Consider the following 72,089-nt stretch of genomic DNA (forward strand, 5'->3'; position numbering starts at 1 on the left):
ATCGCGGGCTTGGATGTTGGTGCGGAATGCTGCCGTTGTGTATTGTATTCGAGGTTTTCTAAATCCCGAATCGCCATCATCCCTCTTCCCCAAAAAATGATGCCCCAACCCTACCTCAACCCTACTAATTCGCGAGCGCAAGAGATACCAAATCAGCTCCTGCTTCTTTTTAAGTGGCTTTCGGTCTGGTGCGCTTTCCAGGCCGACGCGATAACGAAAAATCCTGGCAACATCGTCAGCCGGCGCGCAGCGTCACGCGCCACGTGACTGGTCGCGTGATTGTGACGGGAGAATGCTGGATCGTGATTGGTGCTGAAAACGTGCCGACGACAGATCGAACGGCGTCGGTCAGGACACCTCTTCTTCGGGGGGGGGGGGGGGGGGGGGGAGTGCGTTGTGGTATAGGTTAAAAGGAAGTTGGACTGCCTGATACAATAGTTACCACCGAAAGCTGAGTTGCCGTCGCTCCAGTGAGTGGTTGCGTTGCTTGTGTGCGTGTGGTGATGTTCATGCCGTTATAAGCAGCAGTGGAAGGAGACGCTTTTCGACAAAAATGGCGAAAGGGTTGCGACGAGATGGAAATGAAAAAAACCAGTTGCGGGTAAGATAAATGGTAATACCGAAGCAAGTGCCGTACTTCCATGCAGCGTATGGTAGGGTAGTGCGTCCGGCCGAGGCAGATACAAGGGAAAGTTAAAAACCGTCTCAACATCCACATAGATCGAACGTTGCGTCAGCACCCATGCCGCGCATTCAATCTGGCAATCGTGCTGATGCATATCGGAGCCACTCCGTGTGGAAGTGGCATCTATACGACTACAACGGTCCGGCGTAAGCTGTCATTTCCTGGTTTATCCGCTAGATGGCCATATTCTGAAACGCGGTTGTTCCGCGACCGGCGCGTCGCGTGCCAAGCATGCATTTATTCTATGCATCACCCGAGGAAATCGGCGATCGCCAGGATGCACATATCCCTGGATGACGTGCGGAGCGGCCCAGTGCGGACCCCGACCATGTGAGCGTGGTAACTGTCGTGTATGATTTTGATGGTCTGAGGCCGGCACACTACATGCCAAGTTGACCCCTCTCCTAGCCTATCTAGTGGTGGGCTGAGTTTCGACATCCCAGATTCGATGTGACGGGTCGCTCCCGCCCGTTTGTTTTACCTGAACAATTTGGGATACGTGCGGCGTCCCGAACCCAATGTAAAGGTCCTCTCCTTGAAGGAGTGTTCCATATATGTATGGGGGGGGGGGGTGAAGTGATATAGCCATTTGAAGACCGAGGACACCCTAGTTTCTGATATACGTCCGCAAAGATGTCCAGACTATTCCAAGGTACACAGACACGTCCATGTCACCCTATCAACGTCATTCAAATCATTCCATTTCACTGTGCATGCGGCGTTCAAGGTCAATAAAACTGAAATCACGGCAACCTATTTGTGCTATTTTGGGCTGATAGGCCCCCAGGGCTCAGGTCAACACGGAGCCGACTGTTCGATATTGGTGGTCCATGACCGAAGTAGAGACCCAGATTGTCCCAGGGTGTATTTGGCCCAGGGACAAGGTCGGAACCCGCGGGTTGCTTCGGTCGAGATCCTGACTGTTTCCTTGTTTGTCTGAGACCCATGGTGCCTAATAGAGGGCCCAATGTTTGGAAGGGGCCTCGAGTGGCCAGGACGACATCCGTTTGAAAGAGACAGGGACGGGACCCCGAAAGCCAGGGGCCTCTTGTGTTGGCTGAGGCCCGCTGACAGCGAAGGCGGAGATGAAAGTTGATGTGAGTCCACGACGCCATATTGGAAGGCCCTTTGTCAGGCAGGACCCCGGTACCGAACGGAGGGCTCCCAAGCGAAATATGCTCCCAACACGCCTTCCAAGCGTCCCAATTGACATCCCAAAGCATTCAAAATTACCTCCTACAGAAGTGTTGTCGTTTTTATCCGCCAGTTAACCACCGCCTAGTGATATACACAGAACCGACGTCAAACGGCCCTGGGAGACTGCAACGCCGGGCGTCGGGAGCTCTCGTTATAAAATTTGCGAGCGCGCATGGCTAAACCGGGGTTATGTAGTTCCTCCCATTCTAGATTCTGAACAAAGTTGAGCGTCCTGAGACCAAAAACAGGTTGACGTAAATTCAAATTTACGACCTTATTTCCATCTACGATCTGTGGTTGCGTTTTCCCCGTGCACTCCAGAGAAGAACTCCGGCACGGCCCGTGCTATCATGCAGCCTGCAAATGCAGGCCTGCAGTAGTACGCAGGCCGTGCTATCGGCCTGTGAATGCGGGGGGCTTATCTGATAGCCTGCTCGGGCACATTCGAACGTTCGGGGCCCTCTTCATTGGGTCTTGGGCACGTCCTATTTAAGTGGGATCCTACGCACTTGTCGGGGCCCCTCTGTTCGCCTTCTCGGCAGCACTGGGCTGTTTGGGGCCCTGCACAATGGGTCTTGGTGTTTGAATTTAGGGCCCTGCGCCCCTATCGGGGTCATTTGATAGCCTGTTCGGGTGCACTCCATCTTTCGGGAGCCCTCCACACTGGGTTCTGGGTACCTTCCATTTCAATGGAGCGCTCTACGCTCTTGTCGGGGGCCCTATTTGTTAACCTCCTGAGCACAGTCAATTCTTCGGGGCCCTTCCACATGGTGCCCTGGGTACTTTCTACCTGAGTGGAGGGCCCCGCGCACTTCTCGGTAACCCATCTGTCCACCTCCTCGGCCACGCTGGATTGTTCGGGGGCCCTGCATATTGGGTCTTGGTGTTTGAATTTAGGGCCCTTCTCCTGTCGGAGCCATCTGATAATCTGCTCGGGTACACTCCATCTTTCGGAGACCCTCCGCACTGGGTGCTTCTTGTTTGAATGGATTGCCTTACGCTTGCCGGCCCCCTTCTGATGAGCTGCCCGAGCACATTATGTCATTCGGGGGTCACTTATGTAAGGTCTTGAGCGCTTTCTCTTTGAGTGGAGGGTCCTACAGTCTTCTTGGGAGCCTGATCTGTTAACCTACTCGGGCACACTCGATCATTCGGGGTCCTCTTCATAGGGTCTTAGCCACTTCTTCCTTAAATGGGGGGCCCTACGCTCTTGACGGGGACCCTATATGCTACCCTACTCTCGCACACTCGACCATTCGGGGCCTCACACCTTGTGTCGTGAGCACTTCGTATTTGAATGAATGGTCCTATGTTCTTGGCGGGCCCCATCTATTAAGCCGCTCGGGCCGTTGGAGGATGTGTAAGGGGGTGGTGGGGAGGCACGGGACCATTCCTCCATGGACCACGCTGAGGGGATCTGAAGGCTCCGGAGGGGCCCCATAGCCGGCCGAACGGCCATAGTTTTCTAACACAAAAAACGCAACAAAATTGGACGGTTTTTGGGCCTATAGACGACCAAGCACAATTGCTATTAAAAGTAAAGAGCTCATAAGCAGACGAAGTTACTTCTTTGCTGAATGAGAAGCTGTTGCTTGGGGAAATTTTGGAGCTTACTACGCTTTCCAGAGGCATTGCGTCGTCGGTTACCCTAGCTCTATATGTTCTTTTGCCGGGTCAATCAGATCGTTAAGGAGCTTTCCACGTTGCCCACGATCTCTTTGCATTTTCTTGTAGGGCTTAACGCTGCTGTTGGGACGTTATCTGCTTCCACGCCTGGGCGCTCTTGACCGATGCAGGTTTTCCCACACAGATTATTCCCATGCACCCGAAAGACTCTCTACGCTTTTTGCTGGGCCCCAAAGGCCAAGGTAAGCTCTGTTGCTCAAGGGCCCTTCATATTAGTCTCGGGTTCTTTCCACTGGCCTGGATGACCTTGTGCTGTTGTTGGGGCTCTTATAAGGCACCGAGACACTCGGTGCTCAGGGGCCCTCTGATATATCAAGGGCTCTTTCCTTTTAATTTCATTTGCGGAGGATTCCTCCCCCCTATCGAAGCTCTTTCTGTTAACCTGCCCGTGCTCTCCTGATCGCACAAGAGTACCAACTCATGGTCTTGGATACTTATGTTTGCTCAGAGGGTGCTGCGCTCTGGCCGGGGCCTTATACGGCAGCCTGAAGGGGCACTTCCGATCGTTTAGGGCCCACCACGTTAGTCTTGGGTTCTTGTTGTCTGCTCTGATGACGTTATGCTTGTTGACGGGAGCCACTTTATTGACATCCTGCGGCACCCATGATCGCTGCGGCTCCGTCACTATTGGCCTTGGCGCCTTCGCCTTACAGCAGCAGCCGGATATGCGCCGATGAACTTTTAAGCGGAATTGTCGAACTTAATTTTACGTACCGCCGACATCTTATTTGTCATTTCCACTGGCTTGTGAGTATGTGACACTTATACTAGTGCATCATGTTCTTAACATGTTTTGAATAATAGCGTATCTGGTACTACTTTGTAACAAAGGAAAAATTCTGCATTAGTTATCAGTCATCAGCTGATTACATCGCCCAGCCGGCTAGCCGTAAATAGCCTCAGGATTAAGTCCGTGCTCGGTCTTAATGGCTGTAAGCAGCCAACTCAGATTAATTTTCCCTGTTGTTCCGGAACGCTCGGCCCTAAATTACGCGATTTAACATGATCTGTAGAAAATGAATGAGCTCTATGTATATGCATGCGTAGCATGCCAAGCTTTATAGGGCTGTGCGGGGTAAGAGGGGTTTCTGAATTTAAGATATTCATATGTATATGCTGCATGCAATTTGTCTTCAAGGATATTGTTTGGGGGCCCCGCAATGTTGCGTGCCCCCCCCCCCTTGACAAAATCCTGGGTTCGCCCCTGCACTACAGAAAGGACTAGCAGCCTCCATTAACGGTTTTGACCTCTCAAGGTCACCCTTCAAGGTCAAGTGCGGGCTCAAAGAACAAGGAACTCAATATCATCCAAAAATTACCAGTCAATTTCAAAGTTGCAAGCATCAGAATATTTATCACAGAAGGAACTAGAATCCGTCAAACTAGTCCCCGTCCGTTGAGCCTGCGTTTGACCTTGAAAGGTGGCCTTGAGAGGTCAGGAATTTTTAGCGTACGCTAGTTTTTTCTGTGTTGAATATTCTGATATCTGGAGATTTGAAATCTGCCGGTAATTTTTGGGTAATATTGAGTTCCCCGCCCTTTGAGCCCGCGTGTTGACCGTGAACGGTGACCTTGAAAGGTCAGACCTTTTTGACGGACGCTAGCTCTTTCTGTGTTGAATATTCTGATGCTTGGAAGTTACACACTGGTCCGTAATTTTTGGATGGTGTTGAGTTCTCTGTCCTTTGAGCCCGTGCTTGATGTTGAAAGATGATTTTGATGGGATATTTTTTAACGGACGCTAGTTCTTTTTGTGGTGAATATTCGGTTATTTGCAAGTTTAAAATCGGCCGGTAATTTTTGCGTGATATGGAGTTCCCTCTCCTGTGAGCCCGCGCTTGCCCTTGAAGGGTCACCTTGAGAGTTCAGGACTTTTGACGGACGCTAACTTTTGCGCTTGAGAAGGATTTGTGCAATCAGTTTTCAAATCGGCCGGTAATGTTTGGGTCATATCGAGTTCCCCGTTCTTTGACCCGGTTTTTCACGTCGAAGGTCATAAGATATTGCAAAGTAAAAGTCATTTTCAATGTTCTCGTGCCATAATTCACCATGAGAACACTTTTCAGAGAAATCGGAATATAAATTTCGTCGGTGACAGAAAGCGCACTTTTTCGCCCCTGCCCGGCGGTCTGCAGCCCGGCGCTCTGCAGTCCATCCCGGCGCTCTCCAGTCTGGCGCTCTGCAGCCTGGCGCTCTCCAGTCCAGCCCGACGCTCCCCAGCTTAGCGCTCTCCAGCCCGGCGCTCTCCAGTCCGGCGCTCTCCAGTCCGGCGCTCTCCAGTCCAGCCCGACGCTCTCCAGTCCGGCGCTCTCCATTCCAGCTCCGGCACTTTTCAGCCCGGCCGTGCCACAGGGACAGTCCAACAATGGGAATGCCTGGGTAGGTTTCAACTGGCACTTGGTTCAGCTTTGTCAGTACCTTGTCGCATTTTTGCCCCGTCCAGAGTGCCACCGATCGACGTGCTTAAACCGTTCCTGCGTCCCACCATCATAACCTTACTAGCGTGGGAGTTATGTGGGTTTGAGGAACAAGAACTACGCTAAAAGATGCGTCTTGGATGTGATGCTTGACTGACAACTAGCTAAGAAAATCATGCCGAAATGGTGTAGTCGTGCCAAACTTTCCATTTGGCTGGACATTGGCGGATGGTAAGACTAGGGTCCTTGCAGCTGTTTGACATTTTGTCAATCATGCATGTGCTATGCCATCCTTTCATGGTCTCATCCATGATTGTCATCGCTCGGTCCGCGAAACGTCATACCTGACGCGATCATCCTTTCATACCTGGACAACCCTCAGCCAGGCGCTAGCGCTCCGCGCTCCGTCACCGGTGTTCCTAAGCCCGGCAGCAGCTGTGTCGCGGAGACAGCTCAGCAGAGGGAATGCATGGGTAAGTCTAAACTAGCGTGTAACGCTTCGGTACTTACACGTTACAAGCGCTTCTTTAAGCTTGATGAATGGCTTACGTGGTTTTAAACCCAACTTCTGTTTTACTGTATGAAACATGTTAGTGCTTCGGGTCAAATTTGATGCATGAACCTTTGAGCGCCTGTGTCAGGTCTTCGTTGCATGGACTGTGAAAGACTACTTGAGCGGAGAAAACGTTTTACAGTTTAAGGCGAACCCGAGCCGGGTTCCAGCGCTCTGCAGTACTGCTCTGGTACTCTCCAACCTGGCGCTCTCCAGCCTGGCGCTCTCCAGCTCGGACACTCTCCAGCCTGGCGCTCTCCAGCTCCGGCACTCTCCAGCCTGGCGCTCGCCAGCCTGGTGCTCTCCAGCCTGGCGCTCTCCAGTCTAGCCCTCTCCAGCTCCGACACTCTCCAGCCTGGCGCTCGCCAGCCTGGCGCCTTCCAGCCGAGCTCTCACCAACACGGCTTTCTCAAGCACGACGCTCTACCGCTCTGGCGCTCTTCAGCCTGGCGCTCTCCAGCCTAACGCTCTCCAGTCTAGCTCTCTCCAGCTCCGGCACTCTCCAGCCTGGCGCTCTCCACCCTGGCGCTCTTCAGCCTGGCGCTCTCTAGCCAGCGGCTTCCCAGCCCGACGCTCTCCAGCCTGGCGCTCTGGACACTCGGTCACTCCAATGCCAAACGTATGCCAGCTCCAGTGCCAGACACACGATCTCTGCTGCGCCAGACACACGGTCCTTGCTGAGCCGGACACGCGGTCTCTCCTTTGCCAGACCCGCGGTCGCTGCTGTACCAGACATTCCACAGGCCTAATGATCAACTCAGAGCAGCTCAGATGATCGAGTCATCGCTGCTGCCCTGAGGTACTGGTACCACACGCTTTATTATGATACAAATCACGATAATAGCACAGTGTTGGTAAATCAACAGCACTTCATGCCTTCCCTTTATTTTACGAGTTGCTGATAGGTGGGCATGGGAGCATTGATGTGTTTTGCTCGAAAACGCCCATAATAAGTAAGCGGACAAATGCCATGGGATGTGACATGTAGCCCAGCCGAATGCTACTGAGTCCTGTTACATGTGCGCCGCTGAAACCAGAAAATTGCTAAGCCAGGCAAGGTGGTCGTGTGACGAAATATTAGTAGCGCACAAAATCGGAAAAAATAGTCAACTTTACTACGCACGCAGATAATTCAGGGCTGGGTTTCTGGTCGTTGGTTCAAGATTGGGAGCAGAAATTTTCTAAAGGTGAATTGTCAAGGCTAGAAATGCGCATTTCTTAAGCTATGGAGAACTATGACTGCAGTTTTTCGCACAGGCCTTCGCTGTATATTGAAAAAGCACAGAAATTCTCAAGTTAACGTAATGCAGGACGCCACATCGAGAAGAGTGTGCAGTATGATAGGAAAGCTGCGAGTTGATTTTCATCCACAGATTGAACCGCATAGGCGCGCTTTCCCCCACACTGGTACCCCAACAGCATGCTGTGAAATAGTGCATGGGTTATGTTACCAGCCAGTTATGGTTACTATACGGACGGTTACCACACATATCCCGCCTTTTCCGTACATTGCGACATCGCAGGTTTGAACCGAGCTGACGTGCTGGTCGGCCTTCAGTTGCCCGCTGCGCCGGTCATTCGTGCACTGATGCCTACGTCTTAACCACGGGGACTTGGCATGGCCGGAAGGTGAAACTCTCAACAGCCAAGTCTTTGAATTTAATGTTTGTGAAGTTCATAACGCTTTGCAGTTCATTTATATGTGCTCAGTATGGCTTAGCGTATTGAAAGGAATACTGCAACGGTTTCAGATATACCTTATTCCAGGTGACAGTTTAAGCTGTTCCAAATTTTGTCGGTATCGGGAAGGCACTTCTTTCTGCTCTGACCGACACCTTTATTGTCTCAAGTGACCCCGACCAATGCAAATCGCGGGTCCGGCTTGCTCGTGCTCTGGAAATGGACCCCAGGGATCAAACCAACACGAAGCCGACTGTTCGATGTTGGTGATCTCTGGGCGAAATGGGGTCCACACTATCACAGTGGTCCGTAATCGATGAAAGAGCCCCTCAGACTATCATTTTGAGGTCACGGTCACACGGGCCGGGTATCGAGGAGGCCTTAATGTGACTCACAACTAGTTCTTCGGGCCTTTGGCCTTTCATCCTTCCGATCGGGCCCTTGATCTTTGGTCCCGATGGGCCCTTCGGCCCCTCTCCGGGCCTCCTCACACAAAGCCCGTGACATACTCGGGACCACTTGCCTACATATAACACCCCGTTAGGCACTGTGGGCCTTTGACCGGCACAGAGGCACCGACCATTGTTTCAGGGACCCGGACCTATGCAAATCTTGGACCTCGGCCTTGCTCCTGTTCGGGAAATGGGCCACCAGGGTTTATACCGACACGGAGTCAACTATTAAATGTTTGTGGTCTTTAGCCGACACAGCCGCTCGCGTTTCCTCAGTGAACCTCATTCGGTACAAAAGAACATCTAACTGATATTTTAGGTTTCGTCACTACCGGCCGCGATCCCTCATGTGGCCTGCAACCAGCGCTTCGGGCCCCTATGGCCTTCAACTGGGCTCTTGATCGTCGGTTTCGGAGGTCCTCTCTCCTGGCTTCTCTTCAAGCATCATCAAACTCTTCCCTTGGTCGACTCGGGGTCCGTTGCCATCATGGAATCTGGTGGTAGCACGACTCCCTGTTAGGCACTATGGGCCTCTGACAGGTACAGGCGGTCCGACCAGCGTAAATCGCTGGCCCGGCTTTGTCGCTGTTTGGGAAGTAGGTCCTCAGGCCCATACCGTCATGGAGCCGACTGCGCGTTATTAACGGTACCTGACCGACATATATGCCCTCATCGACCCAGGTGTCCCCGATCGGCCACAGGGCCCCCTGACTGTTATTTGAGGGCCCGCCCATGCAGGCCCCTGAATAAGACTCTGACCAACCTTCTTGGCTTCAGGCCCTCCAGTCAGGCCCTTGACCGTCAATCCCGGTAGGCCCTACTGGCTCTCCTCCAGCCTCCTCGAACACCACCTCTGGCTGAGTCGAGGCCCCTGTGCTCACGCAGGCTCCTGTTAGGCCCTGTGGGCCCCTGCAGGTACCGGGGCCCCGAATTTTCCCTGAGTGATAGTCTAATCAAGTATATTCCCCGAACTGTGCAATCGTGGACCGTTCATGACCGTTCGTCGACCGCACAGCTCATCATGCCCACAATGCTAAAAATCTTCAGACATTGTGAACTATGGGCAGCGTGAACTCTGGACATTACGAATTGTGGACAAGGTGTACTGCGAACGCTATGCACTGTGAGCATTGTGGAGCATTAACATTATGAACTGCAATGGTACAGACATTACATATGAACACGTGAACAATATGAAATGCAATTTCGGTAATTCACAATGCACACAGCTCAAAACACCAGCAGTTCATTCTGCACACAGTTCAAGTTCATAGTTCACAATACGTACAACTGACAACATCCACGCCTCCACGGCCTCCCCCCCCCCCCCCTGCACACGTGTCACCAAATTTTGGACAATGCGACCTGTGCATACTAAAAAGATGGTTTCAAATTCGTTTGGGGATTTTAATTGGATAGCCATCTTGAAGACAATCGGTGCCACGGGCGGCGTATCCGAATTTGGGAAGGGGGGGGAAGTCTTAACGAAGGACCCCCGAATCGATGGGCCCCTATATTTCAGAACAGGCTCGCAGCCAGAGCCTTTTGCAAGGGAAGAGCACAGGGATGGCAGAGGGTCCCCTGATAATAAACCCCCCTAAAGGAAATTACCGAATATGGTGCAGTTGCAATGAAGACTTGCTTTTTATTTTTTCATTGTTATCTTGTATAACTGCGATAGAAGCCAAAAGCTAACGCGAGATCTGCCTGAATGTTGCAGGTAAGCCACTGACGAAATCATGCGTTAAACAACTGGATGAAATAAATCGTCAGCACTCTTTGTTTTTCAATGGTCCAGTAGAGTCTCTTTAAAACAATAGAACTCAGAAGCTTTGTTAGAATCTCTATCTGGACTGTGCATGGATAGTAAGGACTCGCGATTGTAGATCAAAATGGGCTAACAAATCGTATTAACATGGCCAAGCCATGTCCATCTGAAAATGTTCAACGTTCACTTAGAATTGATTAGTGATCCTTATAAGGTAACGTAGTTTTCATCATGCGCACCCACAAATCTTGCAACAAAAACATCGACGACAGGCGTTGCAGTCTCCGTAGGCCGCGCAATGCCGCCTCTGCGGTTAACACTGAGCCGTGGCCAACGGGTGGACGAAGTGGTGACGCATCTTACAGAAGTTCCTTTCAACGCTTTAGGCCATCAAACCTTACATTTAGAAGGTAGTCCGGGCGTATATTTCACCGGTGCGATTTTTAGATTGATGTTAAAAACGAATTGGCATTTACAGCACCGCGAGGTTTTCCTGACTGGAATCTGGTGCTAGCACTAAACGATAGAGGTGGAATCTTTATTTTTCGTGTTGCTGTAACTCTTTGTCTAACTAAAAGACAATCTCAAAGTAATAAAAAAGGATACGCCCAGAGTAATCTCTGAACTGTGCGAATGGGTTGAGACATCCGGAAGTATTGTTCCACGACGGTTACTCTCGCACGCACGGCGCCCGCCGCCTCGTGTTACTTACAGTGGCCAACGCCGTTCGGTTTAAGAAAAACTGCAGCGCAGGCTATCGCTGTCCTTGCTTCCGAATTGCAGGCGTGCGGGCTCAAGCCCCTTGATAATTTGCTTCACTAGTCGATTATGCAAAATACTCAACTTTGTCAGGCAAGCATGGGATGGCCTCGTTCGTTTTGTAGCCAATTTCAACACACTCTTTTCAACACTTATGAGACCCCCTATTCCTTTCTAAGAATGGGCACCCTTGAGTAGAACACTAGGGGACACATTAGTGTTCCCAGTCAAGAGCTGAAGGGCCATTCCGTCCGACCGCGGGGTGTCCTCCGGCTGCCATTCTGGCGAGACGAGGCGAGGTCTTCTGGCCGATCTTGAGGCCATTAGAAGGATACGTCAGATCAGCTTGGTCCCCTCTCTGACGCGGGAGGCCCTCTGACCCACGCACATCGCACCTGACTCCGTATTGACACAGCAACCCTTGTTACCGCAACAACATTCCTGATATCCGCATATGGCTCAAGGATTGGCACATAAACCCAGTTCGGCTTAATAGGCCCACGCTCGAGTTGGGATGGAGAGCCCAACGTTCGGTGCTGGGGGCCCTGCCCGGCACAGGAACCGTCCACTGCCTCAACGTGAGCAATCATTCTAAGCTAGCACATTTCCTTTCATTTTCAGAGGGCTGCGACCAACGCTTGAGTCCTCTGTCATTCGGGGTCCCGCGCCCGTCCTTGCTGAGCACGTCTCTGAGCTCTCAGAGCTGAGCTCTCTCTCAGCCCTCTGACCGACCCGAGGCCCCTTGTTGACACACCATGTCTTGCTCGGCACTGTGAACCCCTGACGGACAAAAGAGCCCCAACGACAATTTCAGAGTCCCTGACCAATACAAATTATGACCCCCGGTCTTGTTCCTGCTTGGAAAGTGACCCCCAGGGTTCCGACCGACAGGAAGCGAACTGTTCGGTGTTCGTAGCTCTGGCCAAGTACCCGCATTTTCTCAGGGGGCCTTTCAACGGCACGAGACAACCTCGGACTGATGTTTCAGGTCACGATCTTTCGGGCTGCGATTCTTTATGTGACCTACAGCTAATCCTTCGGACCCCTATGCTCTCCAACCGGGCCTTTGATAGTCTGCTCCGTCGGGCCGCCCAGGCCCCTCTTCGAGCTCCATCGAACACTGCCGCTTGGTCGCCTCAGGGCCCCTTGCGAGCACAGAATCCTCTGTTAGGCGCTGCGGGTCCCCTGACAGAGACATGGCCACCGACCAGTGTAAATCACCGGCCTCAGCTTCGGAGCTGATTGGGAGGTGGGCAATCAAGCCCATACCGACGCTGAGTGGACTGTGCCGTACTGATGCTTGCTGAACGACATATATACCCATACTGACTTAGGGTTTCCCTAATCAGTACAAAGCACCCTCTGACTGCCATTTGGGGGTCAGTCCCCGCAAGCTGGGGCCCCTGAATAAGACTCCGACGAGCCCTTCGTGCCCTTAGATCTTCCAATCGAACCCCTGATCGTCGGATCCGGCGGGCCCTCCAGGCTCTGCGGGCCCTCTCAAACACTGTGTCTGGCCGAATTGGGGTCCCTTTCTAGTACACGGCCCCTGTAAGGCGCTGTGGAGCCCCGATCAATGTAAATCGCTGGCTCCAGCTTTGTCCCTACCTGGGAAATGGGCCCACGGGTCCATATTGTCATGGAGCTGACTATGCGTCACTTGTGGTGTCTGGCCGACGTAAAGGCCCTCATCGACTCAGGAGCCCCTGATCAGCGCGCAGGGCCCTCTGCCTGGCATTGGAGTGCCAGGCCCTGCGGGCCGGGCCCCTGAATACGCCCTTCGGCCGGCGTTTCGGGTCCTTAATCATAGGTCTCGATGGGCCTGAAGAGCCCTTCGGCACCTAAGGTGAGAGGGGGGGGGGGGCACATTCCGATTGTTTGGTTTGGTGTCAATCTGGCCTGATGTGCGCCGGGCGCCACTAGCGCCACGGCGCGGCGGCTAGCGCCAAGTGTGAGTCAGTGATATATCCGCGCGCACGCGACACACCTCCGTGTAATATACATTGAAACCGAGCATGGCGCGGTCGGTAGGACATTGATAACACGGATGTACAGCGTGTGATTGCGTGTGATCGTGTTACAGTGTGTGGTGACGGACTCGTGTCATGAAGGATTCGAGGAGCACATGGCGCGCCTAACGGCGCTGCTCGAGCGGCAGTCGGAGGTGGCCGCCCAGGCCCAACAGGAGGCCTCGCAGCGTGACGCGCGACTGACGGCGATGTTGAAGCGTGCGCTGACGCAGGAGCGTCCAGCAGCTGCACCGCCGGTCGACGCCAACGCAGTCGTGCAGGCTGCGGCTGCCGCCGCACCCGCACGTCTCCCAGCCGGCGCCATCCACACACCGCAGCTGACATCGGCGGCATCGCTGAGGGAGTTTTGGAGACTGGCGTCAGAAGGTGCGTGATTATGTTCGTGATTATGTTCGTGATTATGCTTTTCACCCGGCTCGACTCGATGTCCGGTCGAGGAGCAGAGCGCCGTATTAATGTCGTTGCTGGTCGATGACTGGGCCAGGATTGTGCGGTGCGGCCTCCAGATCGCACCGGAGGCCGACATCGTGGGCGTGCTGGCCGCCATGGAGGAATACCTACGCGGTCAGCTCAGTGCTCTCCTGGACCGGCGCGAGTTTTATGCTCGGAAGCAGGAGATGAGAGAAACATTTGAGGGGCGCCGGTAGTATAGTGGTTAACGCGTCTGCGTTAACCAATGCGCGTCTGGCGTACTGTGACTTTTGTAGCTCGTGTGAGGACATGCAGCCCAGGGACAGAATCGTGTCTGGCACACAGGATGAAGAAGCTTTAACGTGCATGCTTCTGCAACGGGAGCTAGACCTGCAGCGAGCCGTGGACATATGTCGTGCTAGTGAAACGGCAAGTATGAAGAGTGGCGCGCTACGAGGTGTATCTGTTACTGTGGGGAGGCTATTTGCTGATCAATAGCAGCAGCAGCAGCAGCAGCGCAAAACGTGTCCGCGTTTTGTGGAAGGAGACAGCACCCAGACAGAGAACGCTGCCCGGCGGCCGGTGCCGCCTGTCATGCCTGTGGCGAAACGGTGCATTTCGCTGTGGTGTGCGCCGACTCACAGCAGGAGCAGACGCGCCCCCGCGACAGAGAAACCCGTCCGCCGCACATGTCACCACCCCAGGTGGCCGGCCGCACGGGCGGGTCCAGGGGCGCTAGAGTTGGGGTGCACTGGCACGGAAAAACCCGAGCCGCCGTACGTGCTTGAGGCGACTCCCCGCGCAGGCCGCGGCCGCCGGGGCTGGTACGAGACGGACCGCAGTCAGATTACAGCCAGCGAGGGACGGCGGGCCTCGACCGGGCCGATGCGGACACGGAAGGGGCCGGGGTGCGGCTGGTCCTGGCCGATGTGTGTGTGGAGAGCATCTCCGCCCGGTCCATCCCGAGAATCGAGATCAGTCTCTCGCACCCAGCCGGAAAGACAGCGGTGACGCGCACACCGGACACAGCAGCCAAGGCCACTGTCATGGAGTCGGGCGTGGCGGCATCTCTGGGCATCACGGCCAGTATGATGACACCTGTCGCGGATGCTGCTAAATTCACGTCAGCAGGCCGCACCCCGCACACATGCGTCGGACAGTTCAATGCGACGGTGGCCCTGGGCGACAGTCAGAGCTCCACCACCTTATATGTGCTGAAGGAGGTGCCCGGGTTCCTGCTCAGCTGGAGTGACCGCGTCTGTCTGCGGATTCTACCAGACGACTTCCCCGCTCAGATCCCCGCGCGGGTGGCTGTGTGTCTGGCCGCCGCTGCTGCAGCTGGCCCGCTCACCAGAGCCGACGCGCCTGGCGGGAGGCAGGCGGCGCCTCGGTCACCTCCCGAACCAGCAACCCGTCTGTGGAAGCCACTTCCTGTTTGGGAACGTGCTCACGATCCGCCGGTGGAGGTCGTTCGTGAGCATGGAGCCGTGCTGCTGTCGCAATTCCAATGTGTGTTCGACGTCGAGCAGGCAGCGCGTGAGATGGCGGGCGGTCCCATGAAGAGCGAGCTGACGGACGATGTTGAGCCATCCGTCATCACCGCGGCTCGGTCCATCCCGTACTGCTGGCGGGACGACGTCAAAAATCAGCTCGACGACCTACAAGCCAAGGGATCATCGAGCCATTGGATTATCCGACAGAATGGACGCATCCGCTGGTACCAGTCGCCAAGAAAGGTGGCGGAGTCCGACTCTGTGTGGAACTAACTCGTCTCAACAAGTTCGTAAAACGACCGACGTATCCGGCCAGACCCGCCAACGATGCCGTAGCCGGTATCCCAGCGATGCTCGGTGGCTCACGACGCTGGCCGCCCAGATGGGTTATCACCAAATCCATATCGCGGAGCACTGTCGCGACCTGACATGCTTCATCGCCCCGTACGGCCGTATGCGGTATATCCGCTGTCCTATGGGCGTGGTTGATGCGATGGACGTCTGCAACCGACGTGGAGATGGGGCACTCGAGGACATTCCAAAGACGGTGAAGATCTCGATGACGTGCTGGCCTATGCCGCATCCTACCGCAATCATTTGGCTCACGTGATTACCGTCCTCTAGTGATGTGCCGACCGTGGTATCACGCTCAACCGAAAGAAGTTTCAGTTTGCGCAACACGCACTGGACTTCTGTGGTTACCGCATCACTGATCACGGCTACACAGTGGATGGCGGCAAACTGGGAGCGGTCTCCAAGTTCCCACGGTCGGAGAATGTGACCGACATCCGGTCCTTCATCGGACTCACAAACCAGTCGAGCGGCTTCTCGTCGGAGCTCGCCACCCTGGCTCAGTCTCTACGAGACCTGCTGAAACAGAAGACAGTGTGGAACTGGACTGTCTTGCACGAAGACGCGTTCAAACGTGTGAAGAAGGCGCTGGTGGCGCCGTCTATACTGGCCTTCTTCGACCCGCTCGTCCAGACGGCGCTGCACACCGACGCCTCCCGGACTCGAAGCCTCGGTTTCGCGCTCATGCAGCGGCACGCAGGCACCTGGAAGATGACACCGTGCGGATCTCGGGTTCTGACCGACACAGAGTTGCGATACTCAGCCATCGAACTCGAGTGCTTGGCTGTCCTGTGGACATGCTTTAAATGCCACACGTACCTGGCAGGCCTTCAGCACTTTGATGTGGTGGCAGGTCATAGACCGCTGACACCAATACTCAACTCGAAACGGCTCACGGAAATCAAAAATCCCCGACTTCAGCATTTCAGAGAGAAGCTAACACAGTACAGCTTCACCACCAGCTGGCAAAAAAGGGTGGTGCACTTAATCCCAGACACCCTAACTCGCGGGCCCGTCAGTGACCCGCCGCCGGCAGACGACGTCGCTGAGGTGTCTGATACCCTACACACCGCGGTGGTAGCGGCTCTGCAGTCGACATGCGAAGATGGCGCGCAGATCGCTCCTCTCCGGGACCGGACGCTGCACGCTGTCAGGGCGGCCGCCGCCCGTGACAGGGAATATGCATCGCTGCGAGACACCGTGATGAATGGCTTTCCAGAACACCGTCAGGAGATAGCCCTCGCGGTGCGGCCCTACTGGGGCATTCGCACCATGTTTGTTGTAGACGACGGTCTGGTCGTTAATGGCGCGCGTCTGGTCATACCCGCCAGCCTGCGGCGACAGATACTCGTCAGTCCACACGACTCTCATCAGGGTATCGACAAAACGAAGCGCCGGGCTCGACAGTGCGTGTTCCGGCCCGGACTCGACAGAGACATAGCCAACACTGCGGAAGTCTATTCGAGGTGCCGACGACTTCTTCCGAGCCATTGCAACGAGCCGCCGCGGCGGGACGAGGGCCATTCGAGTCGTGTGTTCGAGATGGTGTCCTCAGACTATTTTCACGTGGCTGGCCGGACGTATCTCGTGTGTGTGGGCGGACGGTCGGGCTGGCCGTACATCGCCGTACGCCCGCGGACGGCTTCAGTGGACCGCCTGACCAAACAGTTCCGCACGCTGTTTGCAATCACTGGTGTTCCGGCGGTGCTGCGGACTGATGGCGGACCGCAGTTCACGTGCTTGACGCCGCGCCGGTTCCTGGAGCGGTGGGGAGTTCATCATGAGATGTTTTCTCCCAGGTATCCACGCTCGAATGGACATGCCAAAGCCGCCGTGAAAACGGTAAAAAAGATTGTCAGTGCCGCGTCAGTCGGGGGCCGCCTGAACGACGCACAGCTCGATCAAGGTCTGCTCGAGCTGCGCAATACACCACGGAGCGACGGTCGGTCACTTGCACAGGTCCTTTTCGGCCACCCGCTGCGCTCAGGTTCGGTGCCTATGCACCACTGTGCCTACGCCGCGAAGTGGCAGCGGGTAGCCGACCAGTGCGATGAAACGGCCGCCGAGATCGCAGAGGACGTTCGATAAAGACACGACCCTGCGATCCCGTTCACTCGCAGCCCTGCCGCTCGGCGGCAGAGTGAACGTTCAGAACGCCGAGACTCGCTGCTGGGACCGCTCTGGCGTCATCGTCGGCATCGGCAGGCGGAGGTTCTACCTCGTCAAGCTGCCGAGCGGGCGGATCTGGTGGCAAAACAGGCGGTTCCTGCGACCCCGTCGCCCACTGCTGGCGAGCCCCGGACCTCAGATCACGCCGGGCGGCGCGGCCGCCGATGTGCCGCCGAGCACGCCAGGCGGCGCTGCCGCGGGAATGCCACCGAGTCCGCCGTGCGGCGCTGTGCAGCCGGCCGCCGCCCAGGTACTGCCTGCCCCACCTGCGGAGCCGCCGCTCCACCGTGGCGTCCGCGATCGGCGTGCTCCGCAGCGCCTTACCGTCCACTGGGACGGTCAGACTAACTAAAGTAGATTTCGTCGAGTTTATTTCCTTTCGGTGTGTTTAAGAGTGATGGTGTAATCACTTAGGGGGAGGTGTTTGGTTTGGTGTCAATCTGGCCTGATGTGCGCCGGGCGCTACTGGCGTCACGGCGCGGCGGCTAGCGCCGAGAGTGAGAGTCCGTGATATATCCGCGCGCGCACGCGACACACCTCCGTGTAATATACATTGAAACCGAACACCAATGGTGGGACCCATGTGTCGCCAAACGGTCCTTTGGCGTCAAAAAAGGCCCCTACATCGATTCGGGATCAACTGCTCCGGCCTGAGGGCCCTCCGCGTTAGGAAGGAGACCAATGCATGAAGCATCCCTCTGCGGCCCTGCTGATCGACCAGGGGCCCCGGCCACCGTGTGTCCAGAAAAGTAGCTGGCAAGTACCCCGGGTGGCGGGTTGAAACGGAAATCCCCTTCAACCGCTGACCGAGAAAGGCAATGAAGCCCCTAGTGCTTTACTTACGGGGCTCCCTGTCTGCGAAAGGCAGAGGTTTTCTCAAGCGTTCAACCCATTGGGCCCCTCAACGAACGCATTCGTCGGCATTATGATAAAAATGGGGAAAGCTGGAGGCCCTCGGAATAAATGGGACAAATCTGCTGATTTTTAGGGCGCTCTCTCACCGGGATCCCTTTATCCAGCCGTGTGTCGCTCCCAGCCCTTATTATCAAAACCGGCCTCTCCCCTGGCCAATACGATGGAGCTTGTGGGATCTGAAATACGGCCCTTTTAGGGTTCAAGTGTTTAGATAAGTCTTTTGCAGACCTGAGATGCCCACTTTCTCAGTCTAAAACGTGTCATGCCATGATTAACGAGCTGCTTTACTTAAGTCTACGATGGGCTCTTTCCGGACCTGAGAGGGTCCTGTCTCCGCTCACGATGGGGCCCACCCAGCCCCTAGACGGAGCCCTTCTGAGTTCGCGATCAATATGGCCCGATCAGAGAGGGACCCTTCTGAGTTTACCATGGGTCCTTTTCAGACCGGAATAGGACCCGTCTCATGCCTAAAACTATTGTAGGGGTTTCTGATTGAAACTGATCTTTTCTGGATCTGAGATGGGCTTTCTCCGATTACTTTTATAGCACACAGCAAACAAATCTCTCCCAGAAATCCGCCAGATACCCAATTTGGGCCCCCTACAATATGGGGGGGGGGGAATAGTTTGAGCCCTTACTCCATGCATGGGAGACAGTTTGACCTGCGCATTCACCGCCACTGGCCTTCTGAGCCTACGATGGTCCCACTCCAGACCAGAGATGGCCCTTTCCAGGTCCGAAAAGTGAGGTAGGCCTTTTCGAGCCTGAACTTTCCGTTTCTCAGCCTATGCTGGGCCCCTACCTGATTGAGACGAGCTGTTTCTAAATTCATGACGGACCCTTTCTAGATTTGAGAGGGAGGGCCTTTCTGAGCCTACGGTGGGGTCCTTTTACCAATCCGAGGTAGGGTCTTTTTGAGCTTACGAGAGCCATTTCCAGACCAGAATGGGGCCACTACCGCGCCTGGACGTGACATGGGCCCGCCCGTCTTAACCTGCGCTATTTCCAGCCTAAGATGGGCCCTTCGCAGACATAAAACGATTCTCTTCTGAGCTTGAGATGGGCCCTTTCCGGACTAGACATGGATCCTCTACGCTTGCTTTGGCAACACTAAACAAGCATTATCACGTCTCGAGGGTCCCTTCTGGGCCACCTAAAATTGTAGGTGAGGGCCAAAAGATGCCTTTGCCCCCGTCTAAAAAAAATGTGGGCCAGTTTGCACCCCCCCCCCCCCCCCCTGGATAAGCCACCACTGTTCAGTACTGTTCACATCCCTGCCCTTCTTACGACCTAAATCCTTCTAGTTTTTAAGCTGTACGCCCGCAAAGATTTGCTGGCCATTTCAGGGAGGTTATTTTATGGCCACATCAGTATACATGACACCATAATAACGTCATTAGAGTCCTGTGACAGGATTCCTGTCCTTCCCTTAGCTATGTGGCGATTAAGGCAAAATAAAAATACGATTGTCGAGTCGTTCATATTTCGCGGTCGTGACCGGGATTTCCAGATATTGCGGCCGTGAATAACCTCCCAATCAGTGCTGCGCAACGTACGATGACGTAATCAAACAGTGACGTATTGAGGAGCGTATTTACCAAGCAGAGATCTTGCGTTGTTTAGAACGGCCTTTTCCACTTCAAAATATACCAGTAGATATAGGTGAGCTTATTTCATCATATCTGATGCTGGTTTCAATATCTTCAAGTGCGGAACATTTCTCTTACCCCGGTATGGACGACACACCAGCCGTACGACACTTGTCGGAAGGGTGGAGGGGGGGGGGGGGGGGAGCTGATTTCACCGCCTGCTTATCTCAGGAACGGCCGGTCTGATTTCAAATCTTCTTCATGGTTGTCGATAACGCCATGCTGTGTGGTCTCAGACCGCAAAACAAACTTTTCGCCGTCCCTCATAGCGCTGCCGCGGCAGACCTGAGCACCGTCGCCCGCTTCCTCCGCGCGTCGGGGTCCACGGGGCATGGGAAACAGGGGCTGCAGTGCATTTCAGGTCATAAGCCAGTCATTGTTACGGACACAATGACACATTGTGAGAAGCACAAGACCGTGTGCTGCCTTCTCTGTGAGGAGCGCAGAACCAGGTGCTAGCTTCTCTGTGGGGTGCACAGAACCGGGTGCTGCCTTCTCTGTGAGGAGCACCGGCCCGGGTGCTGCCTTCTCTGTGGGGAGCACAGGACCGGGTGCCGCCTTTTCTGTGTCTCTTCGCCTTTCTCTGTCGTGCATCTCTTAGAGCCGGACCAACAGCTGTCATTGCACAAGGCCCAACACGCTTTTTGCTAGTGGCACCTCATAATTACTGACGGCAGTCGGTGTTCTGGCAATGAAGAGAGGCGTCTGTAGTGCGAGGTCTGCCTTGTGTAGGTCTCCTGCCTATGTTCTGGAGAACAATGGTGGTGTATCGTTTCTTTGCAGCACTTATTTCCATTCTGGCATAGTGGGAGAATCATTCATTTCCAACTTATTGGCTGCGGGCACTATTGAAGATTTAAGGGAGCGTTGCACATTTGCATGGGGTTTTGAAATAGCCATCTAGAAGATTATTCGGTGCATGTGTGTGCGTCCGCCATTCAATTAGGATCATCTGCAGGCCAAACGGTGAGAAATAATACATTGAAATTTGCACACGAGCAATGTTTACTGACGGTGCCTGTTTGAGTCGCGTCAAAATTCTGCATTGCGCAAAATGAGCGCGTGCTCAGCGAAAAATGAGCGCAAAAATCCCCACAGGTTTAACACGGGCGACGCCAATGTCGCAATTCCGGACAACGGCCAGACACGCTTCGCTTCCCGGAGCCATATCTCGATAACCAAGGGTTGCAGCGACATGCAACTTGCGCAGAGCGATAAAGCGTTGAGTGGACCATCGGACTGATGTTTGTTTTCGCGCCACGTGGCACGTTGCTCGTGCACACGTGTTGAAAAGATGGAATTGGCTGTTTGTTGATGACATTTTGACACATGTCGCTCGCAAGCGAGCCTAAACTAAATGACTGCATGACGGTCTTTTCGCTGCGACGACGGCAGGTTACCAATCCGATTCCCGGGGTGCACCTTGGGCCTTAAAGGTCAAAATGGCCGTTCGCTCATCCGGCTTTCGACTTCGTTCATGTCACCGACCTCCCCATAAAAGGACGAGCATTCTGGCGTGCCATCAGCCTTTCCCAAGGCCCTAGTCTATCCGGATGCAGGCCGGAGCACAGGTCCTCCGTAGGTGCAAGGCTACTAGAAAAGGCTACGCAGACGCGACGTCACCATGGGACGAAAATTTGGTAGCCCGGAGTACGGTTTTTGATTTATACTACGCAACGGTTGAAAGATGCTAGTAAAATGATAACGGACGGGGTTTTCGTCCAGGAACTGCGGTAGCAATTCTGGTATACATCCTTATCTCAATATCATGTGAATAGATATTGTACATTTTGCATTTCAAACCTTCTAAAGACAAGCCAATACTACAACCTGCTTCCAAAAATAGATCCTACTGAACCACGTTTTCTAGGTTCAGCGCCCGCGTCATATTCGTCGCAGTCAAGTGCAATGGTAACAGTACATTCATGAATGGGCAATAATTGTTTGGTGATCGTCGTACTGCAGTACCTGTATGGCGTGAAATGCGAAAATAATATGATGTGAGGAGCGCAGGTGCCAAAAATTTCGCTGTTCCTTTACTACGATCTTCCGAGTCGTTGGTTAACTTGCAGATCCATTCAGCATCGGATGGGTTAGGTGAAAAAGGTGCGCCGGGAATATACCTAGACTACCTTTGCATATCCCCAAGACTGTTTCCCGACCTGAGATATGGGGCCACCACTCTTCAAACTGGCAGAAATTGCAAAACATGCCAGAAATCGTTCGATTTTACAGGAAAATCTGCTATCTTGAACCGAAATGGGCGCGCTCCGCATTATCGCCTCCCAGGGTTCACTTCTTCCACTTGCCCCATTAGGGGCAAGCGAATTCTGAATCCACGCTGGCAACAGTATGTGCATTCCAATTTCTCAATGTGCGTCCTATGGGTACTGCAAGCCCGTCTAGGCAGCCGTTTCTCATCTCCACCATATGTTGTTTGTCGTATGTTGCACTCTTTTACACAGACTGTTCCTAAGCACTTCCGGCTACAAGTTTCTGCGAATAAATCACATAAATACATTATCCATCTCTCCGTCGGGTGGAGGTTACAATCCCATTTCAGCAATCACTTTGTTGCTCTGTTGCAAACCAACGCCGTTGCTTCACTGGATGTACTAGGTTAAACAAATTCGGCTTATGTAAATATCTACATTGTGACTAGCCCGTAGAGAACAGCGTTTTCACGCCGCCCTAACGCTGGTGCAATGCGATTTAGTCCCATGTCACAGCGTCGCCTACCCAGAATGCAGTAATGCAGGGGTTTGCGTAGGCGCAACCTCGACTCAGGCATGGTGGTCGACGGCGCGCTGTGTGTGACGATCGCTGTGTTGCGGTGCGCGTACAGGCGTGGATGTTGTTTCGCGACATTCACGACTGATGCGGCTAATCGGCGCCGAATATACAAGCGACTATTCAGGATTTGGCGTTGAAAACTACATCACCATGCTGCCCGATTCATTCTCTCCCTTCACGACACTGTTTGTTGATCACATTCTGACATGTGTCGCTCGCAAATAAGCCTAGATTAATAGGTTGCACATCACGGTCCCTCACGCAGCGACGGAACGACGCCGTCCGGTGTCTCGACCGACGCCGAAGGTTGCTCAAGGTTAAACGGCCGTCTGATCACGTGACTGGCTCGTAATTCATTGCCCTCCGACCGGTTACGCCATCTCACACCAATAGCTCGGCGACGGTGGGTCGCAGTAACCACGGGAATGGCGGTGTCCCGTGCGAAATGGTACGGTCACATGAGTCACGTGACTCGGGCTCACAGATGGATTTTGCTCTCTTTCACGTGCTTGCACGTTTTGTGCCATATCTCGGCCTTGTAGTGATACATTGGCCGTTTTGGGTTGCTGATTCAGTTGGTGATCAGGGTGCGTATTTTCGTGATGAAAGTAGCGATTCTGGACATTCAGTTAATGTTGTGCCCTTCGCTGCGGGAACGCGGAGCAATATGATGAATTATAGTGAAAAAGCATATGAAGTAATCAAAAAACTTTCGACTTCAAAAGTTGTATTGAAAATATAAATAATTTCGGGCTTTAGTGTACGCCGCGGCCCGCGCTAGAGTTAAAGTTCCTGAGCGGAGGCTTTGTATCTTATGGAAAAAAATCGCGGCGTCTTCACGCTGATGTCCTGCTTCCATTGCCACTTGTGGCCAGGGGGCCATCATCACGACTTGAAAAATTTCTCGCTAACGTTAGGCGATGACGCCACAAAGTCGCACCGGCTTGCGCGGCGGCGTTGCATGGCAGCGTCGGCTGCGTCGCTTGAAAAGCAATAGTCACGCAGAAATGCTGTGGTCGGTCTTGTCTATTATCGTGCAGCGTGGCATCAGGCTGTATAGTTATGTGGACTCGGTGCGTGCTATTATGTCGCGAATGGGAGAAATTCGAAGTCGTGTGTGAGCGTTGGGCAAGAGTGAGCATCAAAGGCAGTTTTTTTGGCAGCAACATGTCATCTTGTGCATTTGCCTCTTGCAAGAATCTTAAGCGGCACAATAAAAGCATTTCTTTTTTTGCATTTTCAAAAAACGATCCAGCTGTCCTAAAAAACTTGGGTGCACCGATGCTGTTGGGCTGACGCTATAAATGTTGAGAATGGGGGCAATCCGATCTGGTCATTTTCAAGATCATTACGGTGATCCTGGCCATCTGGTTAAGGCCAGTCCTCACACACAATGTTAAACCATGCTTTCGACCAAGTGCAGTTCCCTCTATGCATGCATGCATGGACATCGCCGGCACACCGAAGTGAGTATGCGTGTGCTTCAAAGGAAATTTCCCGTCTGCTTAATGCAAGCAATTTTTTTTTACCCAATGCAGTCACTAATGCACGCCGAATCTATGCCGCTCTGTGCGGTTTGTCGACTACAATACAAGATTCAAACGAGACTTTCCAACCATAATCTTGTTTACAAAGTTGGGTCTGAGTACCAAACAGATGGCACAGCTATCCAAGTTACGCGGGCAAAGGGGGTGAGCACCAGGGGCGCGGCCAGGATTTGCGACGGGGGGGGGGGGGGGGGGGGGGGGGGGTAAGTACGTAAGAGCGAGTCCCAGCCTCATTGGCTGTACGTCTACGCACTGCGAACTGACAAACAGACTCCACAGTCGCTTATAGGTACAGTGCCAAGCGTTTCAATGGGCTACCAATATTGGTCTGCCCTGGTGCATTAAGCAGTTTTTTCAGCTGCGTATCGTACATGTTCACTAGACTAGATTACTGATCACGGATTCCACTGACCATGCCGCATTCAAAGTCAATATGCACATTCATGTTAAATTTTCTAAGAAGTCAACTTCTTTGCGCGGGAGTATTGTCAGGCCACCGGAAATTCAAGCAGATTTCCGATGTGATAAAACAAAGCCCAGCTCTGAATGTGAGACGGCTGGCGTGCCACCCCAAAATAATCATTCTTCATGAGATGATTACGACGGGGCAGCCATCAGCACTAGCAACTATACTCAACACAAACGTTGATACGACAGGAAGACGCACCCGCCGGTCACACGACAGCCGGCCGCCTCCGGCGCATCACGACAGTGGCACAAGGCTGGCTATGCATCGGGCTGTTGCCGACTACAACCTCCTGCCACTACGTGCAGGTTGGCAACCGCTCCACTCGCGTTTTGCTGTCACATTTAGTCAGAGTTTTTACATGCCATGGGGACGTGGACAAGCGTTTTTAATGGATGTGAGATGTATATGCTTTTCGTTGAATGAATGAACCTCCGTGTGCCTTGGAGTGTTTTAAGACAACACGACAGGCATGTGTTTTATCTTTTGATGAAATACAAGGAACATTGGAATGTGCAACATGAACACATAACCCATTATCGAGCTGTTTATATCCGGTGATTTGAGCACGGATTTCACACATAATGACAGTCCACTGACTCTTACCTATGTTGTGCAAGCTATGCAAGGTTCTTACACGTTACATGATACAAGAAGTTAAACCTACTGATTAGTTATTACGGCAAAAAATGCTGAAATCAAATGGTTCAGTAATAGCGCTGTAACCGAGTACGTAAATACAAGTAAAACATCTTAAACCCACGGATAAATACGCAAGAGCCCGATGGCTCAGATGGTTAGAGCGCACGCCCCTCGATCCACCCACCCGTAGTGGGCGGTTCCAGTCGTTATAGACGCTCGCTATTCGCCCTTGAAAGTTGGCCTGTGGCCAACGGCAGCGATTGCGTTAAGGGTCAAATCACGTCAGAGAACAGGTCCGACCCTGTCGAGCATTGCGACACGTTAAGCTCTCGCCACCAAAATCTGCCGTTAGCCTGACATTGCGCGATCGGAGGGTAGGGATCACGGCACACACAACAAGCACTGCTTCGCGTGAGCTTTGATACCAGAAATCATATAAGCAACTAAAACTGACTGTTCCGCTTAAAAATATACCAATAGTTATGAGTGAGCTTGTTTCATCACTTCCTTACCTCATATCTCCAGATGTTGAGCATTTCCTTTACGAGAACATTTCAGAACAGACACGAAGGGTGCAGAGAACTCCATGCCTCATTTCCTGCCAGCAATATCGGGTTGCACGCAATTGTTTTCTACTCCCCAAACCTCGGAAATTTTGACTGACTTGGTCGGCTGTTTTCGACTGACGTAGGCACAGAGGTCGCAGAAATCCGGGTACCAACTAATCTGGTAGCTGCTGCGCCATGCGAAGTAGCTTTCATACGCGGTGCGGTTTCTCCATAAGAGATGTGAGATAGATTGCCAGCAGCTCCACGCTGGCAAAATCCTGCACGTGAATGAAGGAGTTGGGTGGGGCCACGCGACGGTAGGACTCGGGAGGCGCTCCACGCACCACCGGCACTATACCCGCCTGCAGAGCGTGCCAGAACTTTTCTGTAATGTAGTCTTCGCACAGGCTGTTCTCAAATGACAGGTAGAAGAAGTGCGACGCAGCAAGAGTTCGGTAGCAGGCCTCCGCGTTCCTTCCACCGCCTTGGTCGCTGGGGCACTTAAGCGTTCCGCATCTGCCGTAGATGTCCACGGCAAGATGCCGTGTGAGCTTCTGGACGTATTCCTCCCTCTTGGAGTGGGTGCTGCAGTGCGACACCACCCAGGCAGCTGCGCGGACTCTGTCGGTACACGAGCATTAATTGCTGGACGTTTGTGTATGAACTACAGACAAAACAAGAATCAGGAGACATTGCGAACTGAAATGAAATGGTGGCATGCTTCGAACTGCAGAAGCCTGCTACGGAATCAGCTGACTCTTATACTGCTGAGTTAGCATCGACGAGCTTTTTATGTATCATTCTAGTTTCCGGGCTTTTGACTTGGCTTTATCGTTTAGACCAACGACACGCGCTCGGGTGGGGTCAAATTGACACCCCGAAGGTTTTTCAAGAATGGTTTCCGAACGGCGCGGTTTAGCCGCGCCAAATTTTGCATAGCTGTAGACAATGGAATAGCGGATTGATTCGTGTCAAACACTTAGATGTACCTTATAACGTCGCCGATCTATGGTTGGTCAAAATCAGGCCAACGTTTCAGCGAAGTCAATGTCAAGGGAATCGTTCAATCTGATGCAACAACGGAGTGTTAGACGAAGCCGTATGTCTCTGAGACGCCTACTTAGGCAACACAGATATTGAAGGAGCAAATTAAGTTGACCTAAGGTCACGTATGAAGGTCAGACCAAGGTAACAAACAACCTGGTTTTTTTTGCTCTAGGGCTTGCCGTTAGTTTGTGGTATTCATTTATGATTTATTGATGACAGGAACCGCATTATACATCTTCCATAAAATTCTTAGAGGTCAGAATAGGTCACTGACCTAAAATGACCTAGGTTAGCATTTTGTTTTTAGAAACATATGCCTGACGTAATCTTTGTCATCTATGCAAATGTAAAACTCAGAGCGGTCTTGTATAATTTTGGTCACCATGACCTTCAAAACGTCAAACAAGGTCACTGACCTTAAAAGAGCAGGTGACCTTTTGATTAGAAACAGTTATCTACGTTCTGGGACACTTCGAAGACCGACATGGAATTTGCCCTTCTTCGAACTTATTTGACTCGTAGGTCACTATCTAGGTACCCCAAATTTTGACCTAAGTGAGTTCATGTACAGGTCAACACACCCTGTAAATTTACTGTCTTTAGCTTTCTTAGTTCCCGAGATCTCAGGGAGGGGGTGGGGGTCAAATTGATCCCCCACCTGAGCGAAGGTTATCTAGCCGGCCACCCGGGGGCATGTTCTCACAAATCACTCATATATTCGTCGCTCTTTACATTCTTACGTTTTGAGATCCTATCTCATCGTCGGAGAAGACTGGATGGCACAAAAAATAAGTTTCGGATTTTGAAGGATAACAATTAGGGTGGGGTATGGCGACAGAAGTGAAGAACGTGAAGAACAGCTGTAGGTGGCTACATTGAAGTCTTCCACCTATACGGGCGGGCGGCCGCGCATAATTATTCCTGTTTCCAAGCAACCACTAGTTTGTTCTGCCTCCCCCCCTCCCTACCTGAATGGAAGCTTGTAATTTTGCGGAAATAAATCTTATCGTGCTTTTGGTGAAGATCAATCAAGTGATGTCGTGATGAAAAGGATGGTCCGAGCACCTGGTCTGGCTCACCCATTTAGTTCCAACTGATGTGGACCTGGCTACGTTTCTAGGTGTACGGGGGCACCCTGACCAGCAGCACAAAAGGGTTGAAACGTGGCATGGCGATGGATGAGGACGCCATCTATGACATGTCCACCGGCCCTGTGTCCAGATCTAGTAAAATGAACTCAACATTGTCCAGAATATTTGCAGTGACATGCGCTTTAGTGCAACTAAGAGAGTGCACAAAGCCATTAAGGTGAACCTGTAAATTTGGCTAGAAGGGATTTTTAAAGGGACTCATTTTCAAATGGTAAATACTACCGTCTTGCGGGGACGCATACGCGAATGCATATCAGGCTACAATGGAACCATGGGTAATGCTGTACCACGCCAAGTGTTGGGTTAGATACTCTGGTTAACGATTCACACGGGTAATTACAGGTCAGGGTTTCTTCCTATCGGGCCCGTTACCCGCTCATGCGCTCCAAAGGGAACTTATACCATCTCACCGCATCAGTGCACTGTGCACTGTGTGCAACGCATTCACCACCGCATTTGTGGCCATTTAATCCGAGGCGGCATGGCTATCACACCCCGTTTGGCAATTCCGTCCTGGCATCCCCACATCTGGAACAAGATTGTGTGATTCACACTGTGATTAGCCTGCATACTTTAAGTTCTATCCTCTCTCCGTGGCAGGTGCTCGGAGTAATGCAGCAAGGAGTTAAGCATTATGTCATAACTATTTTTGTGGTGTTTGTTGTTACATAATCATTTCGCAAGCTATGGCATTATATTATCATAAAATCTCAGTTCTTATTTCATAAGTAGCATCATTACATTGACAAATTGCAGCTTTCCAATGACAGTCCACGCACGACACCAAACGGCGGATTTGTACACCCCCACAAAGCCAGTGTACGGGCTCAGTACACGACCTAAAGCCATAAAGATCAGTGCACACACAACAACACTGTCGTGACGCGCACCCACAGCAGTGACTATCAGATCAGTGCACGTACGACAGTTTGCGGCCGTGTCACACGTCACACGCCCCTCGCACAGGTTATCAGGTGTCACCTACAGTAGCATTTCTTCATCTTCGTGTGGCCCCCTGCTTATCATCATCGCAGCAGCCAACCCTCTGAGCTTATCAAGAATTACAAAATTATAGTCAGCTCGATACTAATGCTACGATACTGTCCCTGAGCCAGCAGTACTGTCGGTGCACCAAGGCACCATGACTCATACGTCAAGTTCGCTTTCTTTTCGGGCCCTAATTTGCACCACAGGGCCAGGTTTTTGCCAAATCAGGTCACTGGCCGCCAGATACTTTAAGTAAATCATCTTTAGATCTCGGTGTACGTCGGAAGACGGCTCTGTAAAACAATTCAAATTTGTGTTAAGTCGCCTCCTACTTACTTCCACGTGGTAAAACATCAGGAACAATATCAATCTGCATGAATGCAGGCACAACATACTAGTGCTATGATCAAATAAGCACCACTCACACCTATTCTTACCAGGGAGAAATAAACCACTGGCCAAAGACCAGTGGTTATGTTACCAAGATGTCATCAAGGCGTATCTCTGGTTTCTTCATGTCACATTAACTGTTCAACATTAAACTAAGATGTTTTCGAGTGTGCAAAGTTAATATGCTTAGTCAATAGCTATAAAGAGGGGCCGCCAGCCCGCATAGGTGGAAGACTTCAATGTAGCCACCCACAGCTGTTCTTCACGTTCGTCACTTCTGTCGCCATACCCCCACCCCGAAACCCCCCTCCCCTCCTGAGCTGGAGCTAGGGTAGCCATTAGCACCGCATAATGGTGCCCAAGGTTCTTTGTCTGAGTGCGTTTGTTCGGTGCTTGACATTTTCTACGTGATAGTCTCTACAGGACAAATGCAAATGTCTCAAATTCTATATAAAACCTCCAGAAAAGTGAATACATGAAACTTCTTGAAAAAATGGCACAGACAAACAAATGCAATGATTAGATCCTGGATTTTGAGTCGGTGCTTTTCACTTCCACCAACAAATTCCTACAGCATGTTCCCCAGGTCGCAAACTTCGGGCATACTCGACAAAACCTTGACAGAAGTCAATTAAGTGATTGAAATGCTTGATGACTGAATCGGATATTTTTTTGTGAGAGAATCGTGTGCCTTATAACGGTTAGGTCATTTTAGACACCACGCAACACTTTTCTGAGACAAAAAGGGTCATATTTACCTAAACAAGGAACAGCTTATACTTCCAGCAAAACTACTTTTCAATCTGACCAAACCTTGAAGCGATGAAGAATAACATGGCAGCTGAAGTATAGCCAGTTGATCCTTGCCTGTCACCACTTCGAGGTCTTTAATATTGTATCTATGGTGGTGCATACAAAGAATAACCTCAAAAACGTTGCAATTGGTCAAAATGAACACTCGGGTCTCGCAGCCATTTGTGTACAGCTCTTCCTCTGCCCATATGCCATTTCGAAACACATATGTTCGATGTTGACGAGATATTAATAGGACGGCACTGGAGTGTGCGATCAAACGTGGGGTAGCATCTCATTTTTTCGGCAGATATTGTCTCGATGCTACCTTGGGATGGCAAAATACCTTCTGGCTTTGAATGACCCCAAGTCCAGTGAAAACGGTGCTTCGTGCTAGCGACCACAATGTAAGTTATCTCAAACTGAGAGGGGGGGCGGCAGCAGCCCAGCTGGGGCATTTCTTGCCAGTCAACGGCTATAAAGCCATCGATACATTGTCAGAAAGTCGGGTGAAAAGCTCAGGCCGTGCTGGGTTTTGCACTCATGATTAGGGGTATCTTCCTAGTTTACTTGGTTGTAGGGGCATTGGCGCGATTATGATCAGGGACAGTTGGGGCGGAATCTATGCAATTATTCCAAGAATTAATCCCAGCACTTCGCTGCCATCCGCACCAGGTTTGTCGCCAACCTATGTGGTCAAGATGTCCCACATGGTCCCATTTTAAAACTTAGACGCTCCCCCTTCCCCAAACGCAGATCTGCCCCACCACAACGGTTCCCTGAATCCCATCCCCTGTTCTGCTTCCTACAATAAGGGGTATTTCAGTAGGCTGTTGAGAGTCTTATCCAGCAGTTTGCAAGCGAAATTGTCGTGAGGCCCGCGGGTAAATAACTTCGTAAGTATCGAGCAGAGCTTTTGTTTTGCAGCCCCATCTCCCAAGTAAGTTGGAGGAAAAGGCTAGAGCTACCCCGACAACACGTTACAAAGCGGGATTATCCCCTGATTTGACACACTGCTCCCAGGGTAGATAGACTCAAGCCCCCGCGTCACTGCATTCTGGGTAGGCGACGCTGTGACGTCATCATGGGACTAAATCGTGCGGCAACAACGCTACTACGGCGTGAAAACGATCTTCTTTGCGGACTGGTTAAACATGAATATTTCCATGAACCGGATTTTTCGGCCAGAGATGTCCAATGAAGCAATGTCAGCAGGAAAATGGCGTTACTTCGCGCTGGAGCTACAACATTATTGCTGAAATGCGCTTCCAGCCTGCTGCCGGCCGGGACATGGGTAACACATTCATCAATGATTTATTTCGCAGAACTCTAGCCGGAAGTGCTTAGAAACAGTCTGTGTAAAAGAGTACGACATACAACAACATCAACCTAGGGTTGGGATAAGAAACTGCGGGCCAGACGGGATGGCAACACCGTGGGAGGCGGATTGAGAAGTTGGGATGCACATGCTATGGCCTGAGAAGAGGCGTTGCCAAGGTGAATGCAGGGCTGGCCTACCCTAATGTGGGTAGTGAATGGTGAACTCCGGAAGGCGTAAATGTAGCGCACGCTATTTCAGTTTAAGATAGCAGATTTTCCTGTAAAATGGAATGATTTCTGGCAAGTTTTGCAGTTTTTGCCTGTCAAAGAGTGGTGGCCCATATATATCTCATATATATCTCAGCTATGTATCTCATCCGCATATATCTCAGCTCGGAAATAGTCTTGGGGATATCTTACGACAGTCGGGGTATTATTCCCTGCGCACATTTTCACCTAACCCACCCGAAATTGTGGATCTGCAAGTCAAACAACACCTAGGAAGATCATGGCAGTGACAGCAAAATTCCAGCACCTGCCCTCCTCACATGACCTTCTTTTTACATTGCACTCCATATAGATACTGCAGTCTTAAGATAAATATGCAATATTTGCCCAACAATAAACTTAATATAAAAATTGCATATGATAAAGGTTTTCACATATGAATATTCGTTTTACAAAAAAAAAATTACACGTAAACATTCAGGCGCATTGACTACAACGAATATGACGCGGATACCGGAGCCAGAAAACGTGGCTTAGTAGGGTCTATTTTAAGAATCAGGTCCTAGTATTGATTTGTCTGTAGACGGTTTCAAAATGTACAAAATGCGAACTGTAAAACACCTATTTACAGAACATCATAATAAGGATGTAGAACAAGGTAACAAATGGGCTCACCTGCGAAATCTCAGTTTTCATTTCAGTAACTAGTATCTGCCAACCTTCCCGCAGTATCAACCAAGACACATAATGCGGGCCATCAAAATTTAGTCCCATGGTGACGTCACGTCTGCGTAGCGTTCTATTGTAGGCTACGGATACGTGCCTATTATATTTAGTTATATCATACTATATTTACTTGTTATATTCATTCAGCCTTGGATGGACTGAAACACAGCCCCTACCTCCTTTAAGTGGAAGTGTACTACATCCTTGGTACAACGTGAAAGTGACATTGTTTGGGGTGTGCGAAATACCTAACGGCTTGGATGGTGGTGATGTATTTTCTGAAGAATGGATTTCTAAAAAGTAAATACACTGGCACATGTTATTTAAGAAAAACTGAGACATTCTTCACCTTTGTTGTCGTCTCAGCGAGTCACCAATGATATGCCTCACAATCTGGGAGAACGTAAAGAACCCAGATGCTCTCCACCACCGTGTCGCCACCAAAGAAGACTGAATAAGCTATATGTGGGGCCTATGAAGTCTGATGGTAGATATAACAATATCATGACGTAATTTTATCCTCAGTCATACCCTAAGTGAGAAGAGGAAACTTGAATGACACAGTAACAGACACAGAGCGTGGATTACGAACCTTCCCTCGGCAAGCCTCTAGTGCGGACGTCAGCGGTGACGCAGTACCGATGGCAACACTAATGCAAAATGTGATTGCTCGAGAGCAGCACCACGTGGTGTCACAATGAATAAACAAAAACTACGAATAATAATTGCTGGAAACACGGTCGGATAATGGAAATGTCCGACGTCGTCCACTTAATTTTTTCGCATTCCTTAATCGCTGTCCGCCTAGAACGACAGACGCAATGAAAATTTCGCGGACTTTTGACCACCCCGCAAATTTGCAAACACCCGTAAACTTCCAACAGCTTCCGATTTTGTCCACGCAAGCCCGAATTAGGAAAGCTACGTGGCACTTCTCTTTGTAGTCAACACAATCACACATGAATAGGTGACCGCTGTCCAACAGCAGTCCACAGTCCAGCCGTGGCAGAAACGACTAGAATAAGTGCTAAGACGGATTGGCTAAGCCGCGTCACTTCCTGCCAAGAAAAGTGATATCATCTGAATTGGATGAGAAAAGTATACGCAGTCATAAGGCGTAACATGGTATCACACCGCTTTTGCCTTTGCCAGAACACAGGGCATCACTGCACAAAAGATGTCATTAGCGTCAGTCATTCCACGACCATGGATGCACCGCATAATGGCGCAACACTTCATATTGCGGTGCGCAACATCACAACAATGCTTTCATGCGGGAGTATCACAACGTCAACGTACTGCGCTACACAATATGGCAAAATGATTGCGGAATTACATCATAATTGACCGAGGGCCGTCATCACGAGCAAATAGACAGGACAAGCAGTTGGTTGCAGATATTACCTCTTGGAAAACTCTGGCAGCTCTCCCTCTTGTCTCCCAGCCACTGTTATGCCGTATGGGGAGAAGACATCCGCGTGACGGTGGTAAGTCATCGTCATGTTGAAGAAGTAGTCCAGCGAATTTAAATGGTTCACCTTTCGCACTGGGGCTTCCAGCATATAGAAAACAAATTGCTGATCTTGCCGTCTGTGTTCGGGAAGATCTGTCGCGTCCATGTAAAATCCATTGAACAGGACGGCACGTGCCTGACGAAGCCAGGTTCTGTTTTTGGTCGTAAGGCAGTTCTTCACCGGGCAGCCACTGAAAGGCTTCTGGCCTAATCCATTATAGAAGACAGGTCTGTCCTGACGATCTGTCCAATAGAGGAGTATGTTGACCCCAGTGAGGTTAGATGAAGTAGGATGCCGTAACGGATGGCTGACCATGGATGTCTCCATTTCGGTATCACTTCGAACCAGCCTGGTGCCGAGCGCATAGAGCGGCTCATGGCTGAACACTTGTTTCCAGGGGTTTCCGATGAATGTATATGTGGTCAGAAAGAGTGCAATGGTACAGAAAATGAGTTTTTTGCTTGACCATAACTTTTGCCTTGACTTCTGCGATCCTTTGCATGCGCATCTGAAACGTGACGCAGTGTCAGTCCATACAACACATTACAACGTTGGACCTCGTTGCCCAACACGTATTGGCAAGCTTTGTCATTGGCTCTATTCTGGGCTGCTTACGGTGCCAGAAAAATGTCTGGCACACTAGCTTAAACTCTATGACACATGCTGTCGAGCGAAGGGCAAAAGAAGGCGGCTATTTGGCGGTGGACTCCGTCATGCCCGTTTAAAATCAGGGCATATTTTTATTTTCATCCAGTACTTGGGATAAGGCTATCTGGTGACGAGACGGAAAGTGACACAAGTTGTGGTTGTTTCCATGGCGGCGGCTAGTGACGGCCAACGCGTGTTGACGGCAGTGTGAATTGGGCACACGGGCATCACTGGAACATCTGTGTATGGGCACACGGGCATCACTGGAGCACCTGTGTATGGCGTGATCAGTGATGATTTAAGCAAATAATTTCCCAAAAATGTGCAACATGGGAGCGTTCAAAATTTCCACAGTTTATCATGTCCACTATCCTTATGATCTGACATAAACTTTGGACATTATGAACTGTGGACGTTACGAACTCTGGACAACATGAACTATTGACAACATGAATTGTGGACGCTACGCACTTCGCACATGTTAACCATTATAACCTATAACAATATGAACATCACTGTAGGAACAAATTGACACTGCAAAAGTCAGTGTCCATAATTAACAACAATGAGAACGGCGAAGGATATAAAAGCAATAAGTGATAACAAAAATATTGACCCTGACACACGACGTATGCATGGGGCAGTTTGTATTGGATATGGCTCTATTTAGCCACAACCTGACCATACCGGTAGACATCTGAGGCACAAAGGTGTTGATTATCAGTTCATGACAACGAACGCACGAGTAGCAATTCGGTATGATGATGATGATTTGGAGTTTCAGGGCGCATCGACTGCTGTAGGTCTCGCAGCGCCCAAGCAATTCAGTAGTTAAAAGAGTATGAGACTAATGGAATGTGCTTCGGCACAACGGCACGCTAATCAATTTATACAGTCACCTCTCTTTCTTAACACGGCACTGAGGAATTTAGGATTACTGAAATATTGTTATTATTTCTGATGGCATAATGCCATGCATCTAAAGAACTTACAGGAACCGATCATTCAGCTCCACCTATTATAAAAGGTGTAGTCCTGTTACAGGCAAAGATACCTTAGATCCTATGTATCCGGAACCCTGCACCATTATGAAAGGATGAATTTTGCAAATTTTACATCCGGATCGTGTGCGGTTTTTCTGTCCAGAAACCTTAATGCAAAATGTTTACCTTCTACACACATCTGCACATGCTTTACTTTTGTCCTTTTCATTCACACATCTACCAAAAAGGAGGCGACCTGTATCTATGAGATAGTTCATTAAATCAGATCAACGACCTCGGCCAACGACGGAATAGACAACACTACATGCAACTGATTGATTGATTCTGACCTGCCAAAGGTCAGCGACCTTCTAATTCTTTCTACGTCAGACTATCTGCTACTCGATTCTTTACAATATGGAAAGCTTGGCGAGGCTACACCGCACCGTTTCAAAATCATTCTGGAAAAACCTTCCCCGAGAGGGGATGGGGTTAATTTGGCACTACCTAGACGCGTGGTGAGAATTATCTAACAGATTCAGGGTACCTGTTTTTGGTTGATGTGTGGAAGAAGGCTTGAGCAAAGTTCAAACGCTTGGCGAGCCGAAGGTATGGCCAGGTGACAATATTGGCTCCCAGCGAGCCACAGATCTTTTACCATACGCTCGCGGCAATGAGCTAAACGTGCTACGACATATAACGACACATAGAAAACTCATGCTTCTCGTCGAAATTGCATTGACCGCGGAACCTCGCAACGTTTACCTACTGTTTCGAGCGTGTATTGTCCGAAACTTATTTACAAACAAACCGAAAATATGTTTCATCATAGGCCGCTTTGAATTATTTTCTTACGTCGAGGCTGTCACATTTAATCATGGTCGAGAAGAGAATTCACTTCCCTTCAATGATGAGGCTTTTATGAAACAATGCAGCATAGATCAAGGTAAAGTTCATACAGAAAAAGACGGTTGGCAATGCTAGCGAAAACTGGAAAGAGCAAATACAACTTGGCGTCAGAGAAAGGTCTAGGGTAATTTAGTAACTAATGTATGGGCATTACGCTACTCTGAATTTAAAATTGTGTACGCCAGTGGTCAGTGTAGGGTGAGATCAAACCTAACTGCGCTTTAGTGTCGGATCTATTTTGATTTATTAGTTGAAGAATGTAGCAGAAAAGGTCGATGTGATGGGATATTTATTCGTCGACTGCTGAACCGAATCCGGCCTCCTGAAACTTAGTTCAAAAGGGAAGTATCTTAACGAATGTCCTGTGCCTTTTTCGCAGGTGCTTGAGTTTGTAGGTTGCTAAAGGAGGCCATCTCCTATTCATGATTTTATGAGTAATGAGCTCCAACCTTAGCCGTTCCGCCTATGAAATTGCGTGGAAGATTGGAACACTAATAAGTTAACCAGTCAATGCTCTAAGGATACGCAGCAAGAGGAAGGTACCCCAATTTAAAAAAGAGTAAATGTGACTGTTTTGTGGGACAACTCTGCCTTGCGATACACAAGTTGTGACGAGCGGCGTTGCCAGATATCTGTAAATGTCAAGGCAAAACTCTTTGATTTGGTACACCAATTTCAGTATTTTGTCGAAATCATTCTGCTTTGTCAAATTTGCACTTTTTGGGGGACTTTTTCACAGAAAAAAACTTCAAATGTTTAGCGCTGTACTCGCCTTTGCGCATTTTCGTTTCTCAATGGGGTCAAACATATGCTGCGTTTGCCAACCTTTTCGTAGATAGGCTACACAGCACGACAGGTACGGCATGGTAATGATTACACAAACGGTACACAAATGCTACGACACATTCCAAGATATCTCCACGGAAACATGGCTGATCTGGCAGCTTTTCCTTGCCAACATGTTTTACCATCCTACGCCCAAGGAATCTTCTCAGAATGACTGAATAGTCGCTAAATCTAGCTTTCCCTCGGGTGGTAGACTCTTGTATGTATTTGCTTGCCTTACGTGATGGTTAGGCTTATCTAACTTCTGCAATTTGTCCTGAAGTAATGTATTACCCCTATGCCAGCACATTTTGTACATCACAAGAATGTTCATTCCTTTCACTGCCAAACCCAATGCGGTCTTATCAAAATATACGATTGTCATCAAATTGTGCATGACTATACGATAGTCAAATAATGTCGTTGCGTATAATCCTGTGGTAAATTGTATATTTCTGCTTTACTTTCCAGATGTTGCTGGAGGCAGTTTACATGGCCTAGTTCTGTGCTGAAAAAAATGGATTGCACAAAGTATGTCGAACATGTTCGAAAACCATACGACTTTCTGCTTTAACAAATTCGCTGTAGGTGGTCAGCTATAACAGGGTTTAAGTATGTAGGGTTGAAGCAAAGCCCCAAAGCTTGCACTGTTTGTCAACTAATTTTTCTTGCCGAGGTGTCAAGTGTAACAGCAGTAAGACCGGCCTCTGCTTGATCGGTGACGGGAGGTCCATCACCCCGGGGGCCGGGACCGTGCCCGCCGGACCCGGTCACTGACCTCCCCAGGGGCCGGAACCGTACCCGCCTGACCCGACCACCGGCCGGCCCGGGGGCCGGAACCGTACCCGCCTGACCCGACCACCGGCCGCCCCAGGGGCCGGGACCGTGCCCGCCTGAACCGACCACCGGCCGCCCCAGGGGCCGGAACCGTACCCGCCTGACCCGACCACTGGCCGGCCCAGGGGCCGGAACCGTACCCGCCTGAACCGACCACCGGCCGCCCCAGGGGCCGGAACCGTACCCGCCTGACCCGACCACCGGCCGCCCCGGGGCCGGGACCGTGCCCGCCGCCCGCCGTACCCGTCACTGACCTCCCCAGGGGCCTGACCGTACCCGCCGACCCGACCACTGGCCGGCCCGGGGGCCGTAACCGTACCCGCCTGACCCGACCACCGGCCGCCCCGGGGCCGGGACCGGTGCATCGACGGACGACCGCTGACCGGGCCGCCCGCAGTGCTTCAAGCTAGCTTGCAACAACAGATGGGCCCGCTGTGCGCCAATAAAGTTTATCGAGGCCCGAGCAACACATCGTCCTGGTACCACCCGAATGGGCGATGGCAGGTGAGCGCGCGCACTCGGCCGGGCCCATCCGTTGGCCGCCGGGCCCCTATCATTAATCAGCGGGTACCTTTTGGAACGTGTGCGGTGTTTAGTCCGACACATCAGACCCCCACTATACCGCGAATTGGTGATGCCAGAGCGGACCATCCTGCGACCGGTGTAGGGTTCGATTTCAATTTAGAACTGCAGGAATAGCGTTTCCCGTCGTTCAAAAGTGTTTGGAAAGATATGCTAGCAGCTGACGACTAGCACAGTCACACTCACATGTGAAGCATCAACAAATAACGCACCTCGTGCGGCATGAGATAATAGCGGACTCGAGAGTTGTCAGCATCATGAAAACCTTATCAAAACCTATTTTATTTGGAATCGAAGTATGACGTTACCTCAATGAAAAGGTCTCTTACTACGTTCAGAATGAATGATCTTGCATGACGTTTGAACAGCGTTTTTCTGACGCAGTTTTTCAGAGTTGGTGCGCTAGGTCATCAATCGCCTTGCTCGAGAACTGGCTGTGTAGAAATCTGGCCAGCTCCGACTATTCAAACCGACAAAATCGATCACTTAGATACGACTTCCGTCTTGGTAACTGTGAGAGCAGCGTTTAAAAACACCTATTGTTGCTGATGTTATCGGGGTGCTCTGAATTGTACGCCAGCGCGGTTGACATGGTCCCAGTGCTGATATTGCCCGACGATTTGTGTGTCATACATTCGCCCACACTGTGTAGCTGGTTTTGCTGCTGTGATTGAGACTTAACAGCAATCTAACAAACGTTTAGCAGCGGTTTTGAGGTTCAGAGATACTTGCTGGAAACGAGGTTTGTTTCCTTGTGTTTGTTTCCTTTTTTAGGGGAAAAGTGTTTTTTAGGGGCTTTGCGCATACGTTTTAAGAATAAAGCATCAGAATGATATCCTGAACAAAAAACCGACGATTGAAAAAAGCAGGTACCATATACCACATCGGAACAGATGCAGTGTGGTTTTTCGTGCGCTGTTAAGTACAATTTCACGCTTTAACAAAGCATCGACGATCAAACGATACAAGCCGGATTGATGCAATTAAGCCGTATTTAAATTCGTCTCCAGGACCTGTACCATACCCAATGGCGTGACTAAATTGGAAAAAATAGTCGATTGAATTAAACTATCATCCTGCAATAACAAGTATAATTGTTGCTCATTAAGAGAGATGCCTTTTGCGTTTGGTACGAATGAATTTATTGTTTTCTTATTTGTACTTTTTCGTCTATGACCAACATCCGTGACCAAAAATTCATTAAAAATAAACCTTACGGAAGGTGGTGTTCCATATTTCCATGGGGCTATGAACTTAAGCAGTCATCTTGTAGATCTTTTGGAGCAGTTTACAGCCCTGCCCATCTTGAGACCTGAACCCCTCTATTCTCTGACCTCACGCCTGCAAAGATATTCATATCATTTCTTGCAGACCATTTCAAGGTCAACCAGGCATCCTCGACGTCATAACAACGCCATTCAAATTCTGCCATTCCACTGGCTTTTGATTCTTCTTTAACTGATCATTGGGCCGGACTAGGTAACTTCATTGATCAAAAGACATGAACCGGGCCAAAGGACAGGAATAACTTGCCGATACAAATGCGGATGCGGAAAGCGACATGCGGGGAAACTTGCAGAAGCTTAAAGACCAGAAGGGGTGAACACCAGAGAGCGATAAGAAACGCGGATACAAACCATTCGGGTTGGTCAAAGAGCTTTTTGGACACAGGTCATTTCATTGCGTAGAAGAGTGCGAAATTTAGATTATGAGTGAAACGGGAGAAAAAAAGCATGAAGGAGGGCGTGTTGACTTACTGAGCGCGCGGAGACAAACTTTTGAATACAAAACCGAGGGTACGAATAATTCGTTTGTATGGAATTTTGAACAAAAAAAAACTAAAAAAGAGCAGTCGGCTTGGAACAATGTGCAATACGGGTTGCGATGGCGGAATTTGGGTCAGGAAATTTGTATTCGTGTGCGTTATCTTCTTTAAGTGGCGTGGTGTATGCGTTGCTACTGAGTCGATTCCGGAATGCGGAACAGAAACTATGCGCATGTTTAAAAATCATGCACGGTGTTGTTTAGCTGTCAAGTGAGATGACAAAGCTCAGAAGAAGTGCACTGTAATGATACCAAAGTTGTAAGTGCTTTGCATTTGTTTTTTGTCAGCTGTTTGCATTTATCTGCGGCTGAAAGAGAAACTTTCATGATGGGTCCCGTGGAAAATAAGCAAGGTTGTTGGAATTTTGCCCTTTTGCATAAACCTTATTAAAAATATTCCCAGCTATATTATCTTTTTGAAAATATTGCCTTCTTGAAAATATTCCCAGCTCAGGAATATTTTCAAACATAGCAAATGAGAAGCATCCTGAAAATGTTGCACTGAGCATAAGAGCCAGAAGGCAAACACAAGTTAGTCGGCGTCCATGTTATCCAAAAGCCCCTGACCTCATAGCTCACGTGCAGCGCAGGCGGAGGCGACCAGCGTCAGAACTACGGCGAGGACGAGCAGCGGAGTGAACCAAGGCTTCAATACCACCAAGCGGTCATCCGCTGCTTAATCAATGGCGCATGCGCAGCATAGTGATGTGGAGGCTACACGCCGGACACTGTTACAGGAGTGGGGATAAAACTTGTTTAGATAGCAAATCTGGTGTCTGAGGGGCGCTGTCCAATCGCTCGCTGCCATACAATCCAACGGCTCAGAGAGACGTCGTACCGTGATGTTGCTGGCGTGCGCATGAGTCAGCCCCTGCTCGCGCCGCCAGTGCGAGCAGGGACAGGGACAGGGTACCTCGGTACTCCGCTGCCCCGACCGGCGGTGTACTGTCTGGGGCGCCGCCCGCCCTGATCGGCGCCGCCTGCTCGTCTCGCGTGTTAAGACAGTTACCGTCTCACAGCGCTCGTGTCTGGTATGAATAACCGTGGTCTGACTGAAAGGAGCGCGAGCAGATAGAACACGTAGGACTTGAATAGACGTCTGATCGCTGGGGGGAGGGGGGGGGGGCGGTTTCTGGAAAAGAGTTGGGCGACGGATTGGCTCTGAATAGGTCGGCAGTTGAGTTTTTAGCTATTGAGTTTCGAAGGGCGCGTCAACTGCATTGGTTATTTGCGTAGGTCGGTATCTGTTCACTGTGGGATGCACGTTAGAGCCTTGCTGTTGATGCTTCATCTTATTTTTGTGGCTTTGGCCTACATGGTTCTGAAACCTTTTTGAGGTACTGTCACTTTGTATCGTGCTCAGTTACTCAGTTCATGAATGTGCACATGTGTACACGTACACATGAACGTAATATTGCACATGTGGTTCACCTTACATCCGTATGATCTAGCCTCTGGCTTGGTACCCCCGCAACAAGCCCGTAGGCTTCGCGGGACGAACCTATGAACAGCCGAGAACGACTGTTGCATGAAATGAATCAGGAAATTGTCTTGTGGCCAAAGGAATAATCGCTTTTGCATGCTGTAACAATATCACTCGCTCCCTGTTTGCTCCCAATGCAACACCATACCAGACAAAAACGTTTCAGAAACGGATTTTATGCGCAAAAAGCGATAAAAAGATGCACAGATGAAGAAGCTTACACCATTACAGTCAGGAGCACAGCCAGGAATTTTTCAAGGGGAGGGGTGGGTGGATAGGGTTGGGGCTCACTAAGTGCTCACCTTAAGGTAGATGAAGGTGTCGTTTATGGTGCTTAAGTAAAACATACATTGCTTACAGTGGGGAAGAAGGACAGCCTGCCTCCGCCCCCGTTCCCTGGCGGTGTCTGATTGCGGTTGCGTTTCCGATTAACGCATGCACTATACCATACCGCGCTGTGTAGTGAGGCGTCTGATTAAGCAGCACAAAATCTGGTCAAACAGCTCACCGAAAAGCTGGTATTTTATGTCTACCGCCCTATGCATGGGCACATTCCATTAGCTCGTATTACATCTGTTGCCTTTGTATGCACATAGACATGAGCAACTTAGCACTGTACGATAGCTACCGCCGGGACGTGTTGGACACCGCCCACCGTCCGTGGGTTAGCTTCCGCCGGGACCGTGATGGACACCGCCCACCGTCCGTGGGTTAGCTTCCGCCGGGACCTTATTGGTCGCCGCTCACCGTCCGTTGGTTAGCTACCGCCGGGACCGTGTTGGCCGCCGCTAACCGTCCGTGGGTTAGCTACCACCGGGGACCGTGTTGACCGCCGCTAACCGTCCGTGGGTTAGCTACCACCGGGGACCGTGTTGGCCGCCGCTAACCGTCCGTGGGTTAGCTACCACCGGGGACCGTGTTGGCCGCCGCGCACCGTCCGTGGGTTAGCTTCCGCCGGGACCTTATTGGCCGCCGGTCACCGTCCGTGGGTTAGTTACCGCCGGGACCGTGTTGGCCGCCGCTCACTGCCCGTGGAATACCATGTCAGCCACCGCTCACTGTCCGTGGAATGCCATGTTGGCCGCCGCTCATCAGCCGCCATGTGCCTTCCCCAGGACATCAGCTCCGATCTGTACACGCTGACGCTGCTGACGCGCGCGCGCGCCGTGGCCGGCCACCTGGAGGAGGCGCGGTTTGGTCTGACAGAGCTCAAAAGCCGCGCCATCAGGGAGGAGGGTCTGGTGCACTGGCGCAAGGAACGTGAGAGTCATCCCGCCGCACCAGCACAACAGCAACACTCGCTGGAGTGAGCGGTGCTGTGGACATCCGAATGCTAGATGATTAGCTTGTGATAGCTGTTGTGCTTTCACAATTGGCACAATGTGCTTGCAGAATGCGTTAATGAAGACCTGAGTGTGCACAGTTTAACTCTTCCGTACATTTTGACGCAATTTTGTCAGCGAGCACGTATGAAATGTAACCCCATATGACCACATTTTACTGAATCCATAGTACTGAACGCACCTTCCTCAGTTTGTGGATCTATCCCTAACAGCGGTTAACCAGCGTACTTTCAACACCTTATCGTGGCGTATGTCACCAGACTCTGACGAGAATCGGGCGCTCAGCGTGGAGATGGGTGCCTATAACATGCTGACGATGAAGCTGCTGGAGAAAGCCGGTGACGACAGCAGCGAACACTTCAACGACACGCTGGACTGCCGTGCGCTGGATCATCTAGCAGCGCAACGGTCGCGGCGGCTTCGTGGCCACGCAGGCCATGGAAACCACTGGGATGGACGTCATGTGTCTGCCGGACTAACTGGTCAGGACACTGCCACACATTGCCTGCTGTCTGTCGTACACGTGTGGTTTGCTTGTCCCCCTCGGAGGGGCCTGTTGTACGTGTGTGTCCTGTTCACTCCCCACGGAGAGGTCTGTCGTACCTCTGTATCCGGCTCACGCCCTACGGAGGGACCTGCCGCAATTCCGACACGGCATGGTGAGCAGATGCCGCAAGTGTATCAATGCTGACGTGAAGCACGTTGGGTCTCCTGCTAATCACAAGTATTTCAGCGGCCAACATGGGATCTGGCGTCTTTACACTGGGTCAGTTCCTCCCCTCCCCCGAGATTGTGTAGATTAACGCACGCTAGACACCGCAGCAGCGAAACTCTCATGCGCACAGATGCACCAACCTGGAGGAATCCTGCTAAGCGTGCTGCGCCATCCATAGATAACAGAGGTTGTCTTTCGGTATGTCAAATATGTCCGTCCTGACGCTATGCTGCCGAGTGGCCGCGTCAAGTGTAGCTGGAGGTGCCTGGCTCTGTTTCTAACTCAGCTGTGTCAAGTGTAGCTAGACGTGCTTAGCTCCTTCTCTAACATAGTTGTGTCAAGTGTAGCTGGAGGTGCCTGGCTCCGTCACTAACTCAGCTGTGTCAAGTGTGGTTGTAGGTGTCTGACTCCGTTTCTAACTCAGCTGCGTCCAGTGCAGCTGGCGGCGCTTGGCTCTGTCTATAACTTCGCTGCGTCGAGTGTAGCTGGAGGTGCTTACTCCATCTCCAACTCAGCTGTGTCGAGTGTAGCTGGAGGTGCCTGGCTCCGTCACTAACTCAGCTGTGTCAAGTGTGGTTGTAGGTGTCTGACTCCGTTTCTAACTCAGCTGCATCAAGTGCAGCTGGCGGCGCTTGGCTCTGTCTATAGCTTAGCTGCGTCGAGTGTAGCTGGAGGTACTTATTCCATCTCCAACTCAGCTGTGTCGAGTGTAGCTGGAGGTGTCTGACTCCGTTTCTAAGTCAGCTGCATCAAGTGCAGCTGGCGGCGCTTGGCTCTGTCTATAACTTAGCTGCGTCGAGTGTAGCTGGAGGTGCTTACTCCATCTCCAACTCAGCTGCGTCGAGTGTAGCTGGAGGTGCTTACTCCATCTCCAACTCAGCTGCGTCGAGTGTAGCTGGAGGTGCTTACTCCATCTCCAACTCAGCTGTGTCGAGTGTAGCTGGAGGTGCTTACTCCATCTCCAACTCAGCTGTGTCGAGTGTAGCTGGAGGTGCTCGGCTCCGTCTTTAACTCAGCTGCGTCCGCCTCCACGTTCAGATCACGGTACGCCACCCGGACAACACACCAGCTCCCGGTGAACTGGTCCGGCTGTGTCTCGAGGCCATCTGGACGACGACGGAGGACGGCGTCGGCACCAAGTGAATGCCTTCGGTCTTGTTCGTACTCCATTTTATGAGTTTGACCAGCAGAAGTGCACTGATACTTGGGCATTATGAGCACTTGTGCTGAAAATAACCGAACTTCGACGTCCCAAGAAGAACTTGGCATATACCAATGGGCAGAGGCAAAGCCAGGATTGTAGCTAATTTGAAACCTGACCGTCGCTGAAATAATAGTTATCGATGTAAATGCCAGGCATAAAAAAATAAACTGGTTACCTCCCGATCTTTGTAAAATTTGAGTTGACCGGGCAGTGCTGGTCACAGGTATGTTCTGATATACAGATTATAGACAACAGACTTGAACACGCGCGTGGGTGGGGATAATCTAACTTGCCCCCCCCCCCCCCTGGAAGGTTTTTTCCAGAATGACCTCCAAGCCGCGCTGCGTAGCTTTGCTTTACTGCGTCTAGCTGTGGGCAATTCAATAGCCGACAATCTGTGATTATGGAATTAATGTATCTTGTAAGGTCGTTGACCTATGACAGTTTAACTTCAAGCCATTTGTGTCAGTGAAGGTAACAGCTAGTGAATTGTTATTCACTACGGCATTTTATGCGATATCAGACTGTTAACGAAGTCTATACATCCTTGAGATGGTTTCTTGGACAATTGGAAATATTATTTAAGATCTCGACCAATTCCAATGACCTTGTGTCAGGTTTAAAGGTCAGAACGATGTTACAGGTGTCTATGGAGCTTTTGAGCCGAATTTGAGACCTTGCTTTTTTGTCGCAGTGCTTTTGACGCTCATTTTGAATTTCTTTCTCACAGAAACACCAGCAAACCTCTTATTTGGACTTCATAAAGAACAGATGTCACTGGTCTAAAATAATTCCCATCGGCCTACTGTTAATAGCATGCATTTCGGCGTGATACTTGCGGCTTACTTAACCTTCAAGACTCACAACTCTGTACGTATTTGGTTACCGTGACTTCCTGAAGGTCAAATAAAGTCATTGACCTGAAAGTAACACCAGGTGCCTTTGCTTAGGAAATTGATCTAGGTTAAAGGTGGTTTCATGAGAAGGTCTGTGGGCTCCTCTGACGCCGATCTGGTGTTTAAATTGATTTGAACTCTGACCCGAAGGTTATGACCCCAAAACCCGACACGAGTGAGTTCACATATTGGTCTACCTATCCCTACTGTATATTTAGTATCCATAGATCACTTGCTTTTCGAGATGTCAACGGTCATCCTGACACCTTCCCCGACCCAAGCGCGTCGCTGTCATTGGTCGCCCTAAGCGAGTGTAGTCTCCAATGATTGGGAAGTTCCCAGTAACTCGAGAAGTGATGCTCTCTAACTCTGCACGACTGCACCTTTGCAGGTCTTCTGCCGATCCGGTCTGTCTGAACGTCGCGTCTGACAGCAAAGGTGTGGTCGCGTTTATTGTGCCACCTCCAGATCAGAAATTCGAAGACATATCGATTCAGGTATTTGACAAAACCCTTAAAAATGGTGGCGTTTGTAGTTATGTCGCTTACGCGCGTTGATGTCTTTATGCCATGCAACAAATGTTGTGTGCGTGTGCCATGATAACCTAAATTTTCAATGAAAGCATTTGTTGTGCACCTCACCCGCAAACAGGTTGCGCGCCTGTCCCGCTCGTTCGTGGGATCATGCGTTCGCTCCTGATCGACCCGATAGTGAGGCATGGGAAGAGTTGGGTAAAATGGTAAAAAATGTGCGTGGGTGGTCTAACTCTCGCAACGTTTCTCCTCTCCTGTTTGGTTTCACGAAGTAAGCTAGTGAAGGCTGAACATGCCATGAATAGGACAGAAACGGCGAGGAAGAGGTAGTGTGTCTGTGTGCGTGCGTGCGTGCGTGCGTGCGTGCGTGTGTGTGTGTGTGTGTGTGTGTGTGTGTGTGTGTGTGTGTGTGTGTGTGTGTGTGTGTGTGTGTGTGTGTATATATATATATTATATATATATATATATATATATATATATATATATATATATATGTGCGTGTGTGTGTGTGTGTGTGTGTGTGTGTGTGTGTGTGTGTGTGTGTGTGTGTGTGTGTGTGTGTGTGTGTGTGTGTGTGTGTGTGTTGTGTGTGTGTGTGTGTGTGTGTGTGTGTGTGTGTGTGTGTGTGTGTGTGTGTGTGTGTGTGTGTGTGTGTGTGTTTGTGTGTGTGTGTGTGTGCATGTGTGGATGCGGTTTATTTTGCAGTCTGACGAAGATGATTTCGTCTATTTCATCCTCCTTACTGAGTTGTGACTAACAATGCCTTTCAGGTGTCCATATTTAGCATGTTGGAAAGGTCTCAGATTTTTAATCGACCCACATTGTAATAGCCTATTCATGGTCCAACGATTACGTAGCTTAATACACGCCCAGCTGGCCGGTTGAATGCACTTCGCTCGGGTGGGAAGCCAATTTGGCGCCCTGAGATCTCAAATACTAAAGCAAATAGAAACATGAAATTCACTGATCGAGTTGGGTGGTATGCGAGCTCACTTGTGTCAACAGCTGATGTCCATGTCAACATGGGTCATGAAATTGTGTCAAATATGGTCAAAGAGTATCAAGAGGGAGACAAAAGAGGAAAAAGGGAGACAAGAGAGAAAAGGGAGTAAACTGCCGGCTACTCGCGCACCTAGCGGTCAGACTTCCGCGAAATGTCAGCACGGTTACTTTCGCTGCAGGCCACGATACAGCGCTTACCCGAGACCAGGTACCCGCACGGCGGAAGCAGTGTGCCTCCGGCCCAGCGCTATCAGTACCCATCAATATGGATGAAATCGCCCAGTCTCAAGAACAACGTTAAGGGCTGGTCCTCTGAGTCCGGAGCCTTTGTGCAGCTGCTTCGGCTACCTCGCAAGGAGTTCACGTGCAGCGCTGAGGCCCACATTGACGTCTTCTTTCTCGCCCGTCTGGGGTCGCAGTTCGAGCTGTTTTACCAGGTGAGCTAGATTGAGAGTGTCTTGTACAGACAGCATTCGAAAGCTGCAAGTGAAGAAGTCATGTTGTATGCGGACTGAAAATAAAAGAGACATACTTAATTTTTGTTTAGCTTTTTATATGATTCGCGGCATTAAAAAGCGACCCTTTTATTTTTCTTTGAACAAACTATGATCTCTCGCTTAAAGCATAGGGCTGAAGTGTTGAATGCGTGATGAAAAGTCAATGGGGGAATCTGTGGTGTTATATCACGATGATTTGTGTTTGTAGATGTGGTTGACAAATCGGTGAATCTACGCAGCGACAAAAACAAGATCACCCTGTCTGACATCTTTAAGAGCCTTGAAGTCCTCACCTCGCGTGTTGACATCAGTCAGATCAGCGACGACGTGTATTGCAGGGTCAAATGTGAGTGCAGTAAGTGTGGCTCAGGCAATTTGCAACACCGCATTGGAGCGCACACTATTTTTCGGGCAAGACGCTTAGCATTAGAGAGAATGACATACATTTGAAGGTTTTGAAGCACGCATCATATGTGATGAATAGGCTCACTTACAACTATTGGTATGCTTGTAAGTGGAAAAGACTGCTCTAGATGACACAATTTCTCTATTAAGTAAATGTGCCCTGCGTAAATACATCACTGTTTGATTACGTTATTTCACCTTACATTGCATTGACTGACAGCCAATTAACGGCCATTGTGCCCGGAAATCGTTCTCACCAACGCCAGGCATGAACGACTCAATGGTATTTTTGCCTTTGATCGCCATGTGGGTAATACAATAACAGGATCTAAATAGCGTTGTTATGGATGCCTGGGTGACTTTGAAATAGTCTCCCTGAAATAGTTTGCATATCTTCGCTGGCGTGAACGTCAGAAACAATAAAGGTTTAGGTTTCAAGAAGGGTAGAACTGTGAACTGCACCAAATGATCTTGAAGATGGCTAGGTCAGTTCACAACCCCATATAAAAATGAAGCACTCACTCTAAGGTGGAAACTTTCGGAAGCGTATACGGGATGTGTAGTTATTTTATGTTAATAATGTTGGGAGATTATCCAATGACTGAACTAGATTAACCAATGTTATGCTTCTTACACAAGTCACTAGTGTTGTTCGTTCCGATCTTCCACGTTCAGGTTGGGTTCGTCAGGCCTGCTATTGTTTTCCGTTATCATCAAACATCCAAACACTGAACAGCCAATAACTTCGGGGCCAAACGACCTCAGGTCCTCAGTCAGTGTCACCGGGTCATGTGTGACGTCACTTACATGTGTCACACGTGTGGGTGACGTAACTATGGTGTGTGCCAGACGGACTGCCGCTGCTCTCGGACCCCCCTGGCTCCCCACCAGCCACGCCGGCCAGGCGGAGGAGTTCCAGTCGGGTATTACTAGTACACCGCCGTGGCATTACTTTTGGGCTTCGACCCATGCGGATTCGCTCACCGCATTCGGTGTAAGCATTCGACCAACTAACTGCCGATTTGGCTGTCAGGAAACAGACAATGCTCTGAAAACTCTAAGACTGAAAACACTGCTGTCAGGAGCTGCCGACATGCATACTAGAAACTGCTGTTTGGCAGTGTTTTGCTGCTGACGTGCATGTTTTGTACTTGGCGTTACCGTCGGCGTCATAGGTTCTAGCTGCGTTGCTCGGTGGTCGTGTCTGTGCTAACCTGACACGGCTGGGACCGTTCTGTTTCAGAGCAGCTCAGTCATGGTGTTGTCGGACCTTGCCACCGAGGCGCGCAATAGCATTGCCAAAGTCTGCCAATGCTACCCTTGGAGTCAGGGCTTTGCCTCCAGAGTCGTTGCTCCTTAAGGCGATAGGGATGGAGGCGGTGGTCTCGGAAGGTCTATCACATACATACGTGAAACATATTCCACCTACGACACTTCCACCAAAGGTGCGTTTCCATCTAGCCGACCCAATACCCGGCACCAAAAGCCAAGAAACGGACGACTGTCTGATACAGCTAATTTAACGCAGGTCCTTCACCCGCGCTAGTCACGGGTGGTGTTGCAGTGCAGTGATAACCTCATGCATGATTGTTTTCCACACCCATCAACCATACGACGATGATGCACGACTGATTTGTGTCTTTACAGATGGCGTTGTGGTCTTACACAGTTCTCGTAGAGAACAGTTTTAAAGGGAAATAGGTGATGCACCCGCTGCGCTTAGGCGACGTGCTCACACTCCACCGATGCCAGCAGTCCCGAGCCCGGTAACCTCAGAATGGGTTTCTGACGCCCCGGCGCCGCCTCCGTCCGAGGTGCCTGACGTGGCTCGCACCTACTTCCCCGAGACGAGGCCGTTCGATTTCCACACGGTCGGGTCAGTGGACGAACGTGGACGCACCGAGTGGAATGAGCCGTTGATCCTCGTACTCGGATGCTGCTCAAGGGCTTGCTGAAACTATTCTGAACACGATTAACTATGGTTGTATGTCGTTCGAGTGTGGTCACGTATACATGTAACCATTGACCAGAGTGTGCATCGTGCGTTCACCTAAAAATTTGAAACTAATACAGTTTGCCAGATGATGTAAGCGAAAATGTTTGCAATCTCCTGGTTGCGGGAACATTATGTGTTGCGCATTATGCGCTGAAAATAAACCGATCCTCAGCATGCGAACGGAATGGGCTAAATGAAGCTACCATGCAATCATTGGTTCTCAAATCAAACCTGGCATACAACCGGTGGTATACTTTGGGTCTGGTCACAATGAGTGGCACGATTTTTATATTTTCCTTTACCCAACACCTTATACCTTAAGCGTCGGCCCTTTTCAGTATTAAAACTCACCATGGCACATGCAGGAACTAGGATAGAGGTACACCATTAAGCTACGATTCCGTGCCGTTGCTCGGCCGCCTGGCCCGTGACACAGCCGGCCACCTCCGCACCGGGCAGGGACGACGGCTCGGTGACGCTGACACAGAAGGTGCCGGACACCATCGCCGAGTGGGTGGGCGGAGCCGTGTGCAGCTCAGAGACGGCCGGCCTTGGCGTGGCGCCGTCAGCCTCCCTCACCAGCTTCCAGCCGTTCTTCGTCAGCTACACGCTGCCCCACTCGATGAAACGCGGCGAGACTCTCGTGTTCAAGGTCTCGGTGCCCAACTACAACGAAGAGGTGCTGCCGGTGGGTCCTCGCTGCTCTCCTGAGCGCTCTGTTCCGCTCGTGTTATCTTGCTCGCTCGTGTTACCTCTGTCGGTGCTCCGCGTCACCACACGTCACATGCTGGATAAGATTGAATCCAGCGCTAGCTTTACCAGCTGTCCGCTCAGACCCTGCTGGCCTCACGCGATGTCTGCCGGTCCTGTGGACGCTGAGCGTCGACTGGCGCCTCTCCCCGCAGGCCAAGCTGGACCTGGTGGCGTCGGACGAGTTCGAGACCCTTTCGGCGCCGGTGGTGACCTCGTGCGTGTCGACTGGCGTGGCCGAGGGCGTGCCGTACCGGCTGCGGCCCGGCCAGCTCGGCGACGCTAACATCACCGTGGTGGCTGAAGTGTACTCCGACTTCCCCGCCGAGTGTGGGTCAGGAGTGGTGCACTACTTCAGGTGCGTGGCGTTGCGCGTTGCGGGAGTACGGAGCGTGGCGCACGCCGTGTGAGTCAGCTTTAAACCCCGCAGGTGTGCGCAACCGAGCCATAAGCCGGAGTCCCGGTGTGGGTGGGATGTTAAGAGTTGCAAACAAGCCGGTAGTGTTTCCTTTTCAGTCGAGTGCACGTACGTTTGTGTCCTTGAATGACATACAGGTATTTGCTGAAAAATCAAACTCTCAGACTCAAACTCATCAAACTCATTTTTTCGATTCAATGAAATCTGAAGACGCAACTACTCTCAACCGATATCCCATTTTGCCGTGGATGCATGCAGCCAACGCGATTACCATTGGCGCAGAGACGCCGTGACCAGGCCGATTCTGGTGGAGCCGGAGGGCTTCGAGCACGAAGTCATCCACTCCCGCTTCATGTGCATCAGCCGTGAGTACGCTGCTAAAGCGCGTGTTAACGGAACGACTGAGGCCAGTGACGGTGTAGCTGCAGGCTAATGCCGGTCTGGAAGGCGCGGCACGGCACGGCGCAGTGGAGCTCGCCCCGTTTGGGTACCGCTTCTATGACCCGACCCGTGCGCCGGCAGCGGAGGGTGCCGACCGAATAGACCGGAGGTTGACTGGCCGCTGCTTCTGCCGGCCGACCTGATGTCCGACTCCGAGCGAGCCCAGATTGCCGTCGTCGGAGACCTGCTGGGAACCAGCATTGACGTACGTTACTTGCGCACTGTCCTCAATGACAGATGTTAGCTGGATGTGCTCGACATAATACATCCGAGTGAGGATTAAGTAGTTGTCGAATAACCTGTTGTAGAAGGCATGGTCTTCTCTGTTGACACATCCTTATGCTCCCAGATGTGTTCAGTGCGGCTACAGTCCCACGTTTGCTTAAGCCATTTTCGTTTACGTCATTAATGTGATTCCATTCGTTATCATGGATACGTTCACTGTGCCGTTTAAAGCCAAAGCAGACACGTTCAAGCTTTCTGTACTTTTCAGAACCTGGAGTCGCTGGCACGGCAGCCAACCGGCTGCGGCAAACAGAACATGGTGCTCTTCGCTCCCAACAGTCACGCCATGAAGTATTTGACTGCAGTTGGTCAACTGATTGAGCAAATCAAGGATAAACTTGTCAGCTTTATTAAATCAGGTACTTGGTTGATCAGGTTGGGAATTAGATTGCACTGGCACACAAATGTCCGGTGCAAAATAGTAAAAGTTGACATATCGTAGTCAGCGTCGTGCCCTGAAGTCGTTTTATCTCGTGGGATTCACGTACCAAATTGCGAACCCAACTGATCAGGCATGTGTCAGAACCAAGCTGTCGTTTCTTGGTAGTTGCACCATGCAACAGAACAAGTCTTCTGATTTTAACTGCTCATGGTAGTTCGCACCATCAGAGTAATTTGATTATTAGATGCAAACTTATTTCCTTAATATAGAGCCTCTTTTAGGAGACCTTTTTGAACAGGTGAGCTCAAAACTCGTGAGACTTCCAGCGCGCTCGCTACCGTGACCTTCGTGACCCGTCTCTCGCCCCAGGCTACCAGCGCGAGCTGCGCTACCGTCATGAAGACAAATCCTACTCGGCATTCGGCAAGTCGGACGCCTCAGGCTCCATGTGGCTGACCGGCTTCGTCATCAAGTCGTCCGGTGACGCGAAGAAGCTCATTTTCATCGACGAGACCGACCTGGAAGGAAGGTGCGATAGATCAAATCTCATCAATTGGATAGCGGCTGTTTCCCGTCTGCGGGGAAGGTCCGCCGCAAAGAAATGAAGGTAATATCTAGTGTCTGTCTGTATTGATTCCTTAGCACCCGTGGCACGCTGTCATAAATTCGCCTTTAGCCTACTTTTAACCAAGTATCTACAGCTGAGCAGACTGAAAAGCGGATGTGCTTATCGTTGGATCTGGGGGAGGGTGGGCGTACCACATCGGCTGAGCGGCAGAGGGGTTCATGTGTGTTTTCTCGTGTTGCGTACTCACCACTCATACTTGTGCAGCAGTGCTTGCATGCTGTCTGCTTTTGGCCGGTTGTCCTCTGACCCGCCCGCCAACGGCAAAGTCCAGTGCCGTTCGCCCCGCTCCTCACGTGATAGCCGTTGTTCCCTGTGTGGACCCAGCCCGATGTCTGCGGAGACCAGCACGGCTGACGTGTTTCAGGGCGGCATTGTGTCCGGCGGCCAGCAGGCACTGACGGCCTACATCCCCATCGCGCTGCTGCAGTCGGGGGTCGAGATGGGCGAGAACACCGTCCACGGTGTCTTCCGCTGCCTGACACAGGTCAGCGATACGGCGATCAAGTCGACCAAATTATGCTGGTGTGCGGAAGGTGCGGAATTCCGAAAACGTTGTTCTTTTGGGAGCGCTATCGGCGTGCAGTGTCAATCTTGCATTTGAAGACGTGACTTTTTTGTTTAAATCCTGCCTTGACAGCGCGACGACGACCTGCATGCATATAACGACGGCCTGCATGCATATAACGACGGCCTTAATGCGTATAACGATGGGTTGCATGCATATAACGACGACCTGCATGCATATAACGATGGGCTGCATGCATATAACGACGACCTGCATGCATATAACGGTGCCCTTCATGCATATAATGAAGGCCTGCATGCATATAACGACGGCCTGCATGCATATAACGATGGGCTGCAAGCATATAGAGTGATGCCATAATATGACGTACCCTGGAAAATGCTTAAAGTTGAACTGGACGATACTCACTCCCCAATATTCCTCTGACATTTTTTTCATTTTCTTCGGTCTATCCCCGAAAGTGCAACAATCAATGCTGGCGGGTCGCCGGAGGGAAGAGCTGGGGTCGGCGGTGATTTGCAAAGATACGGTGTCTGATTTGAAATAACATTACTTGTGCACGGAAAGTGCAGTCTTGCTATAACGCCGCTATGATCACAGTTCCTTGATCTATGATGTTATCTGTAACTGTAACTGATCTGATCTGTAACTCTGTTATGATGAAAGGACTGTCGGCTGGTGATGTAAATTTAACATCGGCAAACGTGACTTTTTTGTTTAATTTACCCCTTAATATCGTAGTGCCAACCTCAGCCTACCTGCACGTAGGGCGATGATCATAATATAGTACCCCTGGAAAAAAACACGCGTAATGAAATTGGAAGATTGTGACGTGGGGCATTTCATTGGACTGATATCCGACAGCTAGCTGCTAGCAGATCGTACTCATTTGATTTTTGTTTCGTGTTTTTCGGTAGAACCGCCCACAGCGTATCACGCAATGCTGGTGGCCCGCTTGGAGAGATGATTTGCAAAGATACAACATCCAATTTGGCATACTTTACTTCTGCGCGGAATGTACAATCTTTCATTAGCGATGTTTTTGTGAGAGCGTTGTCGTCTGGTGATGGAAATCTTGCATCGGAAGACATGACCCTTTTCGAACAAATCACCCTTTGTCAGCGCGAAGCAAACCACCGTCTGCTTACCCATAAAGTGATGGCCGTAATACGGCGACCGGATAAAATCGGAAGATTGTGACTGGATACATTCGATGAGACTGGTATTGAGCTATCAGCTACCAATTTGCGAAGCATCCTTTCAGGCGGCCCACCAGCACTTAATGGCACACTGCCAAGTGATCGTCCAAAAGCAAGATCCAAACAAGATCCAAAATCGGACGAGTGTGATATCATGGCAGCTTATGTATCAATAGCCGTCCTATTGGACGCCGTACTTTTGCAAATCAATCCCCCAACCCGCCCGCAAGCACTGAATGATATCTAGGTTCTACCCGACAAGAAAGCCCTTAGGTGATTGGTGTCTTGGCGCTCTCGCTCATTGCATCGATCATCATCACGGTGCGTTCCCTACCGTCTTATCAGTCCCCACCATTTGCACGAAAAGGTGGTTCCAGCCGTGAACCGCTGTAGGCTTAGCATAGCGTCGATTCTAAATTGTGCCAATGTGAGCACAACCGTTAGCTCTTGGTCCCGGCCGGCCTTATCTCGCGACACCTGGATACCAAATGGCGAACAATATTTTCTGTTTAAGTTCGTGACAACGACGTCGACGCCTTCAAATTCATTAGAAGCACCAGAAGCATTTCAACATCAGGCGAGCACTCCGTCTCAAATCAGTTATAAACGTAATCCTGCACTGGGTAAGTTGCCAAGAACGAACCGACTTCTGCGCCAGCGCTTCCAGGTGCACCAGACTGGGAGTGCCCTAGGTGAAACGCCACTTGACCTTGTCAGCGACAATGACAACGGAGGCTGTTGGTGCCTGTTTCCTTGAACAAGGTGCCCCTTCCCTAAACGGTCCGATTCAGAATTTTTCCAAAGTGAAAGACACACCGATTGTAACACCGCTGGATTTTAGTGCCCATTTAAATTATGGCTTTGGGCTTTGTTGATGGTCCGCTTTGATTTAGTACCCCCTGGCAGTCAAGATGATGTCGTCCCGCAAGGATGGTTTTTGTGCCTCCTTGCCCATGGGTCCGGTCCAGGATTTTATCAGGGCGGAAAGCTCAACATAGTTATACTCCTGGAACTAATGGCTCTTTCAGAATAAAGGGTTAGGATTCTTTCTGGTACGCTCTGGAATTGGGTGCTTCTTGAAAATGAAGGTTATGTTGCCCCAAAATGAAGGATTTGGTGATTCCTCACCCCATGGACCGACGCAGGATTTCGTCGAGACCACGGTACGAACGTCGTGGTGCCCATGCAGTTTGGTGTCTCATAAAAATATCGGTTACTTGGTTCTGAAATGAAGGTATTGTTGCCCCTTTGCGATGACATTTGGTGCCTCTTCAGGGCGTCCAAACCTCCTTGGGCACAAGGGGGATAGGAATGACCCCATGGCCTCTCCCACTCTGGACACGCTCCTACCTTGTGGTGCCTCAGGAAGTGTGCGTCTCTGGAATGTAAAAACTAAGATACCCGGTAATGAAGTTTTTTTTTGGTGCTCTCTTGTGGAACAGGCAGATCGAGAATATTGCAATGGTAAAAGGCATAGATATCATGATGTCCATGGATTTTGAGCGCTGTTTAAAACCAAAGCTTTCGGAAATTTGAGTTGCCCATTTAGACAGAGGGGCTCATTAAAATAAAGGTTATGGTGCCGCGAAATGAAAGTTCTGGTGCTCCAAACGGACCATTTCGGTGCCTTTTAGCCCAAGGAGCCAATCCAGGATTTCGTCAGGGTAGGAGGCCCAACACTGCTGTGTCCCTGACGTTTGGAAATTTGGAAAATAACTATTTGTAGCTATGTGTGGTACCCGTAAAATTTTGGGGTCTTTCGAAAATGAAGGCTGTGTGAATACGCATGATATTTTGTTGCCCACCAGAAGCCACCCCATCCCAAGAAGCAGTCACCCCAAGAAGCAGGGGGCATAGCCCCATCCAACCCCGACCCCCTACCACTCTGAATCCGCCCTTGGTCAAGGTCGGTTGACAAGACACACCTCAGCGCCTTATCGCCTCGAAGCGTAGCCCAATATTTCTTCCTAATTTGTCATTCAGCTCCTCGCGTAAGCCCCATTTCTGCCACTTTGGTGTGGATTTGAATGTATACCGTGCTGTGTTTATGACTGCAAAACCCAATTCTATGCTCCGAAAAATATTGTTTGTACATGCCATGTTGCTGGCGCCTCGTTCGCACGAAACATGTGTACTGGGCCATGCTGGCTCTAAACTCTCCTCATGCAGGCTCTAAGCGCATGTTTCCTTCAAGTCAACAGGCACCCACCAGTGGTTCAGGTACGCACGCTGTGTTGCTAGATACGGCCGACTGCTAGACGCCTATTGCATACTGCATCGCTCATCCCGTTTCAAGAGCATTCGCAATAAGCACTTGCAATAGAATAATGCGCGCTAATAGTGTCACTAGCGATAATATGTTTTCACGTTAACCAGTGCTGGATGTCACAGTTGCAGCGGAGCAGCTGTAAACTTCTTTTAAGGAACCATCCTGGCCGATTGTAATTATTGGTGGTGACCCATGGTAAGGTTTGGGGCTCAGCCCTGGTAGAATTTAGTCCGGCGGCATTTTTAAGCATCTGACTCCCCTCGCCAGGTCAGATGGGGTGGGTGATAACCTTCTTGTTTACGACTACCTATCCCAACGCTTCGCTGCGCCAGGCGGGGAAGCTGCACAGGCCGCCGCGCCCGGAACGGTCGTGTCTGTTCCTGTGCGTTGGCCAAACGCTATGAACAGCATGACCGCCCGCATGCACCAGGAATCTTTTTGAGGTTAAAGTTTTGTTTGTTTCCCGGTCAGCTCCTGTCGATTCGAAGTATTAAGACCCAACACTCGACTCTTTTCTAAATTGGAGACCGATTCGCAACAAATTCTGAGGAAACGCGGGCACTGGTTCTTTAAAGATTGATTAATTTTGCTACCTGAAATATTTAAGGTGATGTTTAACAATCATGCGAGAAAATAAACACGTCTTATGTGTTCATAATGCAGTTGAGCACCAAACGTTTGAGAAAAAAATCACATTATGCGTTCATATTCGTACCACTGCATCTCGGCATGTTTCCATTACATCTCAGCTTGAAGTGCTTCAATTTGATTTGGTATCTGTTGTTTTGTCTTTGATTGCAAATGAGTTGGGGAATAAAAATCCCAGGGATTAGAAGTTAAGTCATGGTGTCCTTTCATGGAGAGCACATTAAGCAAAGGTAAAAAGCTAAATAACATTTTCAAATTTTTTAAAGCAAAAGTTCCGGACCTATGTAAATCACGCTACCACATTCGTGCGTTGGGTTGTGTTTTACGTCAGAGCCAACGACTGCTATATTGCCAAGACGCACTGACAAAAAATCACCATCAGTCGTACTCGCATAGATTTAACATTGGCTTTGCTTTTGGAAACCTAATTTTCTGTGATGGCTCGCTGAATTTTAGAGTTAATACAACATTTTGACCATGGCTGCAAAACTTGGTACAGGTTGTTTATTACCTATGAACTATCTGTGGGTGCCGAAAGTGCACTGGTACACGCATCTGGTGAACTCCTGTGCTTCTGGGGGAACCAGAGGTACGGGGTTGGAGTCCTTGCGGTGCCCGCCGTTCCTGCCAGGGCAAGAGGCATATGACGCCATATAGCCTCAGCAGCTAAGTGAGTCGTAAACCAACAGTGACAACAACCTGTAACCTATCTTAATGTACATACAAGTGTGATGGTTTGGTTCCAGTTGAAGTCATAACTGTACCATTTTTGATAAACTTCTACACTTTTATCAACGGCCAACGGCCAATCCAACTTTTATCAACGGCCAACTTTGTCAGCCTATGGAATAATACGTTGAGAAAGAAACGGCAATTGGCAAACAGTGCTGAGCAGCGCGTCCAAATATGCGTCAAGTGCGTGTCGACGAGTGGCAAGCAAAGCAAATTCTAAAATTGCTTGCCTTTTTTGGTATAGTTCCTTAAAATGTTGCTTGTTCGTTAACTTGATTTTGAAACAAGATAACCACTCGCGGTTCATCGTACCTAATAGGTGCGAGCAATATCCACGTTACGCGAGAAACACACCAAAAAGTTAAATCGGATCAAATGGTAATGTCGAACTGAAGGTAGGAAGATGATCCTGTCAGAGTTAATTTTCCTGAAAAAGTGACTAAAAAATAATACGTCGGAGTTCCATAGATGATTTAGATGTTAAACACTTCAGATGAAATATTTTGAACGCGTGTTTCTGTAATCAACTGGTTGGTTTTAAAAGCATTTAAAGCCTCTAAGAATACAGAAAAGAAAACGAAAAAGGGAATTTCCCCCCGTAATGTAACAATTTTGTCCAATTTTTGCTGCGTTCATTTTCGCGCATGAATGTCTAAACTTGGCCCGTTTGTGGTACCCTGCTAATTCGACCCAACCTAGCTTGAAACGTCGACGTACCAATTAATTTTCACAACCGACTTCCTGCAGCCAACAAAATTTGTGGCAAATAGTTCACGGCAAGTGGAAATCAACGCGTTTTTAAAGCTGCATGGTACATTTTGATATCAAACGACAAGGTATTATTAAGCTCATAACTCGGCTCCCTTACAAGATGGAATGACGCAAATGGTTTCTATCAAAAGGACAATACAAAACGCTATCTTTTGTAGGGAGCATGACTACAAGTGTTGGATGACTTGCTTTATGATATTCAAACAACATATAAAACACGCTTAAGATACCTCCAAAAACTCTGATTAATGTCAGAATGCGAAATCTATCACAACAAAGAATGTGAGAGTATTTTCGTGCTTTCCGTCTTGTCATACAATGTCATGTCCGTGGCATGGTGAGTTAATTCCAGAAATATGACTTTGATCGCATAATTCGATCTCCAGCAAACATTAGGATAATAGTTGTTGCTTGACCAATAGGGCAACTTCCAACTCATTTTTTGGAGGTAGATTGCGCACGAAACGGCACATCATTCCACACTGAAAGTGCATGGGTGACAGGAATCGTAAAATATTTCGTTTTAGAATAACCGCTAGCGATAACCATATTGTACGTGAATGTTGTGTTTTGTGGGGAATGTCGGTGTCTGATTTTGGGAGCTAACACAACGGTGGTGATTTTATCTCTGTCGGCGGTGAATTTATTCTCGCTCGGAAAGTCGATGCGGTAGATTCATCCTAAATTCCAAATGCCCCTTTATGTTACTTCCGGCTAAGCTAAGATCACGAAATTTGCCAAGGTACCAGATCGATCCATTGTGATTACAAAGTTTAAGGGACGGAAATCAGCAAGATGATTTGATGTTTATCTCCGTTCATGCGTATATAGGTTACTGTCGGAACGTAGTGATGAACCTTAATTTAAGTTAGTGCGGGAAGAATGCTGGTCAACGGATCTTCCCGCGGTAAAACATAAATAATTACCCTGTTTACATGGGCAGCTGTGATTCGAATTGAGCCGGGACCCGTTCTTGATCCGAACTATCCGGTCCATGTATACACTCACGCGCCGTTCCGCTGATTCGAATCGTGCGCCGGCGGGAATCCATTCCCGTGAGAGGATCATCCGTTCAGGAACGGATTTCGTTCGAATTATCGGTGGTCAGCTTCCCAAAAAAACTGCCTGGCGCATGCAGTTCTGTCCAAGGCCATATCGGCTTTGTTTGGTGTTACCGCCCTTTCCACTGGTTTTTAGCTATTGTTCAAGACAATCCAAGTCCAAGACGGAAAAGAAAGAGGGAGAGACGGTGAAGTTGACACCATGCTGCCGAAAGTACTCTTATTATTGAGGGCCTTAAGTGGCTAGCAGCACAGAAATGCTCACGTAATTTAGCCTTGTTAGGCGCTTGATCTATACAGACAGCAGGCGTCAGCGGTGTTTGGTGTTACCTTTCCGTCTCAAGGCTAGTTTAATTTACATCTTTGGCAGGCTCCATGCTTCTAAAAACTCTATGGAGGTAACACGGTCATTTTATATACCTTTGACTTGTTCTCACTTTAATTTTTGGGGAGCTTTCAAAATTCTTGCAGAGAATGCCTCTCAGTTTCCTTCATGAAGTGAATACATAAAGGCCCCAGGATTGTTTTTGCAGACATTTCTCTAGTTAGGATGTTGATTGCTTGTCAGTTTAATTTGCGTGAGGAGGGTAATTTAGAAATTCTTGCATGATACGAAGGATCAACAAATATAGTTCATTGCAGTCAGCTCGGAAAGTGAACTGTTTGTAATGATAGGAAAAAATTGTCCAATGATGGCTTCAAAACATCAAGAAAGCAAATGTGAACACTGGATGAAAATAGTTGTCATCAATACTCTGCTAAATCCAGGTTTGTGTGTTTCATGTGGGAGAAACAGTGCATAAATTAAGTAACACCTAACACAATGGCACATGCTGCATGGAGATGTCTGAGTCTGTGGTGCATATCATCACCTGTTTTTGTAAATAGGTAAATATGTTTTAGTAAATATGTTACCTTGGTACTTTTTGTGATGGGTGTCTTTGCCAGCCATGAGGTAGGTTGTTCTTGTTGTCAACTGTTGTTATAATACATAATTTGCCATGAATTTTGAGCCAAGATTGCTTTCGTCATGACATAGCTCTCAGGCTGGTTCGCATGTTATGATCTTTGGACAGTGCAAACACAGCTGTTTATATCACCTAGTCATCAGTCCATATCAGCCAATGCTGTTGACTGCAAGGATATCAAAGCAGTATTTCAACCCTGGTATGTCAAGGAAGCGAATAGCTGCATTCTGACTTGCCAGTCCATGCCAAGTCTGAATGGCAATGCTGCCCCCAGGTACCGATGCTGCATTGGATGGGGAAAGATAACATAATGGCACAATTTTTGCAACTAACTGTGTAGCATTCACGAGTCATTTCTGTAGCTTAACTCGCCGTTGCAAGTTGCTCATAAATGCATTAGTGTGAGAGTAGGTAATGTGTTTCTTGGGCTGCGCAAAGTAGATGACATGATGCTGGGTGGCCCACCTGATCAGTGTGTGGTTAGTTTGTGAGTGCCACTGGCCAATACAAGAAAATACTGATTTCCTGCTAGCCATTGTATGGCGGCAAATATTCAGGTGTCATTGGCTCCAGGTGTATCTTAAATGTCACCCCAAATTATGTCAGCCAGAACAGCAAGCCATGATCTACATTGCAGAATGGGAAGCAGAAGCCCTGCTTGCATTTTTTGGAGCTATTGTCATGTATGGATGGTCTAACACATCTCTGTCATTGCCATGAAGCAGCTTATGGTTTTATTTACCAGTTCACTTCCTTGTCATTCTTGATGGAGTACCCGTGATCAAAGAAACCGTTTCTAGCAGAAACATATGCTGGAACATCTGTAAATCAATTGTCCTGTTTTGTGCAAATTTATGTGATCGTGCTCCTTGCAATGCACAAATGTTCGCATGTCTCGGGTCCACTAGTAAAAAATTTCATATAACTCCCCCTATGGGACAGATTTAGCAGTGCTGACTACGCAACTTTTGTGTTTCAAGTGCTATGGCTTGTGCTGTGGCTAAAAAGCCTATGAGTCCCGCACAGATCGTTTTTTCAACGGAGTCCACCTTCCTCCTCGCCCTCAAAGCCGTCTCGCGCCCACCATAGCTCGTGACATTCGCCATCCATACGCAGAGTACCGGCATTTTTTTCAGTTCGCCTCAAAAGCGCGGTTTTCGCTCATAATCCGTTCCTTGATTCGAACCAAGCGGGTTCGAACTATCGGCCGTTAATCCAACGTAAAGCCGTTTCGCCCATGTAAACGCACCTTGGCGAGAGGTTTAACGTCGCATGATCCGTTCCGATCTTAATTCGAATTACCCTCGGCTGCCCATGTAAACCGGGTAAATGCGAGACGTCAAAAGGAGTCTGGAAATTTTAAGTTTTGAAATAATTCAATTTTGGATCGAGCTACAGCCAAAAGCTGACTTTTGTGTAGCGCTGTTGGAAAGCGTTTCTTTCGTGTTGTACATACGTATCAAAGCCTAGAGGCTTATAACCGGCGCTCCGATATGCACATTATTCATTGCCATGTACTCGGCCCAGTGTGACGAGAGCGGCGTTTCATATTGATATCATGATATTGGAGGCGGGTGACTGATACTTGATACTTACAAGCGCCAGACATGCATTGTAATCGAATTTCGTGAAGCTGGGGCACCGTAGCAAATAAAGTTGGCTTGTTTTGAACATAAGGAATATTATAGGTCCACATATGGCCGCAGACAGGGAGGGATGGAAGCAGCTATAAGGGGCACGTGGCCCCTACGGTCCCTCGGGATCCAGAGGTTCCCTCGGGATTGACAATCAACGGCCCGATTACAGGGCTCGAAGGGCCCAGGGGCTGGTCGGAGATCTCCAGTCCGAAGGATCGGAGCCCTCTGATGTCAATCAAAGGGTCTCTGGCAGTGAAAGGGGTCCATCTGAGAAAAGACCTTCTCTTCGGTCGAGATCACCAGCAATCGGCCCTTTGTCGGACTAAGGCCCATTTTCCAAGCATGGACAAGGTCTGGGCCCACGAATGCCATTTGGAGGACCTCGTAAGTCGCATTGATCGGGGTTGTCTTGTCGGACACGATGTCCTTTGATCACAGTGCATACACCAAGGGAAATTTTGTGCTGCTCGAGCCGGCCAGAGGCTCATTTGGTACCCATCACAGCCCACCACAGGCCTTCTTCGTTGGTTCGGACCCTCTGAGAACGACAGAAAATTGATAGCAGTGAAAAGATGCCTGGTGAGTTAACGAGACGGTTAGAGGGCTCCGGTTCTCACAGCAGGCCTCAGTAACAACTGGGAGCCCTCTACCCCGCTTCGACCAGCGGCTCGTTGAGTGGAACTGGGTCCCCTGCGCAAATTATTTGACCCTTTGCGCCCGCATGTGATCTTTTTGCATCAGTGACAGCGTTTACGTAGCACATCTGATGCTCTGCGACGGTTTTTGATGCACAGCATCGGAGCCAGTGCCGTCACAGTGGTTTGGCTGCAGAGCATCAACGCTGGATACCCAGTGGTGTGCCCCAGTTTAAGATCAGTTAGCTTTTCGAAGGCGGCGACACCTGCTACATCTCGTCCCGCTGTGCGTGTGGGCTGCCCGAACCAGACTTTGGAATTTGCAGACCGTAAGAATTCTAAGATTTGCCGGGAAGTGATATGGCAGTGTATACGCAGCCCTTAATCATGATACCAGGAAGGTGACGATGACGCGCCGAAGGCGGTGAAACTACGTCGGAGCTAGTGACATGACGCTGTTACTGACGACACCGCGCCGGATCTGTAGGCACGACGACAGAGCCGGCCACGATGAAGCCCGGCCACGATGAAGCCCGTGCACCTGAAAAAATTCAAATGCACATGAAATTCTAAGACTGAAAACAGGGAGCACTAACAGAACGGCACGCTCGGCAAATAAAGCCATGGTAAACTTGACTTCGCTTTTAGTTGAACCTGGGAAATTCCTTCCACTGTCTACACCACAAATCATTTCACACCTCCAAATCTTCTAAATACCTCCAAATCAAATATTTCTAAACGGATGGCTTAGCGTCGTCCATGACATACGATGAGGAAGTTTTTGATAACCCACTTTTTTCTCACTTCGCGAACCCTGACAATATTGGGGTGAAACAAAATGTTGCAGCTTATACCGTCGTGACAAACACAAAATTCTCGACCATGGTCTGTCTTGTCCTGCAGCCAGGGCCGTTCACACCACACGAAACTCCCTACCTTAGGTTGCCATTAGGCGTCACATGGGGCGAAATTCGTGTTGAGATAAAACGCCTTGGTACACCCGTTTGAGATAAATAGGGCGGAAAATAGAAGTAATAAATACATCAAACATACTCGTCCAAATCCACGACACGTGACCGGAGAAGCGGAGCAATTGCATTAGATGAACTGACCTGACCTGACATGACATAAGCCTGAACTGCTATAACCTTACCCTGAACTGACATGACCTTAGCCTGAACTGACATGACCTTAGCCTGAACTGACATGACCTTAGCCTGAACTGACATGACCTTAGCCTGAACTGACATGACCATAGCTTGAACTGACATGACCTTAGCCTGAACTGACATGACCTTAGCCTGAACTGACATGACCTTAGCCTGAACTGACATGACTCTGGCACACTCTTTCGAACGCGTGCGTTGTTCAGTCCGACGCAGCAGAGCCCCACTATGCCGCAAATTGGTGATGCCAGAGCGAACCATCCTGCGACCAGTGTAGGGTTCGATTTCAATTTAGTACTGCAGGAATAGCGTTTCCCGTCGTTCAAAAGTGTTTGGAAAGATATGCGAGCAGCTGACGACTAGCACAGTCACACTAATGTGTGAAGCATCAACAAATAACGCACCTCGTGCGGCATGACATAAAAACGGATTCGAGAGTTGTCAGCATCACGAAGATCTTATCAAAACCTATGTTATTTGGAATCGAAGTAGGGCGTTGCCTCCATGAAACGGTTTCTTACTACGTTCTATAAGAATGGTATTGCACGACGTTTTAGCAGAGTTTTTCTGACGCAGTTTCGCAGAGTTGGTGCACTAGGTCATCAATCGCCTTGCTTGAGAACTGGCTGTATAGGGATCTGGCCAGCTCCGGGTATTCAAGCCGTTAAAATCGATCAGATAGGACTTACGTCTCGGTCCCTTTTTTGCAATCTGCTTTTTGGGGAATATTTTTATTTTTTAGGGAATTTATGTTTTTTAGAGGCTTTTGCGCGTACGTTTTACGTACAAAGCATCGGAATGATATCCTGAACAAAAACGGAAGATTGAAGAAACCAGGCACAGGATATCACATTGGGACCAGAGCAGTGTAGCTTTCTGTGCGCTGTCAAGTTTAATTTCACGCTTTAACAAAGCACCGACGATCAAGCCATACAAGTCGGATTGATGCGACCAAACCGTATTTAACGTCGTCTCCAGGACCTCTACCATGCTCAATGGTGTAACTAAATTGGAAAAATAGTTAATTGAATTAAAATGTCACCTTGCGAAAATAACTATAACTGTTGCTCGTTAACAGATGCCTTTTGCTTTTGGCACAAATGAATTTGTCGCTTTGTCATTTGTACTTTTGTCATCTATGGGCAGCATCAGTGACCAAAAATTCATTAAAAATCAACCTTACATAGGGTGGTGTTCCATGTTTTCATGGTCTATGAACTTAAGCAGTCATCGTGTAGATATTTTGGTGCAGTTTACATTCCTGCCCATCTTAAGCGCTGAATCCCTCTATTCTCCGGCCTACACGCCCGCAAATATATGTAGATTATTTCTTGCAGGCCATTTCAATGTTAACCAGGCATCCTCGACGTCATAACAACGCCATTCAAATTCTGCCATTCCACTGGCTTTTTGGTTCTTTTTTAACTGATAATTGGGCCGGACTAGATAACTTCATTGATCAAAAGACAGGAACCTGATCAAAAGACAGAAATAACTTACCGATACATATGTGGATGCAGAAAGATGCATGCGGGGGACACTTGCAGAAGCTTAAAGACCAGAAAGGGTGAACACCAGAGAACGATAAGAAACGCAGATATAAACCATTCGGGCCGATCGAAGAACGTTTGGACACAGGTCATTTCATTGCGTGGAAGACTGTGAAAATTTTAGATGATGAGTTCAACCGAAGAAAAAGAAAGATGAAGGGGCGCATTTCCATTTATTGAACGCGCAGTGACAAACTTTGAAATACAAAACCGAGGATACGGATAATTCATTTATATTGAATTTATGGAAATGGAATATGGAAGAAATCAGCGCTAACGTCCCACGATCAATCACCCGTCCACTGGAATAGGTTTGCCTGTGTCGCAGACATCGCAGGCAAATGCACTCCCTCCTGGCGGCAGCCGCCTGAGGTCACCGGCACCGCGTGTCCTGCGGCCAAGTCTTTCACGTTTCGTGCCATATCTTGGCAACCAGGGCACCTAAAACCGTCATTTCAACTGCAAATAAGAGATTATTCAAAATTATATGTTTTCACACAATGCACCGAGGCAGGCGTGCAAATGCTTGTTTACTCCATGAAGCAAATATGCCGCTCAGTACGTCGTTGTCCGATTGCGTCGCTGTACCTTCCACAAGCTTGGCAGGGGGCCAACTGACGGCCGTTATGTCTGACAATCGTGTTTACGAGCGTCAAATATGAACGACTTGGTACTTGTATTTTTCTTGGCATTAATCATCGCATGGCCAATAAGTGGCAGAGTTTGAACGGCCTTATTACGGCATCACGGATGCCCGGGGAAGTATGAAAAGTCTGCACATCTTTGCGGGCGTGTAGCGGGAATTAGTGAGGTGATGTCTTAACACGCGCCCGGGTGGCCGACTAGATACCCTTCGCTCGAGTCGAGGTCAATTTGACCCCCCTGAGATCTCGGAAACTAAAAAAGCTAGAGACGCCAAATTTACAGGGTGTGCTGATCTGTACGTGAACTCACTTCGGTCCATGCTTTCGGTTCCTAGGTCACGACCTCCGGGTAAAATAAGGTCGAACAAGGTGAAATTCCAGGCTGGTCTCCAAAGTGCCACCCTAGCGTAGATAACTGTTTCTAAGCAAGTGGTGACATGCTCAGTTAACGTCAGTGACCTAGTTTGACATTTTAAAGGTCATGGTGACCAACATCATAGAAGACTGCTCTAGGTTTTGCATTTGAATAAGCGACAAAGATTACGCCAGGCAGTGTGTTCCTAAAAAAAATGTTGACCTGGGTCATTTCAGATCAATGACCAATTATGACCTCTGAGAAGTCCATGGAAGATGCATAATGCGGCTCCTGCCATCAATAAATTCAAAATGAGAACCAGAAACCATCCATACAACAAGTCCTAGAGTAATAAAGACGGTTGATTTTGACTTTTGTCTGACCTTTATACCTGACCTTAGGTCAACATAATTTGCTCATTTCATATTTGCGTTGCTTAAGGAGGCATCTCAGAGATGCATAGTTTCGTCTAACACTCCGCTGTTACATCAGACTGAACGATTCCCAAGAAATTGACTTCGCTGAAACAATGGCCTGACTTTGACCTGCCATAGGTAAGTGACCTTACAAGGTGCATCTAAATGTTTGATGCCAAACGATTTGCTATTCCATTCTCTACAGCTCTGCAAACTTTGGCGTGGCTACGCCGCGCCGTTCGGAAACTATTCTGGAAAAAACCTTAGAAAGGGTCAAGTTGATCACACCCAAGCGCGTATTTAGATAGCAGTGTTAAAGGGAATGCCCCACATTTGAAGATATTGAGTTAGGCATCAGATATGATGGGAAATGCTTCCTCGTAAATACTGGTAAGCTTTCAAGGTTCAAAAACGACGCTAAGTAGCAAAATTTTAAAGGTTGCAAAAATGGGCCCCATTTCGTCATTGTTTGATGGCGTCATGAAATGGGATTGTGACGGCAGCAAAGCCTGGTAGCATCTGGCAGCCAGACCGAAAAAATACCTCGAAACACACGAAAGCTGACGCCAACCGGCCATTCCCGTCGCTGGGGCTGTGTCGGGGGTGGGGGGAGGATAAGTGGGTTGGTTTTTTGTGGATTTGCTGTATTGGTGCTGGCCGCAACATTCTAACCTTTTTTTCTCTCGCGCATTTTTTTGACATGCGCTACGTAGCGATCGCCGGCTTTTAAGGCGGATTGTTAATATCAAAGCACGATATGCTGTGCTGCTGCCATTGCTGCTTTGCTGTTGATGATTTTGTCAACACTTTGTTGTCGACCCATCGTTGCGCGCAGTGCTGTAGCCCTAACATTAATATCATGTGGTGTGTACAGTAGTCACTGTCCTTATTGTTTGTAACTGCAGTTGGGACGTCGTGCCAAAATCAATAAAATTGTAGCATTGTCTTTATTGTTTGCATTGTATTGTATTTTTTATGTGTTATATTATATTTTATTATATTATATTTGTATTGTATTGTTTGTAACCGGAAATTTGGTGCCATGCGGAAATTAATAAATGTGTAACGTTGCCATGCACTGGTTGTCAAAGCGTCGATATTGCTATGGTAAAGATGGTAAGCTTGGGTTACCAAGTATTTTGTTTTTACTTCGGATTGTTCATGCAAGTAAAAGCTATCCCTGATATAACCATTATGGTGCAACGCCATTCTTGCCGTAGACAGTCCTTTGGCATTGTTAAATCAATTTTTACCAGTTATTCATAAATTATACGCTGCTCTCTCATAGACTTGACATCGAGTACACAAACAATGTGGTACATTGTGTAATGACACTGGTCAATAGCTTCATCGTGGCAATATCTCGGTGCTGTGCTGTGGCATGACATAATGAACAACAATATGGCTTTTCGACTGCAATCCATGCCGCTTTCATACTAAATTCCAGCATGAAAAGATGGGTCAAGCATGCACTCTTGTATTGACTTCCCATATGACATATGACTGACCATAAACACATGATACAATATACAAATCACTTTCAGCAAAGCAGACAACGAATAAGTGGCATCGCTTGCTCAGCCTGCTTCGGGAATCCGGAAAACGCAGATGAGAAAGATGCAAACACATCTTTCACCTTCTGGTCATGCAACGTGCTGCAGCCATCAGGCTGCTTTACTAAAAAATGGCAGGAAAATTTTGCATGTGGTAAAATGACACTCCAAACATGCCGGCCTTGCACAAGGCTGGAGACATGACAAGTGCATGTAGGTATTGTTGGTTGGGCAAAATGTAAGGAAGTGATAAAGCGGCCAGTGCACACCAAGCTCATGTTAAGTGCTGTCCACCAACAGCAATACTTTTCACCTTTGTCAGCGCCCAGCATGCCACGCAAGTTGCAGTGACCGCGACATAGATTACCCAGGAGCAATGCTCGCCTGCATAAAAGATTTGCGCAGACAGTATCATGTGCATCAGTAATAATAAAGCTATGTATTTTCAGAATTATATAGGGAAAGACAGTTTTGCACAGCCATATAATGTCAGCCTATACTGGGCGTGTCCATTAATTAGCTGCACACACCAGCCTCTACTGCCAAAATGAATTGCTGATATAATGGATTAATTGCATGCAGTGGATTGCACGCAGTGGCTATGGATTAATTGCATGCAGTAATACCTCAACGGGTTCGCAAAGTTGGCAAGATCATTATGAATTACCAGTACCAGTACTTGTCTTTGTATACCCCTGCAGCATAATTGCTAGTGTTTCTCTCAGTTTGCCAGCATTCCTTTGTCATGGTCAAACACAAACATAAATGTAAAGGCAGCCATCCATATTAATATGCACAAATATATCACATTTCATTGGGAGGCAGTAGGCTGAAGGATACCAAAGCAATGCTCTCTCTCAGAAGGACAAACCTCGCACGCACACCCCCCATCACATCAATACCAATACAAGCCACTGGCACACGCCACCGGTGATCATACGTATTTCGAGCCCCTGATTCACACTCTTTTGTCAAATGAGTGTGATCTCATATCTGGACAGCTCGGGAGACTATCAAATTGCGGGTTTTCTCATAATTTCCGCACAGATCTTCAGTCACAACACCGGACTTCACCGTGACCTCCCTTTGAAACAAATTATTAACGTGGGCTCATGGTAATGCCGCCCAAGAGGTTCCTCTTGTAAAACCCAGTTTTTTGTTCAAGATTTAAATTTGTCGTAACGTACGTGTGACATCCTTAGAGAAATATATATTTAAAATTACCGTAATGTTTCCCTAATTTCACAATGCCTTGCTAATCCATAAACCCGTGCAAGGGTCTGTGCTCCGTTACACAAGGCGCCAGCCGAGCTGTCTGTAAAAGATACGATAGTAGAAGAAAACACGCCAGCGGGAGAAAAAACACAGATTTGCCGTCACGTATTCTTTTTCATAACTTCGGGAGAGTGCCCATTTTTTGGGTGCCTTTTTTCTAGACGGCGGCATTCTTTTCTATAACATTGGCCTGTGGCCTAGAAATAAGAAAAAATGACCCGTTCACGACGAGTATAGCACGACCCGAAATTGTTCACGCTTGTGTTCGCGACACGCATTCGGCAGTAAAATCTCACTAACAGCCAATCATCTTCCGCGGACCGTACCACATGTGCAGCATTATCGCCTTTGCGAATGCATCAGTGGCCATGTTGTTTTGACCATAAACAAAACGCAGCCTGTAATATCACGGGGATCTAATGACATTTATATGGCGTCATCAATCAGAAGGCGATTTTGAAAACGTCTCTAAATAAGATCTTTCGTACTCTGCGGGCGTGTAACAGAGGAACCAGAGCGTTTTGGGTCTTAAAAAGTGGACATCCGTGAACTGCATCAAAATGTCTTCAAGACGGCTATTTCAGTTCAAAGCGCCAAACGAATGTGGAACATTCCCTTTAAAAAGCCCTGTCGATTTAGGTTGTTGTTGTTTATGGAAAACCTGAGCAGTACTTTCAAAGGTAAGCGTAGGTCGCTGGAGCGACACATGTCAAGAATTTATCTAGGACTTAC

This window comes from Pollicipes pollicipes, unplaced genomic scaffold, assembly GCF_011947565.3.
Source record: "Pollicipes pollicipes isolate AB1234 unplaced genomic scaffold, Ppol_2.1 Scaffold_5724;HRSCAF=6776_pilon_pilon_pilon, whole genome shotgun sequence".
NCBI classification, from domain to species: Eukaryota; Metazoa; Arthropoda; class Thecostraca; order Pollicipedomorpha; family Pollicipedidae; genus Pollicipes; species Pollicipes pollicipes.